This window comes from Battus philenor, unplaced genomic scaffold, assembly GCF_028537555.1.
Source record: "Battus philenor isolate CCGP_79_NKW_IND1 unplaced genomic scaffold, ilBatPhil1.0.hap1 SCAF_24, whole genome shotgun sequence".
Classification (NCBI taxonomy): domain Eukaryota; kingdom Metazoa; phylum Arthropoda; class Insecta; order Lepidoptera; family Papilionidae; genus Battus; species Battus philenor.
Genome location: NW_027181687.1, coordinates 892960 through 958355, shown reverse-complemented (window position 1 = coordinate 958355; position 65396 = coordinate 892960). Strand labels below are relative to the sequence as shown.

Sequence of the window (65396 nt, the reverse complement as noted above, 5' to 3'; positions counted from 1 at the left end):
AAAAAAAACTAGTGTTAAGAATTTTGTGAAAGTGATAATAAAAGAATCTGTCTGAGTTTGTTGGGGTTCCTTTTCAGATCATGTTGCGTTTGGAACCCTCCGGTTTTAGATTGAAGACTACCATTATATGTGGGTTCATTTTGAATCTAGTTTCTATTAAATATAGGTTATTCTAGCATTCGTATACATACACTACGAATTATGTTGATAAATAAATAAATCTATAAATATTTTGCCGACAGATTTCTCGTGTGTTTCACTCACATCCGAACTGGGTATCAGTCGAACTTGTTTGGCGCTCGTTTATTTTGGTCGTGAAACCTGCGCGCACGCATTTACGCCCAGCCAATGGGAGCATTACGCCCCCAGACGTGGGCGGAGCTAACATGGTCAGATAACCTTTTTCGAACGTCATCTCTTTTTATAGAACAATGGTGTGTCAAAATATTTTCGCTCCTTTGCGACCTTTCAAGGTTCGATCGGTTCATTTTAGATTAAAAAAATGTTTATAATTATGGTATTTTCGTACCTCTTTTGTTGGCGGGTATTTTAAGGCTTTCGGGCAAAGAGTGACTGCCATTTTTTATTAACGCTATAAAAACCTGATGAAGGTAACATATTGTTATAAAAGCATTTGCTTTATTATACATAAAAGTATATTTTATCTTAAAAAAGCTTATAAATTAGCTATGTAATGTATAGTATTATAATTTTCTTTACCTTTCTCACAAAGAATACACAGTAATTAGATAGTATCTCTTCTATCTTTCTATGAACTATATGTTACTATATATGTAGTGTCAAAAAAAAATGTTAGTTTAAAGTTTGATCTATTTAATGTTATTCAGGCTTCTAATTGAGATGCAATTTACAGTAACATTCAAAGGCTTTAGGGTACAAAAAAATGTCATCATATGGACATAAGTCTTCGCTATAGATTTCCAATAAGACCGATTAAATGCAGCCTATATTTAGCGTCTTCTGGCGGCCTTAAGAAGGTAAGTAGACGTCCAGTGGTGTTGTTCTTGATGATTCGCAGTCCCCATTTCAGTATCGGCCTGTTCTATTTACACAGTTTGCTAAATTATCACGTATGTATATTATTGTATATGTGAAAAGAATAGATATGTAGAAGAAACAAAGTGTTGTTCGTAACTTAGAGAATTGCTTGTCTAAAATGGCAGTTGGAGATAAAAGGTTCAAGTGGCGATCACGAACTAGTAGACGCTCGGAAGGTCAATAATAGTGTCAATCATTTGGGGTAGGTTTATGGCTCTATCGTGTGATATATTAATTATTATTAATATAAAAATACTAGCTGATCCCGCAAACGTTGTTTTGAAAAAAAAAAGATATTTTAATTTACAAATAAAAATAAGGGTTGATCGTAGAGGGGTGAAAATTTATGGTTGTATGTATTCTTGTATGTCGTATCATAAAAAAATAAAAACAAAAATTTCGCTAAAAAATAAAAAATTTTTTTTTAAGTGTGAACAACCTTTATCACTTAGGGGTATAGAAAATAGATAGTAGCCGATTCTCAGACCTACTGAATACGCATATTAAATTTGGTAAAAATCAGTCAAGCTGTTTCAGAGGAGTTCAAGTTCGAACACCGTGACACGAGAATTTTATATATTAGATATATATTATGTAACCATTACATTATTATATGCAAGTACATTTGGAATAACGTATCGAGTGTTGTGATTCACAATTATTTATTCCTTAAAAAAGCTTTCGTAGTCTGCGCCGCCCTTAATGCGTTCTGTCAAAACACCACCGGCTACATCAAAGTGGGTGACTGAACAAATTTTAAATTACACCGCACCTCCGTTGGGCGGGCGCGGGGGGAGGCGGAAAGCTTTTAGCCACTTAATAGATGCTGCCGTTTTTTATCAGCGACGAAAAAAATTATTCTTTTAAAAAAATTTCTTTCACGAAATTTAGTCGAGAAAATTTTTTTTAACAAGTACTAAGGCTTAAAAACCAATATAAAACAAAGAGTTTATATCAAAATCCAAAATTAAATCTAATTTAGTTCCCTATTAATATTACTATGTTATTATTGAGAATATCTGAGGCGCGGTACTGCGGTTCCGGTCAGACATATAATGTCGACTTCTTCAATAATTACTAATTTTTTTATTGTTAAATATCATTTTTAATGTACTTATATCTTAATTACATTATACTAATACTATAAATTATATTTACATTATATCAAATTCTAGTTTCAATTTGTTTATTATTATTATTATGATATTTATGTATATGTATGTGTTTATCAATGATGAATCTATATTATAAACAGACAGATTTTCACTATGTCATTACTGTAGATATCAAGTCTTTGATCAAAATATTAAATTAATTTTGGACAAAAAACGGGTAAACTTAGTTATAAAATTATAAGATCTTATAGCCGCTATCTAATCGACTAGCTATAAATAATTTAAAAAAAATGATTTATTTGATTTCGTACAAAGTAATAAATATATATGTATATTTTCTGTTTGGATCACATCAGTTTAAAAACCATCTCCAAGACATTCTATACTTTTACTATTATCTGAAGCTATATATGAACTGCCTATTGATCGTCAACCTACCTGATGGAAAACGAAGATGTGGTCAAATACGAAGCATGCAAACTCAGAGGATGTACACTCTGAACCTGAAGAGACCTGGGTTATAATTCTCGGGAAATAAAGAAGCCGATAGACCGATCCATACTCGGAATGTGCGGATCAGAAAGGTGTGGACCACTTAGTACGCTTTCAAGGAAACTCCACCGTGTGGAGGTGGTAGTGGGCCTACTTCCTACTCGTCCTAAAGATAAATGGGGATGGTGGGATAAAGTCGTGAAGTTTCGGAACGTTTTTCCCAGAACGAATCATGTAAAAAATTTACAGACTTGCCTCTCGGGCGCGGTGTTCAAAGCCGAGAAGTTTCTTAGAAACTTACTCATTATCATCCATAAGTCGAAGATCATGCCGTTTTAACGAATTCAAAGCTTCAAGCTGGTATTAAACTTACCCATTTCAGAGGTGGCAGTAATATTTCACATATATATTTTTTTATGGCCCCCGCTATTGTGAGCCTCTCGTACCCCCTATCTGGTGTGGGACAGGGACTTTTTGTTTACATTTATTTAATTTTTCACAACCTTTTTTATTTTCGCTGTCTTCATTTATGCATCTTATGATCTTTCATTCGGTGTTCATTCCACATTTCTTCTTTCATTCTCTTTCGCTCTGTGACCTTCCATTCCTCTCTCGTTACACATTTGCATTTTATTATTATATTTCTGTTTATTTACATTCTTTTTGTTTTACATTTATTTCACATTAGCTTTATAATTTTATTTATTTACAATTTACTTAGAGTTATACCATTATTACTTATTTTTTTATTTCCAATTTTATTAATCTTATTTAGCTTTGTTTTTGGAAATTGCTTTTGTAATTATTTCTTTACAAAATGAGAGGAAGCCATCCTTCGTCGATTTTTCTTTTATCAGGGAGGCTATTGTTTCCTCCCTGATTTTTACGCCAGACCGGCACTCGAAGTCGACTTTCACATATATTTGCACCTGTTTGAAACGGAGTAAATGACTGTCACAGTGTGAATTACCGTCTGACCTTAATCAAGTTACCCAGCTTGTTATTCGAAGTTGATATTAGATGCCTTTTTATTGTTCTTCTTTGCTATAAGATTAAATAGACTTTTTTTTCGTTATTCGTTGATATTAAAAATTGATTTTAGAACCCATTTGATATTGCATCGAATGGGTTCTATTGTGAACTTGTCAAAGCCGATATTTTAGTATTAGTTTTTCTCTTTGAGCAAAGAGGGTCTACTGTCAAGAATGGCGATAGGATATCCCCCCATAGATATCTTAGTTGGGAGATTTATGCCTTTTTATATGAGGCCTCCGCTATTGGGACCTCTCCTTCCACCCCTATTTTGTTGGGAACAGGGTTTTTTATTTCTTAACAATTTTTTCACATGAATTTTTTATTTTCGTCCTCGTCTTCCATAGTTCACAATATCTTTTTTTCTTCCTTCTATCATTCCATAATTCCATCTTCCTTTCTAAATCATTCCATTCCTTTCATTCATCCTCAAACACTTCAGTTGTATTTTCTATTGCAGTATCACAACTTTATTTAGTTTATTTATTTTTCTCATGTACATCGATTTGTTTCACGGATTTTTACATTTTTTATTTTAATTTCAATAAATCTATCTTAATAAGATTAAATATATAATAAGACTTACAATATTTTATGTTTAACTATGTTTTATTCCTAGATTTATGCCTTGTAGTATGCGTCTATGAGATAAAACGACAAATTAACATTGAAATACCTGGAACAGACAGTCCCTGGATGAAGCAACGTAAGACCAGAGGAATTTTGGGTGAAAGCCTGCGCCTTTAAGGCGACCTCTGCGTATCACAATACACTGTATTCCTCAACCCTCTGTAATTGTCAACCCTCCTTTTAAATATCTTTGGGCAAAGCCTATCCGTTACTTTGGGCGTATATGGACTGATACTACGAAATCTCTCTCCTTCACCACGTACAAATCTAATATATAATATTCTCGTGTCACGGTGTTCGAACTTGAACTCCTCCGAAACGGCTTGACCGATTTTTACCAAATTTTACATGCGTATTCAGTATGTTTGAGAATCGGCTACTATCTATTTTCCATACCCCTAAGTGATAAGGGCGGTCCACCCCTAAATTTTATTTTTAATTTTTTAGACAATTTTTTTGGTTTTTATTTTATTATGATACAGCATACAAAAATACATACAAACCTAAATTTTCACCCCGCTACGATCAACCCTTATCTTACATTTGTTAATTAAAAACTTTAATTTTTTTTTGCAAAACAACGTTTGCGGGATCAGCTATTATATTTATATATAGACATTGGAATTTCGTATTACGGGCAGAAGTGTACAAGGCATATCGGCTTCGTTCGTTTTATAGAGCGTTTTAATCGCATACGGATTGCTTACCGAAGTATAAAACAGGTCTTATATTAGTGATTTAAAATTATGAGCTTGTCTTTACTCTGTGTTTGGCACTAATCGGTGTAACATAACTCATGATGATGCCCCGTGGAGGGGTGAAACACGTGTTGAGTGATTTGACGGTAGCAGTTGTGTAATTCGCATTGTTTGCCGCATGCGCATTTATTAGCGGGCTGGCGGGCGGTGCACTTTGTTGCACGACTACCACTGCATGTGCGGAAGTGGATAAATATTGGTCCTTTTCTTACTTAAATAACGCCTGATTCCATTAAATATTTAAGTGCAGGCAGTCGTAAGAGGGTTGTCGATATTTGATACGGATCTTTCTTCTCCCAGCAGCGAGACACGACAGCGTTTTATCATTATTTACAATGTTTCTTATACAATTTTCCCTTATGGGTAAATACAGCTAAAATTTATACATCTTAAGAATACAATTTAGAAATTTCACTCAATTATACATTAGTTGGTACATTATTTTATTTCAAGTCGCTGCCCAAGCGCTACAGACCGTTAAATACCTTGAGGTTTAAGACAATATGCCGGGCCAACTCATCAAAAGATTATGCTTATTTTCTTGAGGAGGTCCGGTAAGTTGAACGGAGGTATATTAAGGTTTTCACATAAAGTCACATGGTTACGTCTTTTGGATTCGAATCGGGAGCAGTGTCTGAGTAAGTGGTGAAAAGTATGTTAGTTTTAAAACTACATTGGAGGTGCGTGCATATATCACCTGGTTTATTATATTAACTTATTATATCTCTTTCGTTATTATGTTATTTCGTGACTTGACATTAATTATCTATAATAAGAAATATTGCATCACGATCACAAGCCGTTACTTCTGTGATATCGTGTATCACGAATTGTTAGATTAAAATTATTATTGTTTTTAAAATGTCGTATTGACGCGTGGAACGCTAGTACAGAAGGACATCTCGGTGCAATTGTACACGATGTTAAAGTAAGTTTAATTATAAATGTACGTACCGACAATAGGTTGCTTATTACATGATTCCGACTACTTATTCTCTGTTGATGTAGGTTGTGTGTTAATCCGAAGGCTTTCACAGCTTCATCTGAGCTGAGCTCACGGAGCGGAAGGGTTCTTGAACTTTAATGATTCCTACGCTGTTGTTTTGCGAGTCCTGCAAAAGAATTGTTGAAACACTACCTTGATAAAGCTAAATACATATATTTATATATATATATACACACACGCACACACACACACACACACACACACACACACACACACACACACACACACATATATAGATATATATATATATATATATATATATATATGTATATATATATATATATATATAAATGTTTAGTTTGTATATGTTAGTTCATAGTCATTGTTTTAAAAGCAGGATGACCACTGCTGACCAATGGCGTCTTCCTACTTAAATAACTTAAATAACACTTAAATAAAGTGCGATCCAAATCAGTTTGATGATTTTATTTATTATTGTTTTACATTTATAATATATATGATACCTTATTTAATATTAATATATATGTAATAAATATGTGTATGTACGTTTGTTTTGTGAAACGTTAACGACTCATTATTTGTACTTTTACCTTTTACATACTATGGTTGTCTGTAAGAGATTGCCTTGTGTGATAAGACCATTGTACTCTTCTGTTTATTATTATGAAACTTAATGTATCCTAGAATGTACAATAAAGGATATTAAGTTAAATTAACTTAATAAGATTGACGGTCCACCTCAAAGGCAGACTTCCACCGCCACCTTCACCTTGATAGCTTATCCCTTGACTTCATCTTAATATCTGCAGATAGAACCTGCAAAGATAGGTCTCCCGCAAAGATCTCCACGGTGACTGGTTCTGGGCTGCCTGAATGCAGCAACTTCTTTCGACCTTCACTATGTCGTCGGCCCACTTAGTGGGTTGGCGATGGTGGATGAGGTGGTGTGATGGTGGGCTTACCCACGCCGATCTACCGGCTTGTGGTCGACACTTAAGAACCTTTCGGCCTTCTTCCAGTTCTCGACATACTTTCATTTATTTATTCGCTACAGTATAATTCAATAATTGGTTATAAAAATTGATACAATGCTTAATTAAATATTCTGGGTATTGTACTTACCTTCAATAATTAAGTACATCAAAATTTGTAATTTTTATAACTCGCTATCTGTATACTCGCGACTCAGTCTGCGTGGAAATAGCAAAAAAATTAGTTCTTCTTCCGTTTAAGAATTTTTGTAAAACCAAAGTAGCCTAAATTACTTCTTATTATATCATCTATCTGCCAGTATTACCCCGACAAAATCGTTTCACCAATTTCAGAGATAAGCTGTTAAAACAGACAGACAAAATAAAAAAAATAATTTTGTTATTATATTCATATGGATGTAGTAAAAAACGTTTCTTTTAGTTATACAAATGGGCATTACAATTTTATTTATTTTTATAGACAACTGTTATCATTTGTTAACATATAATTTTTTAAATAGAAAAATAATATAAATACCTTTAATATCTGATTGTCACAGTTCATTTTGGACTATGATTTTTGAAGTACATAATTCTGGTACAAAATTCTAAAGCAGCTGTTTATTTATTTACTTTATTGGAGATAAACAGTAACAAACGGTAGTAAGAAAGTATAAACTAGAAGCATAGGTAAATAAAATTAGTTACAATTGCTACCTTATAACTATCTCACTGAAAACATTTAATGATTTATGGTCAAACAATGACAGAACAAGTAAAAACATTAATAATCAGGGGTCAAAGATTATGGTTTATAAACTTATATTTGTTTATATATCTATATCATATATTTATATTATGCTTTAAATTGTATTGTGTGTACCCAATAATTTCGAACGAAATTGTCTTTTAAAAGATACAAGAGAGCACGAGAATATATCAATGTCACTAATATATGAATTGTGGAGGTCAAACATCCTGTATAAGGGTGCACGTTTACCACATGGAATTACATCATAAAGGACCTGTAACTTCGTAAATATTTTTTCAATTACAGAATGAGACATATTGGTACCCTCTTGTCAGTGCTGACTTTGTACCTTGCCGCGTATAACGCGACCCAGATGTCAGACAGAAACGACCAATGGCGGAAAAACAACATGCTTATGAAGAACATAGACAACTTCTACAAGATGTTGTAAGTATACTATGTGGGTTTTTCACCATTAGTGAAAGAGCGCTTGACGTAGCTGAATTTTTACGAGTATTTCAAAATATGCGACAACCCTGACGTTTCCACTAACAACTAAAAGTTGTGGTAGACACAATTAATGATTACCTTATCAACGGATGTGTCTCATTATTCTAGTATGAAAAAAATAAAATGGTTATTTAAAGATATCAACCGTGGCAACCCTGGCGTTTTAGTTATTCACACCTTTGACAACCCTAGCTCATGGATGTGTCATAATTCTGGTTAAAAAGACGCCAAATCATTATTTAAGTTCTTCTTAGTATATGACAACCCTAGGCAGATAGATCTGTGTTATCATTCTGGTTTAAAAAAACCTCATATCATAATTTAAAGTTTACACGTGACAACCCTGGCATTCCAGCTATTGTCAGTTTATGACAACCCTAGCCATTGGAGCTGTGTCATCATTCTAGTTTAAAAAACGCCAGCACATAATGTAAAGTTTCCATGTGGCAGCCCTAGCATTCTAGTTATCCACAGATTATGACAACCCTAGTAGATGGATATATATCGTAATTTTGGTATTAAAACGTTTAAAAGGACTATTTAAAGCTATCATGTGACAGCCCTGGCCTTCAAAATATTCTCAGCTTATGACAACCGTAGCAGATGAATCTGTGCTGTAACAACACAGGTCCTCTGGTGTCAATTTTTTTATCATACACGGCCGGTCTACCTACTTTGACTTATGGTTTTAAAAAATGACGTAAAATGCCTATCAAAAGTTATCATGTGACAACCCTTGTATTTCAAATATCTACTGCTAATCACAACCCTAAAAGATAGGATCCGTGTCATCATTCTAATATAAAAAAGTTTATAGTTTATGGCAACCCTACTGTTTCTGGAGACCATAGTAACTGACAACCCGTGCAGGTTTAGGAGACTATCTCTTGGAGTTGAAAGTAAAGCTTCAATGCAGAGAACAGCCTGAATTTTGTTTGCCGAGACCCTATATATACGAAACCTTAAAAACTTTAACGAATCATGGAAATAACTTCATTTTTACAACCAATCACAATCGCTTCTTTACAACCAATCACGCGTGTCGTTTGGGTGACAGCGACGGTAGATGTGTGCGACAGAGAAAGGTATATTTATAAATATAAACGGTCATAGTTTTGTAATTTTTTTTTGTCATCATTCTGGTAATAGAAAATATGATGAAAATTCACAAGAATGATAAGATTCTACATTAAAATTTGTTTGTTTTAACCCCAGACCATTATCAACGGCCGATGCGAATGTCAGAACCAAGCGCTTCATTGGAGTCCTGTCTAGCGCACTGGTGTACTACTCAGCGAGCAACAGCCCCGACCGGCTGGACCGGGTGCGAGAGGCTGTCAACCGGACCAAGTCTCAGCTAAACAAAACCGCCGACGTTCTTGGCGGACCAATGAGATCTTACTTATCCAACCTCAGAGTTGTCATAGATCAGGTACATTCCTTTTTTAAAATTTTAAGGCAATTTTATAAATAAAAGCCATAATAGCTAAAATATTGAGCTTCATCATCATCATCATCAGCAAGACGTCCACTGTTGGACATAAGATTACCCCAGAGATTTTTGATTGCATCGGATGGAACTTAATTACTGTAAATAAATCTAGGGTAAGTGCCTTGAACGCTATTCTGTCTTAAATTCGGAGTAATATGGTAAAACATGAGTATGTAGCTTTGTGCGCTAAGGCTCCCTAGGGGGCCATAAACCTTCGCTACCTTAAATGAGATTTCAATTATGCGAAAGTCATTTAATAGCAGCAGTATAAGCCAAGTCAAAAATAAAAGAAGATAATCGTACTTGGTAAAGCTGTAAAGGTCAAAGTTTAAACATTATTAAAGTCGGCAGTCCACTTTGGGGGTAAACATCTTATGCTGCGCAATCTTATAATGTGTTTTTAAGTTGAGATATATAGCAGTGGTATCGTTAATATTGTCTGTTTAAATTTCCAATAAGATCGGTAGGAGACAAACTGTATTTTACTTTCGTAGTCCAGTTCTTCTGTATACTGTTCCGATTTTTTAAAAAAATCTTGTCAATGAGGCCTAAAATGGGAGACCACTAGTGTCAAAATATGTGTAATTATGAAAATTACTGTTTTTCAGCCAATTAATGACATAAAAGCCAGCTGCAAACCAGATACATCACAAAAAGACTGCACAGCTGCATTACGAGAGCTACACAGAAAGGACCAAGAGATGTGTAGCGAGTACGATAGGAATCTCCGTCTCTACGGAAAAAGCAGAGACTTCTTCACCAGCTCGAGGTATTTGGAGTTCATACGTACTGTGAAGGAAATTTCTGACAATGGAGATAAAGTGGCGCTGTCGTTCTTTGTGGATATGGTAATGATTGAATTCACCGATTTGGTGAGGAATGGTAGGAGTCTATATCGGATGACAGAAAATACGACCTACCCTTGTAACTTTGCAAATCTTCCGTTGTATTGATCTGAAGTAACTTCTCTGACGATATAACATCTATGGGTATATATGTGTAATTTATTCTAATAAAATTTCTTAACAGATGACAATACTTGTTTTGTTTTATTGAATAAATTTGATTTACAATGCAAATTAATTTACCGTGGTATATATTAGTGAAGCTGATAAGGTTTTATGTTGTTTATTACACACTAGTGCATGAGTGAACGTGTCTGTATGTGAGCGAGAAATAGACGTCACAAATGAACTAAATTTACATTCTTCAAGGACACTAGATATACACCTGTTTAAGCTAGTGCATCCCAAAGTGGTCACTATGAATCCTCTTATTTGGAAGACTTAGTTGGCACAAGTATTAACATAAAATGATTAAAAAATGATCAACTATTCTTCAACATCATTGCTGCTGTAGAATGTTCACTGGATACGGGTCGTCATCATAGATTTCCAATATGATCAGCTGAAAGCGGTTTGCATCTAGTATCTTAAATTTTTGTCAGAAATCGATGATCAACTGTCATTGTTAAATAGTTTAAAAAAAAAACAACTTTATCATGATCATTCAAATTGTCGTTTCAGTAGAAATCAATTCATAAGCGAAGCAAGTCATCTAAAGTGAAGTTTTAGTCACGTTATCCACAAGGAGGATAGATGACATATTAAAACCTTCGGAAGACGCTGGATGCAGTCAGCTTCCAAATGGACCTGATCTTTGGGCAATGTTAATCTTTTAGGTTGCCTGCTCCCAAAGATATCTATTGGGGGAAATACCGTATTCGCTACACTTGGCAAGTGGGTTGGCGATAGCAGTGTGGTATAATGGTACGCAGAGGATGCTGCTGTCCATCCTCTGGAAACTTGTTTATGAGCAGAGGCAATTAATGTACAAAGTGTAATAATATAAGATTGTATCCCGGGATTCGAAACTGCGACCTAGGATTGCAAGTCCTTACCGCCGGGTTAGCACCGCTTTTTTAATTTAATTCAGTGAATTTATACACAACAGACAATAGAAATTTATGATTTAGTAGATTTATAATCTCTTATATTATGTATCATAAACTTTATTTTTGTTAGTTATTATATTTTCTCATTAAGGCATGTGGAAGAAGGAAAGGTATACATTTAAATGACACAAATTTTTTTTGTATATTTTTATTAGCACGCAAACAAATTAAGCTTCATTTATAAATACTGGCACGAAATTTTTTTAAATACATTCTAAAGAAGTCTCGGCGATGAATTTTAGTTATTTGAAGCCAATTTATTCGCTTCTTCAAGGCTTAGCTCAAATATTTTATTTTTTAGCTCTTCCTGTAACAATAATGATTTGGCTAGACCTGAACCGCTTCCCAACCTATCCGGCGATGAGTTTAATTGCTGGTAGCTATCTGCTTCGGATCCTAGATTTGACGTCAATCTTGTAGATGACGGTCTAGATGACCTTGATGATAGGTTATTTACATTAGCATTATCTTCTTCATTATCGTTATCATTTGCCCCGTTTGCTGCAACGTTATCATTGTACCTATTTAAGCCGGATAGGGTTTGTTTATTTGAACTTCTCGCGAAGAGTTCATCCTTTCCAGAAGAATGAGCACCTGCTTCGTCTTTATGAAAAGAACTAAGAAGATTATCAAGATCCACATCGTCGAGTTGAACAAATCGACTGTTTGCGTTCACATTAAGGTTGTTTAAATCGTTATGACTAAGTGATCCACTTGACGATGCTACTGCTACATCTGAATTATCATTTTCACTCAATCCGCTTCTGCCTCTCAATGGATACAAGCGTAATGGACTGTTGGGCGGCTGGTAATCAGTACTAGCTGAGTGGTAAGGTACACCTATGGGCTGGTAAGGAACACCAGTTGGCTTATAAGGAACACCTATGGGCTGGTAAGGAACACCTGTGGGCTGGTAAGGAACACCTGGGGGCTGGTAAGGAACACCTATCGGTTGATAAGGGACAGGTAGGTAATTATTAGGATTTTGACCAAAGCCTAGTTCAAAATCATTCCATCTGTTATAACTTAAATAGGCGCTTCGTCTGCTATTAATATTATCGGATTCAGCATTATCGTTGTATTTGCTTTGTTGATTGGATTGAGATTCGTAACTGCTCGCGTCGTTCAATGAGCTTCCTTGAGCTCTGCTTAAGTTTTCCAAAGCGCTGAGGCCGTTAGAGTCAGACTCTGCACTATCTAATCCTAACCCACCCAGATTGCCCCGACTATTAGAATTTAGCGATGAATGCAATTTACTATTGCTTCCATGTCCTAATTTGGTTAGTAACAGTACACTCGAATCTCTTACTCCTTTCTGATTTCCAGATCCATGGAGTGAATGACTGCTTCCAACGTTTCCACTTCTACTTGGACTACCAAGATCGTTCAATCCGCTGCTTGAACCGACGTCATTCAAGTTACTGCCGCTGGAGCTCAAGCCTCTTAAAGAATTTAGATTACTCAATGAACTTTTTAAGCTTTGGTGATTATCCAAGCTACTTGCTAGCGCTAGTGCGCTCAGTGAGTTCAATTCTCCATCATTATGACTATGTACTGCGCTTAATAGATTGTCGTCGTCAGCGCTACCACTTCTACCGAGTACTTCTAATTTATCTAAGTGACCCGGTTTAAGCAATCCGCTTCTATGCACTTCTTTAAGCCTATTAAGGCTGACGCCTTGCAATTGACTGTTTTCAAGTCCAGTCTGTTCATTAAGCATTAACTCACTCTTAAGGAATTCATTTAAAGAATCTACATCATGGAGATTTAATCTGTCAACTCCATTTACACCGCTTTCGTCAACTTCTACGTGATGTCCGGAATGACTGCGACGGCTTGAACCGTGTCCTTCACTCCCACTGACTCCTTTTGCTAGTCTACCATTACTGTTACTGACTAATGCGTGATACAACTGACTTTTGCTGACACCGCTCAGTCCACTGCTAGCACCTGATACGCCATTCGCTTCTAACGCAGCCAGTAAATCATTTAAATCACTGCCTTCGTTGCGGCTCATAAGTTTAGCCAGTTTGTTTCTGGAGGCACCCGATAATTTACTTAATGATGATAGGACTTGATCATCTACATCATTTGCATCGGCTTGACTGTTTAAGCTGCTTGCAGCATTGCCACTACTTCCAGCTAATCCTTTAGATCTTCGTGATTGTACGTTACCCAAACCTCTTAGGCCGGCAGGGTGGTGCATTCCACTTCTTGCTAATACGTTTAGTCCAGTTAATCCACTAACACCATTTCCGCTCATACCTATTCTATTGCCTGAAAGTGGCGATGACAAACTGCTTCCACTGCCATGAGGATGATACCCGCTCCTGCTCGCAATGTTAAGATCATTACCTTGCCCTAGATTGCGTAATGCTTCAACTGCATCTGAAACACTAGCATCGCCTAATAAACTATTTCTGTCCAAATCGTATAGATGGCTAGTGAAATCGTATACACCGTTTTCGGAATGCAATTTCGATTTCAAATTTCTCAAATTATTCGAATCACTTCCGTCACTGGAGGTTTGCGAATTTAGTCTGCTTAATTGTTTCAATGAATTCAAAGAGCTTGATAAGCTGTCGTCGTTGCTCGATGCTTTGCCAAGATGCAAACCGCTGCCTGATCCACTCAGCCCGCTGGAATGTCCCGAAAGACTATGCAGATTTTTTAATTCGCTGAGAGCATTTTCTAAATCACTTTCGACGTTGCTCCCGTGCGAGTTCAAGCTGGATTCAGAAAGATCCAGTTCGCCACGGACACAAGGCACCGAGAGGCAGAAAAGCAGCCAAAAAATCGTAGGAGACATATTATCTGCAAAACAAGCATCAAATTGTGAGAAATAATATAAATACTATCTCTATCTGTGGCTGTTAATAGGAATTGACTCATTTAAGGACCTCGTTTTGAGTGATCTGACAGAAATACAGGTTTTATGTACTTATCTAATCGTGTAGCAGGCAAAGAACAATTTTTATATACAGGAAAATTGGTTATATGCACCTAGCATTAAATAGATGAATGTATAGCTCATTTTTATAATCTTTAAAGGCTTTTTGCTTATCCAAGCAACATTTATAAACTGATTGCTCCGAAATAAGAACTCTTTTTTTTGTTGGAATGCATTGACAGAAATCAATAATTAATTTTAATATGTAGTAATATGAATTTTGGAAACGCTATATCTTACAGCACTCTTTATTGTCATTATGTAATACATCTATATTTGTACATCCTGTGATCGAGGGATCACAGGGTGTACAAATGTGTTCATTCAGAGGTGAAATATGTTACTTTTTTTCTACTAGAATGCGACTAGCATCAACATCAGGCTGTACAAAATCTGCACGGACAGAATAGTTATTGATACTGTTCTAACTATATTATCATTTTTTTATTTAACACGCTTACTAGTGCACGCGGACATATTGATCTTGCATCGTGTGAGTAGAGAAAATTAGCTTTCTCTCTCTATCTGCGGCAGCAATATCTCAGTAATTACTTTGAACTAGAAACAGATGACTATTCCATTTAAAAACAATGATATTCCAATGCGATTGTTTGTTAATTTGAACCAACAGTGTCTGTGTTCAAATATGACCTCACGTCGCAATATAAAAAGTTCTCTTAGGGTTCATATGTCAAAACGCACAATCAACCGCAATCAATCAATCGCACAACCTCAATTACCGTGTTAAAATTTTTGAAACATAGCTTTTATATGTATAACTAATCATCCTGTAAGGATAAAATGAATTTTATGTAACAAAAATTGTGAATTTAATCGGGTGTTGTAAATAAAAAGGAGCCTTGTTAAAAATTTAAATTATGTTTACATATAAATAAAAATATGCTCACCTATTCGCCTACAATCTCTGACTATACGAGTTGGACAAGAAATTCTAATAATGTTCCACTTTATATATCTCGCTTTGATTATAAACGCTTGTTCCACACTTTGATACGATATACTGAGTCGTAATATGATGTAGCAAATTAATATAATAATTGATTATAGTACCGCTTAAATAAATGACGACCGTCTAGAATTTAATATTCACTTATATTTATAATTATTTTTATAGATTACCATATATATGTTTATACTGTATTAACAATAATTCGATTGACAAATAGTGCTTGTATTAAATCAATTCAGATTGATTTCAGGACAATTATTTATAGGTTAGAACTAGAAATGAAAACAGGCTTGTTACATCTGTAGCCTTCACGCTACGCATTGGTGGCCAGTGAGGTCTCTTATGTAAAATCATTATAAGACAGGGGTGAGCAACCTTTTCAATTATGGATTTTTATTGTAATAAATATCAGAATAAGGGAGTGTAATAAAAAGTAAAGTTTTTATTTACAAATTCATTATAAAAAATACGACGACACGAACAAGTTGCTGTGTAAGTAACTTGACACTAATAATTTTATTTTAGTTTAGTATATAGTACCATGTTGTTATAATTAATTCAATAACAATAATTTAAGGTGAGAAAATCGATAATAAAATTCAGTTTTTAAAATGATTAGCGGGCCGTATAAACACCACGCTCGAATTGAAATTCGAACGCAGATTTAAATTCGGACGCCATCTTTGATATGGTCGCTGCCGTTGTGTTTATTTTTTAATTATTTAATCTAATTTGTATCGTTTTGTTTACATTTTTTTCACGTTTACTAAGCGCAGACAGTTGGGAAAGGGTTGCCGCTATTTGCTATGGATCTTTCTTCTCCTCCTGCAAGTAACGACAGCGTATTATCATTATTTACAATTTCTCTTATCGGTAAATACACCAAAAATGTATACATATAAACAAAACGATTTAGAAGTTTGACTCAATTACACATTAATTGGTACATTAGGGTCGTGTAAATTGTAAATAATCTAATATATAAAATTCTCGTGTCACGGTGTTCGAACTGGAACTCCTCCGAAACGGCTTGACCGATTTTTACCAAATTTTACATGCGTATTCAGTATGTCTGAGAATCGGCTACTATCTATTTTCCATACCCCAAAATGATAAGGGTTGTCCACCCCTAAATTTTATTTTTAATTTTTTAGACAATTTTTTTGGTTTTTATTTTATTATGATACAGCATACAAAAATACATACAAACCTAAATTTTCACCCCTCTACGATCAACCCTTATCTTACATTTGTTAATTAAAAACTTTAAGTTTTTTTGCAAAACAGCGTTTGCGGGATCAGCTAGTATTTGTATAAATGTGAATATAGCATCTAGATCAATCTTGGCTATCAATTTCTGGACAACTATATTAGTTTTTTTTTTAAATATACGTCGTACGTTTGTGTCTGAAACATGCAATAATTTAAAAAAAAAAATAATTAGATTTATTGAAAGCAATTATTCGCTCTCAAGTTGACGTAACAACGATATGAAAATATTAAATTTTTTTTTGAATAGACTCTTACTGTTGTCCAAATGGCATTTGCGGAATCCCACGTATGGGGTTAAAAGAAGTAGAGTACGTCTAATCTAAGACCTCTTTTAGAGAAACGAAGCTTGTGGAGTCCTCGGCTCGGTCAAGGAAGTATCCCGATTTCTAACCGCGAACACCGTGGGCGAATCGAGATCGTGGGAGAATCGAGATCTTGGCTCGCCTGTGGTCCACGCTGCCGTCCCAAGCCGCATATACAACATAAACACTACACAGCTCTACTCGGGTAGAGTAGTTTACTACGTGCGAATGTCATCGTACAACTGGAATGTCTGTCTACCTTCTGTTTTATTTTTAAGTTCATGGACCCTTCCGCTCCGTGAACTCAGTTCCGAAGACGCTGGAAACTTCCGACAGTTCCTCTTGGTTATCTGTGGGGGGGGGGGTGATGATGATATGGATATGTCCAGCGGTGGACGTCTTACAGCTGAAACGATGATGATAAGTCGTGAGTAGATATTAAATAGTATTCATAGTTGATGTGTTCAGATACCTTTAAAATAACTTGATAGAAATTATTGCTATCATTACGTAATACGAGATAGAAATATTGTTAAATGCATGAACCGCATCGAAACCCATCTATGAACATTTGACACTTGAACCAATATGTACTCGTGTGAACTTAATTATTGGTTAATGTATACCAACCCTATCGGAGCGCCACAGTATAAAAGATGCTCTACTTGGAAAACATTTTTTTTTACTTTGATTCGTATACAGGGTGTATTGTTCTAAATGTAAAAACATTAAAGATGTTAATGTACTGCTCATTTTTGTTAGTACATTGTATTCAAAAATAATAATTAACGTAATGATATTAAAGTAAGAAAAAACTTCTAAAAATTCGGATTAGTACATATTAAAATTGATTACAGTTTACTTTCTGTCTGTGGACATGATAATAGAAAATATAAATTAATGTAAAATATTTTTGAGATCAAAATGACGGGTGACTGTAAACAGGTTGATTGAAAATAGGTGTACAAGTTTTAAAACTTTAAGAGGCAAATAACACACACAATAACCCTGTATATTTTGGTTTGTCTTTACTAGGAAAAAATTAAAATAAATAAAATCAATATATTTTTGAAAATATACTGCATATGAACAAAAATATTACCGATTTATTTAGGAAGTATAGTATGTCTCCCCTAAAAATATATATTTGGGATGTAGCATAATCGCCACGCTTGGCACATGGTGTGGCAATCGCAGTGTAATATAATGGTACTCGTTCGTGAGTAGCTGCAGTCGTATATATTTAAAGCACAAAGTGTATATCTAATATATAAAATTCTCGTGTCACTGTGTTCGAACTTGAACTCCTCTGAAACGGCTTGACCGATTTTTACCAAATTTTATATGCGTATTTAGTAGGTCTGAGAATCGGCTACTATCTATTTTTCACATCACACCCCTAAGTGATAAGGGTTGTTCACCCTTGAAATTTTTTTTTTTATTTTTTTGACGAAATTTTTTGTTTTTTTTTTTATGATACAACATACAAAAATACATACAACCCTTATTACTAAATTGAAAATTAAAAATATTTTTTTTGCAAAACAACGTTTGCGGGATCAGCTAGTTATATTATAGAAATTGTGTCGAACACGCGATGTACGATCGCAAGTTTAAGTTCTCTATCGCTAGGCTACCACTGCTACAGTAATGTTACATTTTATTCTATAATTCCGCTTTGTATATTTACCCTATTATTTTGATTTTATTGAAAATGTATAGAAAAGATCTATGTCCAGTAGTGGACCTCTCACAGTCCCACGGATTAAGTCCCTTTGGAGCCCAGAGTCCCTTGGAGCCCAGAGTCCCTTGGAGCCCAGATTCCCTTGGAGCCCAGAGTCCCTTGGAGCCCAGAGTCCCTTGGAGCCCAGAGTCCCAGAGCTGCAGCGTCCACCGAAGAGATCTTAGATCTCGAAGGCCACCCAATCCGCTGAAATTGTAGTATATAGCGCCGAATCTTCGAATTCCACTTCGCTTCCACTCGGCTGCAGAGAAAGTCAGATAAAAATACATAAGAATTAAATAAAAAAAAAATAATGATTTCACACACTTTCTTATTTCAATCTCAAATGAAACAATGCCAATTTGTGACGATATAAAAGATATAGTTGATCGAATAGAAAAGAAATTTACATACATTCAATACATTCTTACTGTGATAACGAAGTCTAAAATTACAATAGAAAACAATTTTTACTATTCCCATGCATTGCCGGAGATAAATCATTGAGCTAAATATATACACCGCGTAATGGTTTGGTTTTAAATAATCTAGTAGAAAAATCACCTCTCGCGTTGCGTACGCGCATGTCGCTTATATTTTAGTAAGCCAATATATTCATTTACTTCTTTACACTCATATATTTACGTTTTTATATCCGTCTATGTTAATCGTACGAAAGACATATATATACAGGTAGTTTTGATAATAATATATATATATATAAGCTAAATAGTTTCTGTCTAACACATGGTACACTATACGATTAAATAGATATAAACACGGTGATAGGATATAGGTGTGAACGTTTTCATAGAGTGAATGTATAAATTATATTTGTCGGTAAAAAGTTTTAAAAATTCTACACCTGTTTTCAATCACCTGTATAGAATTGGTTAATCAATATGTAACTCTTTTCAAATGCGTCAGGAGCATAACTTCTGACGGTACAAAATCTGCAAGGACGAATTGTAATATTTAATTTTAATACGCTTTTTTTTACTATATTATCATTATGTTGTTTATTATGAAGCATAATTAATATTAAATAATAATATTATGAAGAAGAATAATTACTGTTAAGCTTGGACGCTAACTTTGAAAGAAGAACAAAAACTGCTAGTGACGGAACGCAAAATCATGCGGAAGATCTTGGGACCAGCGAGATATCAAGACGGATCTTGAAGGCTCCGAAAGAATGCCGAAATTGAGACTTTAGTAGCACAGCCAAATATCATTGGCGAATATAAAGCTCAACGAATCCGCTGGCTTGGTCACTTGGAGCGAATGGGATCGGATCGGAGCGTGAAGGTAGCGTACCTGGAAAAACCGAGGGGTCGAAAACTAGTGGGTAGACCCAGGTATCGCTGGGTCGATCGCTTGAGGCAGACTTGCGCGAATTGAATGTCAGCCAATGGCAGACGATGGCGCAAGATAGAGGAAAGTGGAAGTCTCTCGCCTCGGAGGCCAAGACCCACTTTGGGTCACTAAGTTAGCGGAGTAGTAGTAGTAGTAGTTGTTTATTATGAGTAAGAAAGGGACTAATATATAGCTACTTCTGCTATGTAGCAGTAGTCGTGCAATAAAGTGCGCCGCCCGCCCACACCGTTTAGATTTGCTCCACGCATTTAGGGCAGTTATATCTACAGAAGGTAGTGACAAGAAAGCCTCATTCTTTTACTACACTGTCTCACTTTAAAACGTTTATACCTATAACCAATCACCCTGTATAAAGATACTGGATGACCTGAAGTACGTTGTCTTAGCTTTTTTTTAATTAATTCTAATTTGTATCGCTAGTACTTTTTTATAATATTTTTTTTCGCTTTTATTAAACGCAGACAGTTGGGAGAGGGTTGCCGCTATTTAATACGGATCTTTCTTCTCCCAGCTGCAAGACACGACAGCGTTTATTGTTTACAATTTTTCTTACACAATTTTCTCTTATGGGCAAATACAGCTAAAATTTATACATTTCAACAATACAATTTGGAAGTTTTACTCAATTATATATTTGTTTGTACATTATTTTATTTCAAGTCGCTGCCCAAGCGCTACAGACCGTTAAATGCCTTGAAATTATATATTAGAAACTTAATTATTAACAAAGATATTTTTAAAACATTGTGTTATTTATGCAAAGCGGTAATTTTTAAATACAAACGTATTAAACCAATTTTTATTCATTATTTATTTTTATTTCAAACATACTACATATTTACAGATACCATACCTGTCGTTTTTGTGGCATTAATTTTGAAAATATAATTTTATTACACGATCATTTGTATGTATTTTCGTTTTTTTTTATATCCAAAAGCCTTCGTTAGCCACTTTCGTGTACGTGTGATAGATATAATTGTTTTTATGTTTTGTACTTAAAACACTTGACGTTTCATTTTTATATATGTACTAGCTGATCCCGCAAACGTTGTTTTGCCATGTACAAATAAAAATAAGGGTTGATCGTAGAGAAGTGAAAATTTATGGTTGAATATATTTTTGTACGCTGTATCATAAGGAAATAAAAACTAAATTTTTTGTCTAAAAAATAAAAAAAATTAGGGGTGAACTACCATTACATTTAGAGGGATGAAAAATAGATGTCGTCCGATTCTCCGCTCTGGCCGATATGCGCGCTAAGATTCACGAAAATCGGTCGAGCCGTTTCGGAGGACTCCAATCACGCACACCGTGACATGAGAATTTTATATATTAGAAGATATTACACCAGTTTTCTTAATAATTGATTTTCATGTATATTAAATAGGGATGTAACGAAATAGCTAACCATAGACTTTAGGCGTCACTAGCCATCAGTTGCACTAGCCATGTGCTCCACCTACTATCACTTTATACAAGCAATTCTACGAGCTACGTTGGTGACTTCTTCTTCTTCTTCTTCTTGAACTGCCTCTCCAACTAGTGGAGGTTGGCTATCAGCTTCCTGCTCTCTTCCTTATTTTTGGTTCTGCGTAATAGCTCAGCAGCGCTGGCGATTCCGGTCCACTCTCTAATGTTACGAAGCCACGACTTCTTTCTCCTACCAACCTTCCTTTTACCAGCGACCTTTCCCATCATGATAAGTCGAAGGAGATTGTATCGTTGGTGTCGAAGAACGTGTCCCAAGTAAGCGATTTTCCTTCGTTTTACTGTGAGCATTAGTGCGCGTATATGGCCGATTCGTATATTATTATATATTATATAGTATTATATATTATTATATATTCGATTATAGATAAAATAATGTAAAAATAATATAAAAAAATTTCTGGAGCATAAATAATAAGTATATTATTATAAGTAGAGCATACTTAGTGAACGTTTGTGTGATGTACGACGTCTCCGTGTCGAATCGCGTCGAAGGGTTCGCGTGGGAACGCCTTCCGTCGCAAATTCGACGCGTGCGCACCAAAGGTGTTTTGATGACGTTAAATGAACCTCTCCCATTAAAACGATTTTTGATGTAATGAACATATTTGTGGTTTTAATCTTAGACCTTCATTTTCTGTTTTAAATATACAACTAATTGTTAATATTAGTGAATTGGAATTTTCTTGGAGGCTTACAGTGTTCCAATTCAGTGGATGTATCTTCTGGCTTCTTATTTCCCGAGAATTATAGCCCAGGTCTCTTCAGGGTCAGGAGGTACCTACTAAGTCTGCGTCTCTTCGACCGCATCGTCGCTTTTCATGGAGCGAGTTGGTGGTCAAATGTGGACAAGTAGACTTTGAAGTGTATGTGTATGTAATGTGAATGTAATTATAATTTTGTAGTTTTATATTCTTTAAAAAATAAATTCCTGCAGAGTTTTCTGTTCTTCATTTAACATTCAAATAGGTGGTAAAATAAAATTGACCACAATAAGAATTTTACTATTTGAATTTAAATTTGCAGGAAAGTTACTTTTGACGGTAAGTTTAGGCAGATTGTATTAAATAAATAGATATTTTAAATGGTAGACATTTAAAATATCTATTTATTACCTCTTAAGAAGTTAAAAATATTTACTTCCATCTATAATGTTTAATTTTCAAATCATTTCAGTTTAACATAGTTTTTATTTAACTTTTAATTGCATTTAAATTTCAATTGTAAAACTATCTTTAGTTTCTTATATATAGTTCATTCCTTTGAAGTTTGTATAAACGACCTGTTAATTTAAACAAATAAAATAATAATGATTATTCAAATAAAATTTCTTTAGATTTTTTTTTCATAAATTTATTGCTTCATATAAACTGATTACAATCGTAATGGGGTTAAATATATTCATCAGAACAACGGAAGGTTATAAACACTACATGGGTAAGTAACATTGCTACGTGTTTTATATGTATCTCTACCCTTCTCTGCTATATCTGCGTACTCTACCAGCACGGCGTGGGAGAAGTAAGTCAATGCAACTTCATCGTTACTGTCAGCAAGATCTCTTACATCGGAGACGAAGTCAGCGAACTTGGGATCAGAGAACATGCTTCTACATTTATCATATAAATGTAGGTTCCTGTTGTATTCCTTGCAAGCTGCGAGATTCTTGTTTTTGTATCTCTCCAAAGCGCTCATGCAGTCGGGTTCTGGCGTTTCAGGTGTGCATGCGGCTCTTATGTCGTTAACATGCTGGAATTCAATCAATAGCATTAGATTGATCGTTTAATGCAACAAAATGCAACTATTTGGAAATTATTTTGATGATCTGTTTGTCTTATCATCATCATATCAGCCAATATATTCCCTCTGCAAGGTATAGACTTCCCCAAATAATAGCAGTGATGAGCGGTCTTGCGCAGTCACTTTAGTGATCTTAGTTAAAGAACTAAGATCACTAAAGTGCGAATCTCCGAGCTCAGCTCTCTCCGGATATCTTTGTGGGAGATCTTTGCCTTGCAGTGACCGTCTATAGGCTGCAAAGAAGAAGCATTCTTCCCCGTTTATGGCCAAATCTTTCACCACGCAGGCCGTTCGATTGTGAAATGATTTACCGCTGAAAATAATACGTGCTAACTCACTACCTATATTCAAGAAAATGGTTAAGAACCATTTACTAGACCTATAATTATCTATCTTTTTCTTCTTCTGTTTCTTTCTGAGGCAAGTGCGATCGAACCAATACTGATTGAAGTCAGTTAGATGTTTTTATTTATTATTGTATTATATTTATAATATGTATTAAGCCTCACTATAAGTACATATGCTATATACATATGTATATATGTTTAAGGTCGTTTGTTTGTAAACATGTATTTTTATTATTTTGTACACGTAAACTACCCATTATTAGTATAGTATAGTATTAGTCGTGTTGGATAAATAATTGATCATCATGACGATTTTTATTAGTCGAACATTGATTTCGAAGTTTTAAATCGATATAAATAAATATAGGCTAAGCTTGTTGAATATACACACTTCTTCCTCTTTGTGATAAAGTTTGTATTACTTTCAAGGTCTGCTGGGTTTAGAAAGAATTCCATAAATGATCAATAAATATAACTAACTTAAAATTTAAATATGGTTTATTGAATATTGAAGAAGATAAGAGGAGGAAGAAATGTCAGAAGACCATGGCTGTGACCATGAACCACCTAAACAATAGGTGGATATAACATAAAGTAGAGCAAGATTGATCATGGGCTATGATCGTCCTGATTGCAGCTGTCCATAGCTGGTCATAGATCAACCCCCATAGATTTAAAATAAGACATCCAACAACCATCATCTTATAGCGAGTAAGTCATCCACTTTATGGGAGGACGTTATACACTATGTGCCAATCCATGGTCTTCACTCCAGAACTAAAAGAAATTTTTACAATAAATACTTAAACAGATCTCAGCTCGGGGCGATTTCCTAGTCGACTTTTCCTGTAAAGTAACAACCTGTGAGTCTCCCAAGGGAGCCCTCAAGGTTTAAGCTAAGCATGTACCCTAAAACCCAGTGATGTAGATCAAAAATATATGTTTGTCACGTTCTAACCTGATCAATGAGTATAGAAATTTTAGAAAATAAGCAAACTAACTAGAAACTTAATTGTAACAGAGCCAACGGTAGGGGGTTTTAGTCAGTAAAAGTCTGACACTGCCTAGGCCCTCCATTCCCAGGCGTCCATTGAGGATTCCCCCCCCCCCATCTAGAAATTGTAAGAAATATAGGCTCTGACTATGTTAGAGGAAAACTTTGTAATATTAAATAAAAAAAAAACCTGATCAATGGGTGTTTTAAGAACAGCTAGATATGCCCTCGTTTGTCCAGCGATAACGTCAGATGGTTTGGACAGGTCTTCCTTGGTCTTGTTGACAGCCTCTTGGACTCTCCTCAACTTGTCCGGCTCGTCGCTGGACACGTAGTAAAAGTAAGCTTGAGAGAAGATGGAAAGGAATCTTTTTCTTCGATCGTGCACCTCGTTGGTTCTTACAGACCTGTTCAAAAAAGTTGTATTTAAAAATATTAAACCCATTTCTTCTTTTTTTGGTCTTTTGGGTAAATCCTTTATTAGGTAATGTGTAGCTCGTTTTTGTGCTAAATGCTTTTAAATCTTTCACTACAACTTCCAGTCATCCTGTAAGCTATACCAAGACAAATTCCGGGGAGAATCTGTGGGGGGAAATCTTCCCCCGCGTCCTCGGTTTACCGCGGCAACACTACCACTTTTCAGTGCTGCTCTTCTTGAATTTTTATAGAGTGGAAGATAAAGGCTCACATCTTCAACTTCCACGAATCCGATGCCTTTTTAGTCGCAACTTACAACAGGCAGAGGATACTTTACCTATAATCTAGTGAACTCAGGATGAAGGGTTGGAGCAACGTGGCTTCTGGTGCCATTTCGTCGTCGTCAATAACTAGGACCTAGTAGTGGGCTCACCCGCTAGATCAGAGTTCCCCAAACTTTTTTGTGCCGTAGACCCCTTGCCATGTTTTCCGTGTTGGGTAGACCCCCTACTTACCTGATATTGATTTCCTGTAAATTTCTAACTGTCGTGAAGTTTAGTGTTAAAAACTTAAAGTAAAAACACATGTTAATTTATACATTTATTAATTGAATTTAAGTTATTTTTAATTTTACAAGTTCAAAATGTATTGCGACCAAAAAGCGAATACCAACATCCTACAACTTACACAATTTTATAAACGTATATAATAATTTTTTAACTTCATAGGTACTTTTATAAATAATGTAAATGTTTTGAAAACATAAGATAGTATGATGTAAGTAAATAGGTACTATCAGTGTATGTGTTGAGATCCACTATCGTGGACCCCCATTTTCATTTCATGGACCCCCCTCCGTTTTTTTCGCTGACGTAGACCCCTTGCAGGTTATCATAGACCCCTAGGGGTCGATATAGACCACTTTGGGAATCACTGCGCTAGATAGATCGACAGATAAACAATAATTTTATTTATAATACTTACAACATTTTATAGTAATTGTCGATATTGGTCATCAGCAAGTCGTTGTTCCTCCACATGCTGTTCTTGTCCTCGTCTATAATCTCAGCACACGCTACACCCAATGCCAACAGCGTTACGACCAAACCGATTTGTGTCATCTTTAACAGTCTGGTTAAAAGAAGTATTATAATCTTATATATACGTAAGGTAATTTCCTGTCAATTAATTATATTTCACATTGAATACCGTTATTACATCTGTTATTAATTTACTATAAATACATTTAAAAAACTTTTAAGATAAACGGTTTTTTGATACCCATATTGTGGTGGTTGTGGAAAAATATGTACCTAGTCCGCCATATTGGAACGGCGTCCATCATGAATTTTTAAATTTTGACTTAATCATCGTATTATATATATACCCATATTGAGGGGGTTAAGGAAAAATATGTAATCCGCCATTTTGTATCGGCGGCCATCTTAGATTTATAATGTTATTGATTTTATTATATAGTATTGTCATCTAAATTAACCCTTAATTAGGCGCATGGGGTCAGGGCCACTTGAAATTCAAAAAATTATGGCTTACAGTCTTCAGAGCGTACTAACGCTCTTTCTAGCTTCCTCAATCCTACCGGGGTACGCAAATTAGTCACATCCAGAACATTAACGCATGTGCATGCATCGCTGTCCTTTAGAGAGCTGACCCCATGCGCCCAGTAACGTTACATTTTTGGGCGAAGGCAAGTTTTTACTTTTGTTGTTTTTTTGTGTTTATATTAGTATATTGTTTACTATTTATCTTTGTATGTGTGTATTTTGATACGGTATGATTTCTTTATGTATTTTTGAGTTTTTTCTATGCTTTTTCTTTTTTTTTTAATTGAAATGCCTAACGACCAACAAGTATTGCAATGGCTGGATGAAGTGCTTGATGAAGAGCAAGATGTCGCTGGTTCGGATTCGGAAGACGAAACTTTAAACGATGCTGTCATTGATAGTGCTCATAATTCAGAAAGCGAAATTGAGGAGTCTGAACATATCCAAGACATCAGAAGACGGAAGATAATTATTTTTTATCTCGACATACTCAGAGAAATGTCCCGAAAGTGAAATGGTGTAAAGTACCACCATCGAACGCAGTAAGGACCCGAGCACAAAATATTATTTTACATTTACCTGGAGTATATACATATCTGGCATTTGTCATACACAAAGCGAATATTGAGAAGACTTTGACATATACAAGACGGATTTTCTTGAAGAAAATAGCTGCGGCACTTGTGGAAGATCACCAAAAACGACGCACACAACTACGTGCTGTACCAGCGACATCAAAAAAACGGCTCCGTGAAGTTTATAATGTGAACAAGCCAGTTTATCAATCGACAGCTAAGCGCGGGCGCTGTTGATCATGTCCTAGAAAGGACGACAAAAAAGTGCCAACAAAATGTTTCAAGTCTCGTAAATTGATTTGTCAGCAACACTCAAGGATATACTGCATCGGATGCAGAACAGAAGATTCCGCTGATGAGGCTGAATAAACTTTATTTCTTAAGTTGATCTCGGCTATGCCAAAAAATAAGTTTAAAGAGAGGTTAATTGTTTTTGTTTTACAAATAAATTCCGTACGGGTCGAACTAAATAAAACCGTTTAAAAGTAATCACAATGTTTAATTTTTTTTTAAATTCAAAGTGAAAAATAATTAAAATTAACCTTCTCACTTTATTTATACACAGGTTGATCGGTTATTGATATGTGAGACAATGGTAGATGAGATGATATCAAGTATAGTTTTTAAATTAATCCAACACAATATATTTCTTAAATATTTCAGAGTACTTAGTTGTTTTATACAGGTTGCTTGATTATAGATATAAGGTTTAAAGAGCTGAATGTAGAGCTCATTTGTCAAGAAATATAAAGCTTTTTAGATATTTCTAATCATCCCGTATAACAACTCTGAAATACACTTCTTTAATTTAATTTTTATGTTGGAATACGACAAGCCAATAACTTTGAGTAGTACAAAGTCTGAAAGAGATAAATAGAAAACAATTACCACATATTTGCAATAATAATCAATCATCCTGTGTAGTTGATTGTCCAAGTTGTTTCATTGGATATCTATTTGTCTAATAGTGGATGTTTTATGGCAAAATGATGATGCTGTTTGTGCAAAATTTTTGATCACTGTCTAATCTTAGATCCTCGACTGCAAGGTTAATGCTGGCATCATCTCTTTCTCATCACTATTTAACTTCTAGAGCAGTAGGAATCCAGTAGCCGCTGATCAACTTTATAATATCATCCTTCGATCGCATCTCTGAACTTCCCTATGACCTTTTCTGAACTCTTATTCTTTAATGTTGTAAATTTTGGCAAAAATACGCTTTTTAATTTGATAATTTTATCGTTTTTAGGCAAAGCATTTGTCCTCTGTCTCTGTCTCGCTTGATGTGAAGCGATGACGAGTTTATTCACTTTCAACTTGAAGACATCTAAGTTATAGTTGGCTTGGAAAGAACGACGCTGGTATGTTTTTCCATACTTAAGCTGTTTGCAGTATAAAAGTAGTAGTGAAACACTTCGGACAGGAATTCCACCCGTGTACGGATGTCGTGAACCTGTGCGTCTTGTTGTATGGTGGAATAAAGGAGGTGGGGGAGATATACGGTGTAATTCTGAATGTAATTTTGTGTATTATGGTATCACTGAATGGGTCTATTGCATAAATACAGAACGAAACTGTTAGTTACAATACAAGAGCAATATAGATAATAAACATTAAAATGAATGTTTTGACTGAATCGAAAGTGCCTTACCTTTAGCGTATACTACTATCGAAGTACCAGATCACACTGATGATAGAATTCAACGAACAAATTAACATCGTTTTTTAATCTTAAAACAATTTCATAAAATCAAATTTATAGCTTATTCGTGCATGAGTTATATAGTTTGACATAAAATTACTAAATTAAATTTATGATCTGTGATTTTCTTTTATTGACAGATATGTTAGGTAAAAAAATTGGAGAAGTCTAATGTGTATTTGTACGCCTTGGCATACTGGCTGTTCCTACGTTTCGACTGCAAGTACTGTCCATTTGCAATAAACGGAATCAGAATTATTAGTAAAATTCCATGAAACATTATTGTACTAACATTTATAAAATTCAAAACGCATATTAAAAGTAAATCGACTGAAAAGGTTTATTATTCAATAAAAAAAAAATTAATATGACAAGAATCCTTGACAATGTCGCCTGATAATTTTGATTTAATTCAGGCTATATCTGATAAAGTGTATATGTTTATAAATCTTTGTTGTTAAACTATTAAAAAGTGTGTTGTTGTGGAATTTATTCTTGCTTCATCTACACAACTACAACACCTTGTGAAACAGAGTAGAGTCAAAAAAAATAAGTAGACGATCAATAAGAGTTCTATTAAAACATCTAATGTTGAATAAATAAATTTTATCTTATCCTATCTTAGAAGAGTTGATCGAGAATTATAAATAATACATCATAATTCTCGTTGAAGTTCTTGGAATTTCTCACACTTATAGAATGACCATAGGGCTGTGTGAAGTAGAAACATTCATAGCCGGGTCCTCTCTGTCCAGGATAAGGCAATACTCCAAGGAACATTCATGTAATGTAAAGCTTTTGCAACTACATCCAATCACCATGTATATTATTATCCACTTAAGACGCATTCAAAGACGTCTACGCTATAAGAAGAATGGTAGAAGTAGAATGGAAGAATTTGATGGTAACTAGAATCAAAATGAGCTTTACTTATATGCCTCTCTCTTTCTTTTTGTAGCTTATGGACGTGCACTTCAAGGCATAGACCTTCCTCGGCCAGGATGACCAGTCCTGCGCTGCCCACACCTTGCGCTCTTAACTATGTCTTCAGTCCAGTGACGGGCCCAGGGCCTCGTGATCACTAGTTGAGAACCTTTTCGGTATCAATAGCCTTCGGTGACAAAATTACATTAATTCAAAAAAGAATAATATCATCATTTTAGCTGTAGAATGACCACTTCTGGTCGTCCACGATCTTAACAAGATTGTCAGTTCATTTTGTGATTGGACGTCCTACTCAGAGCTTACAAGTTCCATTCGAGGGTGCAAAAAGAGAGTAAATCTTGTATTTATTAGTAGTGTAACGTCCACTGTTGGACTCAGGCTTATCCTGCTCCTATAGATTCCCAATAGGACAGGATGAAAGCGGCCTACATGAAATATCTATGTTGCCTTTAATCTTAGTGGAACAACAGGTATATCCTAAAACAAAAGATTGATGGTAATATCAGTCGATGTAAAAGATGTTCCAACAAAACTTGAAAAGGTAAAGGTTGAAAATTGAACGTTACATTTCATCTTTTAGAAAAACTTTAAGTAATTTTAAGATTATTGAACGCATTTAAGATAGCGGTGACAAAGAAAACATATACTTAGTTTGTTGTAAGCTTTTCTTAGGTTGGGAAAGAAACCCTCGTAGTTTTACTTATGCAGAAGAAAACTGTTACAGAAGTTTGATTTGATTTTAGCTTTTATTGATATGGAATTTTCAAGCATTCTTTAAATATATAGTGTACACAGGTGATCAATATAAATCATTTTAAGTGTAATATAAAATTTAAATATAAAGAAATTTTACGACTGGGTAATTTCATTTTTTTTAATGGGTTCCGTTATTGAAAGCTCTCGTTACCCCTGTTGTTTACTGGACAGAGACTTTATTTAGCAATAATCTTTTCATCGTTACTATTTTAGTTTCATTTCATTCTCCCTCCTTCACAATATCTATTTCTACATTCACTTTCTGTTTCACTTCTGTTCTCTACCTTTCTTTCATCCACATTACTTATACGACTCTTTTTTCGCTGCATTCTTTAATATAATTTAGTTTACAATCTCAAATTCCTTGTTCCTGTTTATAATTTTAATTTTCATATTTAATATCCGTTGCCAGTGACGACTTTTAACACTCAAATGCAGCTTCAGTTTTAGGTATCATTTACAATCACTTTAAAAGTTATATAGGTAATGCTTGGTACTTTTCTTTGTGATAGAATTAGCAATGAATATAACGAAGGAAAGATACCAATATGGGTCAGGAGATTTGCAAGTTCAAGTGGCTGTGAACAGACTTTGAGGTTCTAAAGCGTAGATCACAGACCAGCTAGTCCAGAAAAGTACGTCCTCATAAAACATAATAATAGTAGGAAAAAGGAAAGGAAAAAATTGTAAATTATGACCAGGAATTTATGTAATATAAAATGAGATGTAAATAATAAAAGAAAAATTAGAAATTAAGTAATTGTAAATCGTTAAATAAATAAAATAAATATTGTAAAGTAGCAGCACGGAAGGAATGGTGAAAGATAAATACATTTAAAAAACTTTTAAGTTAAACGGTTTTTTTGATACCCATATTGTGGTGGTTGTGGAAAAATATGTACCTAGTCCGCCATATTGGAACGGCGTCCATCTTGAATTTTAAATTTTGACATAATCATCGTATTTTACTAGTGTAGCTCTGTCATTTGATACCCATATTTAGGGGGTTAAGGAAAAATATGTAATCCGCCATTTTGTATCGGCAGCCATCTTAGATTTATAATGTTATTGATTTTATTATATTGTATTGTCATCTAAATTAAATGTGTGTACCAAATTTCAGATCAATCTGACAACGGGAAGGTGCTTAAATTTCAATTTCTAATTTTGACCCAAACAAATTAATTCCGTACGGGTCGAACTAAATAAAACCGTTTAAAAAGGCGTGATGTATGAAAGGTAACATAAAATAGGAATAAGAGAACTTGTGAAGGATAAAAAAGAATAAGTAAAATACATTAAGATGGATACAAGAAGAGTTAGCAAATAAAAAACAACGTGGAAAGATCATTAAGCTAGTATAGTTCTTGTGTACTCAAAACGGTGGAATGTACGAGAGAAAATAAATAAAAAGTACATCGACGCACAAAATTAATATTAAAACACTTCTTATCGATCTTAGTCGAAATCTACGGCATGACCAATTCAATATAGGACTGAGATGATGTCGAAGAAAGAAAACTGTATTCACACAGAATAAATAATGTATTTATTTAGTTCAAAACACTGGCGTGTTCAATACATTGCAATTGACGGTTTCAAGCAGCTGTATTTGATATGTGTCTCTGACTTCTTTGATGTACTTCGAATGCCTTCCAGTTGCCAATCGTACGAAGTAGTTCAGAGCGTCATCGTCGCTTGTTTTGCTAGTTCTCGCCATTTCCTTTGTGATCGCCAAAGTGTCCGGACGGTGTACCAGTCTCAACAACCATTTGTGGTAGTCCAGATTCCTGGAATAACCAGGGCAGGCTGCCTCGTTTCTGTCGTGACGGTACCGAAGCTGTTCTTCGCAGGTTTCCTGATCGGCACTTGGTGGACAGCTTACTTTTACGTCATTGATCGGCTGAAAAAATATCACAATTAAATCTACAGGATGATCGGTTTAAACACTCAAAATTTAAATTACTACATTTTATCTTTCTCTGTAGACTTTTTATTGCCGGAAGTTTTCTACCTGTAGTATTACAATAGAAAAACGAATTGAATTAACATATTTCATCCTACATACCCTTGTCCTCCCCCCAGAGGCGGGGCATATTGAACGTCCGGAAGATTTCCCCCCCGAAACCAAAAAAAAGTATCGTTTATGAACTGTTTAGATCGGGGCTACTAGAAAAGAGCTAAAGTACTCCCTGCCTGTCGTAAGAGGCGACTAAAAAGGCATCGAGTTCGCGGGTGTTGAAGGTGGGAGCCTTTATCGTCCACTCAATACAAACCCGGGAATGGCAGGAACGGCAATGGCATACTACGGTACAGCGAAGATGCCGAGAGAGGCATAGCTTCCTTTCTGGAGGTGTCTTGGCACATTACCGTAGGAGATCAGGCGGTCCCTTTAAAGGTACCAAAGACTCACACTGAGTGGGTTTCAGAGGGTTGGGAAACCACATAACCCTGTCCTTCCCCCAGAGGGCAATGTATGTTTTGCCCATCCTAAATATCTCGCCACTCCGATTTGTAAAATATATCATCTTTAGAAATAGTTCAATGGTATCCTTGCCTTATCTACGATGGCTCGCATTACAGTCAGAATAGCTCTCATAACTCCACCAATCGCTTCCGTTGGCTTTGTAAGTTCTCGTCTAGCAATCGCCACGGATTCCTCGATTCGTTGGTCATCATCTGTTACGTTGCTTTTCATGTACACCGCCAAGGCAAGAGACAGAACAGACATAAAACGTTTCCGTTCCTTATTTGAATCTGTCGGCTCAGCTTGTCTGAAAGAAGTTAGAAGAACCAAAAATTTAATTCAAAGTATATGAAGGTCTACGATCAACATAATACCAGTGATGACTTTCATCACTCTAGCGTGGTCAATCACTTTTAGCCTCATTGGCAATCAGTTCATTCAGACGTCTGTGCACGAAATATACAGGCACCCTTGATAAAGATGCTGATACAACGTGACTTTACTAAAGATGTAAAAGAAATGGACAGACACATTGTAAAATAAAATTATTATTAAATGAAACCAAATAAAAGAAGGTGTTAAAACCAAATATTAGCTAGGAATGTAGATGAGAGAAAAAGAGGTGATGTGTGAAAAAAGGTTAGAAAGGAATTGACAAGAAAAAAGAAGAGAAGAGAAGAGAGAAGAAGAAAAGATGTAAAGGATGCAAGGAAAGAGAAAAAGATATTACGAAGAAAGCTTAAAGAAATGTGTACACAAAATTGTAAAAATTATTTTAATCCGAAACTGTAACGTCACTTTCTCACTTAAAACGTGATTACCTGGAGGTCCTCAAATTTGGGGCCAATATGAAAACAAAAAGAGGCTGATTGCAGGCCGCTTCCAACCGGTCTTATTAGAAATATATGGAAGAAGCTTATGCCCAGCTGTGGATGTCTTACAAAGTTGCTTATATATGTTGGTATGTGTTGTATTTTTATTGAAAGTGGGCAAGCTACTTCTGGAATGGAAACCACGGACTGACAAACATAGCGTAGGGACGTCCATTTACAAGGTTCACAGGTGGCGTGGTAGTGGTTTTTTATGAACATCACACAAATAAACTTACAACTGAAAGTAATATGGATCCATTATTTTGAAAATGTCGTCATTTGGACGCCACTTATCATTATTATCCTTCTTCTTAGCTTGAATAGATCCGCAAGCGACGACAGCCACAATAAAGGCCACACGAATCATGCTGCAACAAAAGTTAGGAACGATTAAGAAATTTAAATATACGTCGTGTCGTTGTCGAGGCTTCTTTGTTAATGACGATCGTGTCGCGCTGTGCCGCTTTTATACGTCTATGCAGTGACAACTAGCGCCATCTATTGACGCAAAAAGAAACTACAGAGTTTTGACATATAAATAAATAACTCGACGAGCTATTATAGAGAGGGCTATGCTAGATTCTTTACAAACATGGAGCAGAACAAATGACTTTGGATTTTAGGGTTTTGGAGTGGTGATTATACCCCGGCAAGCGCAGCGAAGTAAGTCCACCTACGAGATGGATAGTGTACTTCGTTAATGTCATCGAAACACCCTGGATGCAAGTTGCTTAGTACCGATTTAATTAGAAATCTATGGAAGGGGCTTATGTCCAAAAGTGGGCGTTCTATGTGACGTATATGACATGAGCTATACATACATACATAGTTATATATAATTAGTTTAATCTGATGATGTTGCCTGCGTACCAATTCTAATCGGTCTTATTGAAAATCTACGAGGTCAATATCTAGAAGAAAACGTCCTACTGTTTAAAAGATGATGGTGATGGTATGATAAATATATGAATTAATAGTCACCTCTTTAAACCAGAGGACATGGCGCAAAATAGATTCAGATATTGTAATTATAAATGATCACAAACGACTGACACTATAGCGACGTGTGGCAGCTATTTGAGTGTTTTATTGCACGATCTGTTTATATACAACTATAACTTTTGCACACGGTTTTGCTTCGGTTAAATAAATATCTGTTTGATGTCACATCCATGATTTGTTAGGGAGAATAACGCGTGCATTTTCGGTTGTCTCAAGTGTTTGTTCATGAACCCTCGTGTGTTTAACAGTGAGTTTGAACAAATTCATTTGGCTTTGAAAGATGTCATATGCAGAAGTACTTACACAAACTGACAGAGGATATATCTAAATATATATATAAATAAATATACATAATTCGTGAGCAAAGGGACATGTTTTTTTATCTATGTTATAAATGTATATTACCACGTGATATCTCGTAGATTTCACGATATATCAAGGACACAATGATATTGGAATAAATGATTCAGGTAGTCACGTTGTCTGTGATAGTAACAAATTGATTAATTTTTTATGGTCCCGTTTTTGAAGCCTCCATGTATGTGCAGGGATCTTTATTTCAACAATAATATTTTCACGTATCTTTTATTTTTATTATTATCTTACTTGTCAATATCTACCATTCGTTCTATTTTCTTTACTTCACATTATCTTTCATTCCTTCCTATTCTTTTTCAAACCTCGCCTTACTTTTACAGCCTTTTATCTCAAATTCTGCACTTACATTTATTCGTTTTATTACTTTATTTCTTTGGTTTATAGCTTTTTTTATTTTTATCGTGTATAACCTTCTAATTAGATACTCCACAGAAATTACTATCTAGCTTTTAAGGTAATATGTAAATTCGTTTTTTTGACAAACATTCTTGATGCCTATATAAAGGGGAAATCACTTTGTTTTTGTGATCTTTTTTAGTTAAATCACTATCACACTAGCCCTTAATTTTACTAAAATGTGGTCAAGTAGTGCTTTAACTATTTTATGTGCTATATTCTTGTCAAGAGGAGTGCTAACCTTCTCTTTTTTCAATATTATCATGTTATATTTGTCTGATTTTTTTTTATTATTGGATGTATCACAGATTAAGTTTAACATGATTTTAAAATTTTATCGCAGGTTGAAAATCACTTTCATTTGTACTTATTATTTATTACTCTTCATTATATATCATTGCCTACCAATAAGGCGATGTTGTCTTTCTCTGTTGCGATGTCGATATTTGCGTCATCTTATCGCTTGTGCAATCGATGGACGCTGGGGTTGAAAGGTACTTGAGTGGTCACTACTAGCTAGTAGAAGTGGCATGGGCAGCCTTCCCACTAACCTATACCATGCAGTGAACGTTTATCTTCTGAAAAGAAAAGAAAAAGAGATTTCCTTGTATAAGCTTCATTCTATAAAACTCATTTAAAATCCCCAGATTAAACATTATATTGTATAAGTAGAAGATATATAGTCGTTGAGAATATAATAGTACTATTAAAAACAAGTAATCATTTTTTAAAAATATTAAGTTAAGGATCATCGTTTAATGAAAATCTGTGTGGAAGGCTTGATAAAGATAAAGAGAAAATACGTTTATTCAATATATGAACTTTTAACAGAACTCTCATTGATCGTCAACTTACCTATTTATTTTTTAATATATATTATTTTTAGTCTACTTTGGTTGGCAAGGTGTTATACTTGTGGAAATAAAACGGGGAGAAACTCCTCAACAACATATCTTTTTTATTAAAGCTTATCAGATATAGCCTCAATTAAATCAAAATCATCAAGCAATATCAATGCCAAGGATTCTCATCATTTAAATATTCGTTTATTGAATAAAACGCTTTGTGTCAATTTATTTTTAATGTGTTTTGAATTTAGAATTTTTTGGAACTTATGTACAGCAGTGGGCATCCTACGAGTGATGGTGATAATGAAATTAGTAATGTGGATACTTTTACAACGCGGGATAATGCGACTTGATACTATAAATACAGAACCATTGCCTTTGTGATTTGTTATGGTACCTGTTATTAGGGGCCTATTATTACCATATCTTATTTTTGCAATAGGTATATATTTTACTATGATTTTTCCATTAAACATTTTGATTTTCATCCCCTCTCCCTCATCCTTCACAATCACTCTTTTTTTCTTCTTTCATGCTTCACATTTTCTATTGAATGACACAGGATTCATTTCATTTACATTACATTCGCGCATCGCAAATTTTAATTATTTATATTTCCAATTGTTGTGATCTATTTATCTGCATTGAAAATGCATGTATATATCTATATATATATATATATATATATATATATATTTTCTACTAGATGATAAATAAAACAGAGTTATCTGGTCAATAAACATACCAAAAAACTATATAGCTAAAGTGAACAAATACGGTTGTAATATTAGTTAAAAATATCGCTAAGAGTAAATTCATTGTAAATATAAAAGCAATGGAGGTATGATAGAGAGGTATAATAATGAAACCTCTCTACACCCTCCTGAAGAATTTAGACATGTCTAGAGTAAACATCAACTCATTCCTGAAATGAAATTCTAAAGCAACAATAGTAGATGATTTAAATTTTGATTGGGTAGACAGAGGAGTCTAGATTGCGAAGGTGGAAGTCAATGCCTAAGACGAAGAGTTAGATGACTATGGAGTCAATTAAATGTCTAGTTAACTGTGTTAACTTTGCTTAGTATGCTAATTTACACATCATAATCTACAGTAGCTTGGAGACAACTAGACAGTCTAGACAAAGTGGTGATCGTAGAAAATGTAGAAGGAAAGAAAAGAAGAGAGATATCTAATGGATTCAGGCGTTATTTTGCGGAAGTCCATCCTAAGTAAGAAAAGGACTAATACATAGCTACTTCCGCCAATGCAGTATTAGCCGTGCAATAAAATGCACCGCCCGCCAGCCCGCTGAAAAATGCACATGCAAACAATGCAAATTACACAACTACCACCGTTAAATCACTCAACACGTGTTTCACCCCTCCAGGGGCATCATCAGGAGTAATGTTACACCGATTAGTGTCAAACACAGAGTGAGAGAGATCATCGACGCTATGGGCGGACTCTGTGCGGATGATGACAGACTTCATAATAACGTAAACACTCAGATAATCAGTTAGTAGTGATCTGTGGAAAGAACTCGTCGAATCTTTGATCAAGGCTATCTAAGTAGGGCGTGATATTTAAAAAAGAAATCTGCAGCAGTAAAATCATTGCTAGAGTTTAAATATGTTAACACTGCTAGCTTGCCAGTTTCTACAGAGGTCCCAATGCTATCAAACATTTACAAAAGAATCTTCGTTGTAACTCAGATCGGATTGAAAGGATTTATCATAATAGGAAGGAATTGAAACGATGTTGAAGAAAATTTTCAAGAACTTTGGAGAAAATATTGATAGAAATGGGTTCATTGAAACACAATTTTTATATGTTAAGTTCTAGAATATTTATTTACTTATCAAACGTTCAATTTCGTTACAAATATCTTAAGCTAGTATAATACTGTATTTGTTAACTAAAGTTATTTGATCGGCTGTGCAAGATTGGTTATCTTTGAAAAAGGTTTATGCCTTGGAACGGACGTCCATCGGCTCAAAAGAAGATAGTAATTAAACATTTATATAGTTTTACAATTCCTATTGCTTGTTTTATTGCTGTTTTGTATATTCTTTAATAGTTTTGTATTGTGTTTAATAGGCTAATAGATACATCTTTTGCATATGTATTTTTTTATTTTCATTTTTACATTACAAATTTACCATTAAAATAGTTGTAGAAGATTTAATAGGTGGTGCAAAAGTAATGTCCTAATTTGAATTGGCTGCCATTTTGTTGTAAATTAAAAAAGTGCTCTGTTATTAAAAAAAAGCTTATTTGAAAGTGTAAAATTGATTAAATTAATTGAAAAAATTTTTATCACTCGCTTCCCGATTTGATGCATATTTACGCTCGTTTTACAGCATTTTTGTTTCCTTAAAAACATTTGGCTCTAAATTGGCAATATCTTCTTCAATGTAAGCTGTCAAACCTTATAAGATATCTGGTTTGCGCTAAATGCTAGATTTAAAAAAAACACCTAAGAGTAAGAAGCGCTTGACCAAAATCTAGATTGTTACAACACAAGGAAAACGTCGACGAAATTCACACTATTTTAAAACAACAGATTGAATATTTGTCAAATAAGCAGATACAATAATTACACATTATCGAGATATATATGTCTCTATCGCTTATTAACAGCATATTCTCTTTATTACTACACCATAAATGTCAAAGCACAGTGCTCTTTGGTGCTATTTTTAAAAATTAAGTCGTATTCACATTATGACATTACTTTTGCGCCATATGTTATATGTAGGTATAAAAACAGAAAAAATCACAAGTAATTACTGATGCTTACAGTAAGAAAGTCATTCAACTGCTTCAGTATAACATAATAAATAAATAAGCTAACCTACCTTATTAGTAAAAAAAAGGTTTTACAAGTGAAACTAATGAAACACATTCATATTAAAATTTATTTGAAATATACGTTTTAATGGAATACAAATTTACTAAAACAAAGGCAGATTATAAATACTACACGGATATTTGACGCTTGTACGTAACAGATAAGCTTGTCGCCCCTTCTCGGCCAAATCCGCATAATCAATTAGAACAGCTCTAGTGAAGTGATCCAGTGCTATTTCGTCGTTGTTGTCAGACAATTCTTCTATATTGGAAAAGAAGTCTTTAATATCAGGATCGGCCCAAAAGCTCCTATATTTTGCGTACAAATGAAGACTTCTGTTATACTCCTTGCAAGCTTCGAGATTTCTGTTTTTATATCTTTCCAACGCACTCAAGCAGTCGGCTTCTGCTATCTTAGGTGGACATGCAGCTCTGATGTCGTTTATATGCTGGAATTTATTTTTAGATTGTTATTTACAATTGATATTGCTTTAACATTTAAATCAAGGTCACCGAATCAAAGTAGTGGCAGTGGAAGAGATACATCCCTTGTATAGTAATCAGCCGTTGGAACCCAACAACATTCAAATTGGCAGAATGTCGCAGTACTATTGGCATCGTAATAATGGTCATTTTACAGATCTTTAAGAGAAGATAGATCTTTTTCTATGGCCCCCGCTATTGGGAGCCTCTCATACCCCCTATCTAGTTTGGGACAGGGACTTCATATACACATAATTTTTTCAGAGTTTTAACTTTATTCGACACTCACTTTCATACTTCTCTATTTCTTTTATTCTTTCTTTTTATCCTTCACAATATCTTGCAATTTTTGTTCTTTCATTCCTTCTTGCTTTCATTGCATTCCTTTCCTCTTCTTTTTTACTCTTAGGTGGCTAGGTACATTTTTATTTTCCAATCTTTATCTTTATTTTTTGATATCACAGATTTAGACTTAGACTTGTCTTATATTCTATTATTATTTGATAAGTTCGTTTAAGAAGATAGGTCTTGCAGTGTACCTCTATGAGCTGATATGATGAAGAAGATAACTCATCTGGAATCAATATTTTTAATTGGCCGCCTTTGGGGGCCTCTCGTACTTTCCTCTGTTTTAGGTACACAGAGACTTTTTTAGCATTCTTTTTATTATATTATTTGCGTTCTCGTGTTTTTTTCTTTCTCAATAACATTTAATCATTCATCTCTATTCTTCACAAATTCTTTCATTCCTATCATTTTTTCCTAATCCTTTCATTCATCACCTCACTTTCATCACCTTCCCACTAGAGTACTACAAGTTTACATTTTGTCATGTTTTGCTTTATTTTTACATGCTTTACTCTCACTTTCACATACTTTTACAATTTACTATTTATATCACAATTTTACAGATAAAAGTATTTATTTTGTCCAGAATTATACACCTTTTTTTCTTGAATTAGTATTACGAATTACATAAATGTGAAATTACAGATGAACAATTGCTTTTGAATGATATACTCATGTGAATTAGCGAGTTGAAATGGCAACCGGCAGGTGATATAGCACATAGAACAGATTATGAACTGGGACTTAACTGGAAGGAGGACTTTAGCAATAATGGTGGACGGATGACCTCTTTAATATCGAAAAACAATAAATACATGATATCAAGCGGTATCATTAAAAATAAGACAGGAGACATATGACCAACAGTGGACATCTAATGTTTGATGATGATAATGATCTTATTACATTTTAATTATGATCATATACCATCTCACATATTCGGTAATTGTTCGCAGTATATCGCTCTTATATAGCGCCAATGTTGATATGGTTTGTACTTACCCTTATGTCTCTCAAACCGTTCTCAAGTGCTTCCTGAAATGATTCTCTTTGTCTATTATCTCATTTTTAACATCAACTTTTCTTACCTGATCGAAAGGAGTTTTAAGAAGTACTAAATATGCCCGTATTTGTCCGGCGATTGCATCAGCTGGTTTGTCCAGGTCTCTTCTCGTTTTGTTGACGGCATCCTGAACTCTACGTAAATTGTCTGTCTCCTCGCTGGCCTTGTAATACATGTAAGCTTGTGAGAAGATAGAAATGAAACGTTTTCGGCGGTCATTCGCCTCGTCGGCTCTCACAGCCCTGGAATCAAAGATATATACATTGCATTTGCCCATAATTTGTATTAGATTCGGCGCCGCCTTTTCTACGTTCTAAATTCAAAAAAGTTGTTAATAAATAAATTTGTAAAGATACAGATGATTTTTAAAATACTTTCCACAGATAAAATAACCATGGAAGGTTTTAATAATAATGTTTTAAGAATAAGGAGATATGTATTTGATTCAGCGTTGCATTTTCAACGTTCTAAATTCAAATAAGTTGTTAATAAATAAAATTGTAGTATTAATGCAGATCATTTTAAAAATTATTTCCACAGATAAAACAAACATGAAAGGTTTTAATAATAGGGATACATGTTTTAAAAATAAGGAGATATGTATTTAATTCAGCGTTGCATTTTCAACGTTCTAAATTCAAACAAAGTATTAATAAATAAATTCTAATGTGTTGTTTTAATGCAGATGATTTTTAAATTATTTCCACAGATAAAATAACCATGGAAGTTCATAATAGGTAGAGATGTCTTAAGAATAGGGAGATATTTATTTTATTCAGCGCTGCATTTCCAACGTTGTAAATTCAAATAAGTTGCTAATAAATAAATTTGAAGTTTTAATGCAGATGATTTTTAAAATTATTTCGGCAGATAAAATACCAAGGAAGGTTTTAAGAAAAGGAAGATATGTTTTTAAGCAAGAGTTTCTTTATAAAAATGGAAGCGCCGATGAATTTCTTTGTAAGCGAATCAAAGTTTTTATCTGTGGCAAAGTGCAATAATATAATTAGTTCATTTATTACAAATAATCGCAATAGTTACACAATTGTTTTAATTTATTTAAATAATTCTAATAAAAAAGGAGTAGTGTAGTATTCGTGTGGTGCAAAGATAAATTAGTGTAGGAATTAATAATAGAAATAAATAATATAAGTAAATTTTCTTAAGATATATTTGCAACCATATGTACCGATTTTAAATTAAAAATATATCTTAAAAATTTTATATGAAATACATAGAGCTGGTGCAAAAGTAATGTCATAATATGAAAGGGTCTTAATTTTTACAAATGGCGCCAAATATCACTGTACTTTGATATTTATGATGTAGATATATAGGGAATTAGTTGCCAATAAGCGATAGAGGATATATAAATATTGTCTTATTCTTTTTACAAAATCAATTAAATTAAAAAATGTTTATTCTTATCTAAAATGTCAATTATAATACCAGAATATTTGTACAATAGCCTGCTACCGATATCATTCGCGCTACTTATATTATTTAGAAACCGTTTCAATAATTCACTATATACATAAAAGATTTTTAATTTTAATTGAGTATTTTTAAGTACACAGTTCTAAAGAAGATTGTGGGTCAGAGGAAACATTTGCAAATTAAGAGGTTTTTTAGTGTCTAAAGTCGTAAGGCAGATTGATCCTCCTACTTAGTCTCCCCCTAAGATATCTATGGGGGGGATATATCATTCTCGCCATGCTTGGCAGACGGGTTAGCAATTGCATTGTGGTATTATGGTACGCAGAGGACGCTGCTGTCCATCCTCTTGGAACATGTTTGTGATCAGTGGCAAACATGTATAATTGATGATCGAAGGTCTCAATGAGGAGATCCGAAGATGCACCAGGGTCACTAGCTACAAGAATGTCTAGTATGAAATGACAGTAGGCGTAGCATATCGCTCGTACAACTGATGGCCGTTAGGCCCAGAAGGTTCTCGAGTGGTGACCAGGTGCCGGATGACATGGCGTGGTCAACCTTTCCACCAGGTGGAATAACGATGGGTCGCGAGGAGTCTGGAGATGATCTACACCTTGCTGATGCTATAGAAATAAAACGTATAATTATAAATACTTACAACATCTTATAGTAGTTGTCTATGGTTGTCATCATCAGTTCATTGGGTCGCCACATGCTATTTTTATCCTCTTCTATTATTTCCCCTGCCGCAATAGTCAAACCCAGCAACGATATGCTCAACCCCAATAGCGTCATCCTATAAAGTCATTGAAGATATTTTAGCTTCGTCATTTCAACGAACAAGACTTGGCTGAAGATGCTTGTCAAATGGAATAGGAGGTATGTGAAAGGCGAGACAGCTTCGACAACGAGGAAGTTCTTCTAGGACGCCGAGACGGCTTACCGTGTACCTGTGTGGAACTGGACAAGAGTCTGGTCCAAATGTTGACGGGGCACGGGGGATTTTCAGAGTACCTGTACATGTTTAAGCTCAAAGGGAGTTCTTCGTGCATCTGTGACCCCGCGGTCGACCAGACTTACTTGCTGCCCCGTATATGGAAGGCTTAGTTTGGCTTGCGAAGTGGAAATGGGTTGCATTGCTTGAAGTAACATCGCTTTCCTTTGGGAAGAGGAGGAGAATCCGGAGCTTGCAGAGTTGTGGAGAATTAAGCATAACAAAACCGTGTGACAGAAAACAAAACAGGAAGTGTGACGAATGATGGGAGGTGATGCCTGAATGTAATGTAAGTGAATGCTGTTTGTTTAATGTATGCTGAATTATATAAAACATGAAGGATGTGGGAATAAAGAGAGAAAATTTAAAGAATGAAAGATAGATAGTGAAAATAGGAAGGTATATATCCCAAAAACAAGATGGAAGAAAAAGTAATTTAAAATAAAATATGGCTGAAAAAAAAATATTTTCTGGAAAATATGAAACATCCTCTCGTCCAATATTCTTTAGTGGTTTAAACGAGTGTATGACGATGGTAGACTACCTATGATAACAAAGACTTCTCTCTCTTTAGGTCAAATTCAGATTTTAGATCACAATACACGAAAGAAAATAACCGACATATTCCAGAAGCTTCTTGGAGTGATCAAAATTCTTTTTGGAGGCCCCTCGTTCCATCTATCTTAAGTATTTTACAAATTATTTTTTTATCATTCTTTTTATTTACATTCTCTTAACTCCTTCACGATACATACCATTTTATCCTCTTTTAAACTTTACAATCTCTTTCTTTCCTTTATTCTTTACACACGATGCCTCTCTTTCTTCACCACCTTTGATTGATCACTGTCATTAGTAGTCTAAATAGCAAGCAGAATAGATGGCGGGGTCCTCAAGGTTTTCAAGAGTGTAGAACTCAGCACAGAAAAGTGCAGCAAGAGATATTCACTTACAAATGAACAGATGACCTTGTAAAGATCGTCTTAAGTCTTTGGATGCAGGTCGTTTTTTAATGATCCTATTTTATTATATTTACATATATAGAAGAGACCTATATCCAAGAGTGGATGTTTTATAGCTGAATTTATTTTGATAAAGAAGAAAAAAATTGACAATTTTTTTTCTGGATGAACTCCATTGTTATCATAATATCAGGATTATGGCTAGAGGTAGCAGTGTCAACATTATTTTTAGAACAATTTTGAAATTAAAATTTTTTTTTGTCAAAATTTCTTAATTCTAATATGTTAATGATTATTTTCAATGTACGTATATATCTTACAAGTGTATTTGAGATATATATTGTATGATCAATAAGTTTACTAGTAAAAATTTAAACAGCACGTTTTAATTATAATACTGTGATCAAAAAGTAAGGTGAATTAATTTACGAAATGCAAATTCTTTATTTATTTTTCCAAATCAATTTCATTCCCGTTCAACGCTTTTTCCGGACCTCTAAACAGTCAAACTCTTTCCCGTAAAGCCTTCATGATATTCTTCGAATAGATTTTTTTCCTCAATCGTGTAAAAGTATGTGTTAAAATTTAAAACTAATATTTAAATTAGTAACTGTGAAAAAATATATACAATTCGAAATTAATATAGTTAAAATATATAAATTTATATCATATTTACCTGAATAAAGGGTGATGTATATTGAAGATCTAAATGTTTGTGGATGTAGATACCGTAATAAAATATAAATATAATATAATAGAGCTGCTAAATCGTGATTAAATCATAAAAATAAATTTCATATCAATTTAATGTATGTCGTGTTATTTTATTGAGAAACTATGTATTACCAGTTTTTTGTCAAGGACTTGTAGATAACTATACTATATATTTAACATTTATATACAGGATGTTTGTAAATAGGTATAAAAAGTATGGTGATGGGATTGCAATACATATATAAAATAATAAACAACATAATGATAATATAATAAGAAAAAGCATGTGAATTATTGTTTATTATCTGTCTTTCAGATGTTTGTATCTATTTACAATCATCCTGTGTATCTACTGATAACATAAAAGCTTTAAAATGATTACAATTTGTATTGAAACTAAGTATATTACAACATTTTTCATACATTAGAACTTCGTATGTATTTCATTTGTGGTTATGGTTTTATAAGAAATTTTCCTGTAAAACTACATGCGGCGAAATAGGTTGGGCCATTAAAATGCAGGGATTTTGAAAAATAACATAAAAAAACTTAAGAAAAAAGGTTTATATATCAAATATAGTAAACACATGAGATTTTTATTAAAAATCGCATCATTGACATATGTCATCTAATCATATGCACGTTTCTATAACATATGATCGAATGTAGATCGCAAGTTAGTTAAAAGTTACTGACATCGCTTATTATAGCGGTAATTTCTACTCAAATGATATTTTAAGCTGAGCATTCGCTGTTAGTTTATAAGCGTAATATCAGCTCTTGTGGTATCCCTATAGAAAATACTATAGTGGCGTAAGATCACGGCTCCAGCAAGGCTAAGGAATGTCAAACTTTTACAACTGCTATACGATGAGAGGAACGAGGGCATGTTATTGGAACCAGATCTTGTTGTGGACTTCAAAATTACACAGTTGCAGGAGCTATATATATATATAAATATATATATATATATATATATATATATATATATATATATAGTAGTTTCGAGAGAAACACCCTATACCTGACTTACACCCAAGCTGATAAACTAGTTCTCCTTTGCCAAGACTGCGGTACCTAGACAGGTTCAAGGACACATCCTCATCATCCACGAGGCTCAGGAGCTAAAGATGCGATCGCAAGTTTCATCGATGTGAATACAGCAACCGCCTCACAGATACTGGCGCACAACCTGATGATGCCAATATGGAGTAGGGATGAGGAAGTGTTCGAAACGAAACGTAATGTTAAAAACTGGACATTGTTAGGGTGTCGTTAAAATAGATTAAAGGGTGTACATAAAACCTGAGCAATAAAACAAAGGCGCGGATGCTAATCTTAGTATAAAATAGATTTTAATAAAAATAATGAAAAAAATCTCTTTGATGTGTAGAAAAAGGTAATGCTACACAAACTGCAGTGTTACAGAATTAGTCTGTGGTAAAAACAAATCAGAGTCTGTGTGACGTCACGCCAATTATGGTTTGATTTTAGAATTTTTTCATCACAAATTCAATTATTATCTGCCAGTGTTATTGTATTATTTTTTTTTTCTAAACATATATTATTTATTCATTAAGGCTATGTTACTGTAATGTACCTCTATATATATCCATCTATTGATTCGCCTTCCCACTGGTACCATAAGGTTTAGAGCCGTATTTGTAAACTTTTTTCTGCCATGCACCAGCTTATTCTTAAAATTCTTACGCTCCCCATATGTAATATATACATTTTTTTACATATTAAAGCGAAATGTTTAAACTAGTGTTGAGTCCACTTTTAAGTTGCCTGCTTAGCAATCAAATTGCCCCACTGTGGGGCGAGGACCCGAGGTTAAAATAATTTAATCCACAGTCAAAGGAAGTTGAATTTAGTATTAATTATTACATTGTTTCATTATAAAACTACCTAAATATACAGGTTGATTTGTTATAGGTGCAAAAGCATGAAAAGTATGAATGTAGAGGTGAGGTGGAGCTGACCAATGAGCTTTTTGCTTTACAACTTTTACACCTGTTTTCAATCAACCTGTAACAAGTGATCACTCTGGAATATATTACAATTTTTTTTTATTAGAACGGGTCTGGCCAATTACTTCTGGCAGTAAAAACACTGCAGGGACAGATAGTAATCAATAATTTATATATATATATATATATATATACATATTTAAATGGCTTTTTCTTACTATATTATTATTACGTTATTTATTATTCCTAAAACTATTAATTATACGATAGGGTGTGTTATGTTGTCTGAGAGTAAATTAGCTATACATTCCCTATTTTAAAGCTTTTTCACACATTAACAAATACCCTGTAGATTACGCATGTAAATTTTAAATGAAGTAAATAATTTATTAAAATTTAGTCATGACGTGTATAATATTATTTAATGGAATCAGTTGTTATTTTGCGTAAGTCCATCCTGAGTAAGAAAAGGACCAATATTTAGCCACTTCCGCACATGCAGCGGTAGTCGTGCAACAAAGTGTACAGCCCGCCAGCCCGCTGATAAATCGCACGCGGCAAACAATGCGAATTACACAACTACCACCGTTAAATCACTCAACATGTGTTTCACCCCTCCACGGGGCATCTTCAGGAGTTATGTTGTACCGATTAGTGCTCTCTGTGTTTGGCACTTATCACGCGATTTATCAGCGGGCTGGCGGCCGGTGCACTTTGTTGCACGACTACCTCTGCATGTGCGGAAGTGGCTAGATATTAGTCCTTTTCTTACTTATATAACACTTATACTTAAATATATTTTATTATGTTTCAATTATTTAACTTTTTTCATTCATTTATGTGTGAAATAAAACGTAGTTAAATAGACCAATTTTTTTTTTTATTTTAACGTTACATTACAAATTATTTATCGGAAGTTTCGAAGTGGATTTTCCCTTTGATACGCCTATTGAAGTAAAATTTTATTATAAAAGTACTATAGGTGATGTACAAGGATATTTTCTTTTTCGTAATTTCTCGAATAGTTCCGCTACAAATTTGTAGAATTCTTTAAGACGAGACGAAGCGGCTGATTTGAACCAGTTGAGAGCATCTTCATCATTGCCTCCAGCTAATCTAAATTCAGTTAGGAATCTAGACACAAGCTGATTGTTTTTACTATTTGTTAGTAGGTGATAAAAGTCTAGATTTCTGCCATACTTTTCGCATCGGCGCTTATGTCTTTCTTCCAATTTGCTGAGTCTAGAATAACAATCTTCCTGCGAACTGTTGCGAGGACAGCTCGCTTGTACATCGATTGCGGGCTGTGAATGTTAAATGTTTTGTTAACACGAAGGTAAGGCAGCAAATGAATGTAAATTAATCCAAATTATCATTTATCGACAATGGTGCTATGATTACCTATGTTTTTAATCTTATCTAGATTATAAAATTGGCAAAATTATAAATAAGACATCTAGAAAATTTGTTGTTTTAAGTTGTTGTTGTTTAACTAAAGACATCTATGGAGGATATATCATAATCGCCACACGTGACAGGCGAGTTGGTGATCATGTTTGGTATATAATACCAGAGAACGCTGCTATACATCCTCTGGAAACATTATTGTGAGTAGTAATAATCCTGTATAATTAATGCATAGTGTAATATAAGTTTGTAGCGCAGGAATCAAACCCGTGATCTCCGATCTATAGTCCCAGTTCTCTATAGTTAGGCTACCACTGTTTTATGATTGGATTTGATAAACCAAATTATTCCATTATCAACATTGGATCATTTACAATGGGCATTTGAGTATTGTTGAAACATTTTAATATAAATTTATTAATATTTAACAATAAGCAATCTAGATAAATAATAAAAAAATAAATTAAGAATTAACGGTAAGAATAAATGTGAAAATAAGAAATGATAATTAAACGGCAAAGGATTACAGGTAAATTAAATAATAAAAACAAAACTAGAATCAAACAGTGCAGACAGTAGTGGGTGTTTATGATAATGATGGCCACTGTTATTTTTTTTTTCAAAAAAAAATTCGAATTTCAAAATGTTGTTTTTATCTTAATATAAACTATATTTCATCACCTGTTGAATAACTGCATTAATGTAGATGGTGACGGTACGTAACGGTGAAGCTATGACGTCGGACGGCTGGTTCAGCTGCTGTTTCGTTTTCTCCATAGCTTCCATCACTCTTTCATCGTTATCCGTAATGTTACTGACTCCGTATAAGAAAGTTGCAAGAGAGACGACGGCGTCGAAGCGCTTGTGACTGTTATTGGCATCTTCAGTATAGATCGGCCTGTAAAATTGAGGAAAGGAATTGTTTTACTGAACATATTTCATGATATCTAATCATACTTAGATATTAGAGAGACCGGAAAGTAATGTCGCTTTTTTAAGTTAAATTTACCTTTGTTATCAACAACATTTTTCCAACTAGTATAGAAATTTTCAATGCCAGAGCGATGATCAATCGGTTTTTGTGTGAACTATGTCGACAGAAACAACATTACTCTCCGATCCCTCTAATACAGTACGCGAAAAACAAAGCAAGTTACACTGGGGTTAGTTAGATCTAAAAAATGGATACACCTTCGATTAAATTTCTAATTTTGTTCAATCATACTTGTTTTATTAACCTAATAATACGATTATAGTCAGTGTTAATAAATGTCATATTGTTAGCTTGATTAGTCATGTAATCTGTGCATAAGAAAGCGGTATTCTTTTTTATTTTAAAAATATTCCACCATCTTGTTTTCGGGAAAGAGATATACAATATCCTTCATTCACCATCTCTCTCTCACCCTTCATATTTTTCATCATCCAGTATACATTCAACATACAGACTTCACCCACCTTACGCATCGTCTCCCATCTCTTGCCAGACTTCCTGGTACACGGTTTTGTTATAAAAGAAAGCGGTGTTCACATTGACAACTTTAAGTAAGTCTTTAATACTACCGTCGAATTATAGTAAACAGAGATCAGCCAAGATCCACCGCAGAGGGCTAAAATAAGTCTCTATTTCTGAATAGTTGGTTTTCAAATCTCCCTGACCTCTGATGGACTTATAGTAGTTCAGTGCCAGCTTTAAGTAGAGAAGCCTAGAGGTAAGTTGCGCTAGATTTTCATACACCTTTGCCTAAGAGAAGTGACGGAGTTGTGATCACAGGTCTTTGCCTTATAGCGATGATGGAGGAAGATCATGGAGGTTGTACTTGGTGGTGGCTTTCCTTGCTAAGAAAGGTTAGCGAAGGAATTTTGCTCAAATGGTCCAAAAAAAACTCTTCAGAAAGTATGGACATATTTAATGGAATCAGGCGTTACCTTGCGGAAGTCCATCCTTAGTAAGAAAAAGACCAATATTTAGCCACCGTTAAACCACTCAACGCGTGTGGCAGTTGTGTAATTCGCATTGTTTGCCGCATACGCATTTATCAGCGGGCTGGCGGGCGGTGCACTTTGTTGCACGACTACCACTGCATGTGCGGAAGTGGCTAAATATTGGTCCTTTTCTTACTTAAGTATGGACATGTCTTTGACGTGTTAACGAACTAATTGGTGAAGATGATAAAGAGAAAGATAATATTTATTCCATGATTCATCGATGTGAATACGGCAACCGCGGCACAGATACAAGTGTACAACCTGATGATGGAAATTTGGAATAGGGATAAGGAATGGATCGCATGAATTGTATTTTTAAAAACTGATTAGAACAGGACACCAATGATTTAAGAAAAAATAAATTAGTTAACTTTAAATTAGTTTTAAATAGTTTACTATTTAAGTTATTAAATTAAGGGGTTGGAAAAGGCCGGAAATATTAAAAGCGATTGTAAAAACAAAGGTAGGGGCGCTAATGTCTGTGGTATATTTTACTTACAAGGAGAAATAGAATCCGCGTATATGTTTTAGCAGGATATCATTCCTTCTCCACTTGTCGTTCTCATCTCCTGCCACCTGACTGCCGCAGACGGCTAACGCAATAGTCACGACCGCCCAAATTACTGCCATTCTATGATTTTGTTAAAAAAAAATTATGACAGTTTTTTGTTCATAAAGAATGAATGTTTATATATGTAAAACTATATATATCAATTGAAAGATATCAACATAGTAAGATATATTTGTTTTTATCATTTTTACAGCACTATTTATTGCGTGTTATATGTGTTTATATATCTCATTACATAAGTTACGTGTCTGAGGTTGTTCGATATATTTTTAATGAAATATATTTAAATGGACAATAAAAAATATTTTTAGTTAAAATAATTTCTTTTAAATTGTGGTGAAGCTTTAGTTGAAAGGCATCGATTTAGTCAAAGCTTATCATATCAGCCGATAGACGCCTCCTCCAGGACATGAACCTACCACAAAGGTAAATATATACACACACACACACACATATATGGGCGTGTGTGCGTGCGAATGTGTGTGTGTCTGTGTGTGTGTTTATATATGCACATATAAATGAGGAAATTATTTTGACGTGTTTATTTATTTACACTTTTTTATACACCATAGACAATAAATATAGGGAAAAAAAGAATCAATTTATATGGTGCAAGAAACGGTCTTGTCGCTCGAGGCGATCTCTACCAGACAACCTTTGGATAGAGATGAGAGACATGAAGGAGAGAGCAGTTAAGGATAGGACATACAAGAATACTTATATATACATAAATACATATACATATCTATATATTTACGAGAAATTTAAATGGTATTACATAAATAGGAATAAATAACAAATGCTACACAATATTCTATTTTAGAGACCTAGGAAGTGCTTTTTTACCATTTTTTAAAACCCTGACAGAGATTTAGCGCATATAATTGGTTCTGGTAGCTCATTCCATAACCTGACAGCGACAACAGTGAAATATTTCTCCATGAATATAGTAGAATGAGCAGGCATAGTCAATTTCAAGTTCTCCGATGATCTAAGCATCTTTTCACGTGAGTTACATAAGAAAAGAAATCTGGATTTAAGAGGGAGAAAGCGTGTTAAATAAAGGTTTTTGTTTACTTATTACTTATAACTTCATAAATATACCAAGTTGATGGAATGTTATGAGAGATATAGAGTGAAAATATTGTTACGTTGCTAATAATAAAATAAAGGCTTGCGTTCGGGTCCGTAGCCTTTATATATGTTAACTTAATTTATTTTTTAAATTGTATTATAAGAGGCTTTACTTTTGGTACTACGAAACCTTCGAGGACATGTAATTAACAATAAATAATTAAATATATGCTTTGATAGCCCAGCGGTAGAGGATTGAGACTTACGATTGTAAATCGCGGATTCGAATCTCACGATACAATATCATGTTATTCACAACTTGTGCATTAATTATATAGGATTACCACTGATCACAAAAATGTTTCCAGAGGATGGGCAGCAGCATCTTCTGCGTACCATAATACCACATTGCGATCGCCAATTTGCTTGCAAGCGTATTTATTATGATATATCCCCCCATAGATATCCTAGAAGGAGACGTGCATCTATGGGCTAAAACGTGGAATTAAATATATAGCAATCCATATTTTGCGACTATATTTGTAATTGTTTCTAAAACCATTGATTTATATAGGTTGTACCGTACATCAGTTGTCATAATGACCCATATATTCACCTCTTTACATCTATTTTAAATATCATCCTGTAGATAAATTACAAAAAAATGATAAAGGTTTGTATATCATATCTATCGAAAATGTAATTTATTTCGATACATAGTTGCTTTCCATGTTAATCCAACGCTTAATTTTAGGTAAATATAAATATGCATTATATAATAAATTGATTTTAAGGGTAATTAGATATTTCGATCACTGTAATTTATATATTTAATATAATATTAATTTATTTTTTATGTACATATATCACATATAATATAAAAGCTTACATTATTTTAGGATACAAAATATGTTTAGTTCTCTGACTGCTATATAGATCTGTTTTACAGAAGTTAAATACCTAATTGGCTATTCTTGAATATATAAATTTAAAAATATCTAAATGAGTTGATACATGTCTGTGTGGTACGTTTTTGTGTGTTTCAGTGGAGGCAAGAATACGCATAATATATATATGTAATTTATTCTTAAACATATCTATTTTCAGTACAAATATATCATAGATTTAAAGAAATAATATACTTGCCTATATGCAGACTTGGTCAGTCGATGAGTAAACCGGTTGAATTAGATTTCTGTATAATTTATTGAAATGTTTGAACTATATTCGTGTCTTTAACATATTATTATTCAGGATTCGTGCTTGTATACCTTTATCGCAATATAAAAATACAGGTAATTAAAAAGTTTGATAAATTACTAGTATAATGGTTAAAGTATGTGACTTATTGTAGTAGATAAAATGTTCGATTCTCGTTAATTGTAATGTACATGACAATTACATTTTTAATACAACCGCTTAGATGCCTGTATCAAGCCTCCTCCAACAATATTAAAAGGATGCCAGTCTAATTCCGAGATAGAGATGGGAAGAAAGATAGAGAGAGAATGTATCGCTTCTTTTATAGGCGACGACAACCTACTTCCTATATTTGTGAAAAAAAAATGGTGCAGATCACAATGAACAGGAATAAAGACTCAAATAGATACTCAGAATCAGTAAATAAACTAAACTGAAATAAAAATCATATGAAAAGCAATACAGGCAAATTAACGAAAATTTAGAGAAAAAAGTAAGGTTCTTAAATCTAAAAAGATAAGATAAAAAGATAAAATTAATTTATTCAACATTGAAATATTTTAACAGAACTCTTGATCGTCAACCTATTATTTATTTTTTCTTTTAATTTATTTTTTTTGTCTCTACTCTGCTTCAAAAGGTGTTATAGTTGTGGAGAAGAAGCAGGAAGAAACTCCACAACAACACATTTTGTAACAAAGTTTAATACAGATATATACATGTACACTTTATCAGATATAGCCTAAATGAAAACAAAATAATCAGGCGACATCACCGCCAAGAATTCTTGTCTTTTAAATATTCATTTATTCAATAATAAGATTTTCCCATTAATTTACTTTTAATATGCGTCTTGAATTTTGTTAATAGTAGTCTAATAATGTTTTGTGTCATTTTATTACAAAATCTTTTTCCGTTTATTACAAATGAATTAGTGATTTTTGTAGTTGAAATTTTGGTACAGTCAGTTTTTCACGATGCCTTGTAAAAGCTATAAATGAAATGTATTTACAAAAATGAGTCATAAAAACCTGTTATATACAATGTAAAATATATATGAGATGAAAGTAAATGGGGAAAGATAGAACATGTGAAGGACTAAATGAAGACATAAAAAGAAAGAAGAAGTATTTAAATAAAAACAAAAAAACCTGAAAAATTACTTTACCTGAAAATTAATATTCGTGACACACATGGTGGGTGTGGGGGGCCGTGACACACGCGTGGTGGTGGTGGTGGGGGGAACTTGAAAAGAAAGAAATGACAGTAGTAAGGTCGTCTATCTATCTTCTTCTATCTCAGTTGCTTCCCACCTACTGTCATTTCAATTTGACACTCCCTTGGCTTGTGCTTGTTAGGTTCAATCTTCTTTTTCCTGATTCGGTGTCATAGAACTGTGCTGCGACATATTTATACATACGTAATCAGGATTTACATTTAAAATTTCACCATTTACACTTTGCAATTACTATAGAAGTAATTTCTCCTTGAGTAATGCGTCTAGTGAAATGTATTTTTTAGATTTTCACATATTTAACACTAGACCGGGCAAGGAAAAGTCGGATTTTAACAAAACAGTTTTTTTTTAAAAGGACTAATTCTTTTGTTTGCGCTCAGACCGTCACCTTCTGTTTTAGGTATCTTCTTATAAATATTTACCTACTTTTTTCATAAGTAAGAAAAGGACCAATATTTAGCCACTTCCGCACATGCAGTGGTAGTCGTGCAACAAAGTTCACCGCCCGCCAGCCCGCTGATAAATGCGCATGCGGCAAACAATGCGAATCACACAACTGCATGAGTGATTTGAAGAAACATGAGTGATTTGGCGGTGGCAGTTCACCGCCACACTGCATACTACTGCATGTGCGGAAGTGGCTATATATTGGTCCTTTTCTTACTTAGGATGGACTTCCGCAAGGTAACGCCTGATTCTATTAAATACTTTTTTCATATTTCCTCTACTTCTATCTTTATATTTTAATTATGTAATTAAATAAATAAATTTCATACAACAACGGGTCCTTATGAGAAACTAGATTACTACCATCTTATCCTTCATATAAACATATTACAAGAATCAACACTGAATGATTTTGTAATATCAAATATTAAAGTACATATATAGTTTCACACCAGAACCAGTTGCTTACTCTGTACCAAGCACAGGTCCAGATATGTGCGGAATACAGCTGCCACCTTTCAGATGTCTTGGCTAATTACCAGCTTGCAGCCCTTGAGCCAATAGAACATCGTGGTGTTCGACTTATAGGTGATAATGAGTTAGTTTTTAAGAAACTTCTCAGATTTGAACACCACCAGGAAGTAGCGAGTATGTCAAACAGGTATCTATTGAGTCTGATTCTTCATCAGGCCAGTTGGTGATCAGGGGGATTTAAAGGTGAACAAATAAAAATCAGTGTTATTAAAATTTTATCATTTTATATGCTTTTTTGAACTTCATTATTAGGGACCCAAATTATTAAGGATTTTTAATTCGGACATACAGAAAATAATTTAGCCTGATGTTATATTATATTATTACAAATATTTAAATTCCAATTTCCAATAAAACCTTTATTAAATAATAGACTAAATAATATTTTTTTCTTTATTTAAAATTAATCGTTAAATATAATGCTAGAGGACTCGATTGATATATTTTGATTATATGAAAAAATCATTAGAAATGTTCCCAAAGATATAAAGCATATATATAAATAAATATAAAGCACAGGTATTCTTTTCATATTCAAGGTAAATTGTTAAACTAGTGTCGAGTCCACTTTCGAATTGCCCCCTTAATAATCAAATTGCCCTACTGTGGGGTGTGGACCCCACAGTACAATAAACATTGAAATTTGAAACTTTATTTATACATACATAAATATATTTTCGAAATGATTATTAACAGCCAAGACGGAATATCTTTAGTATTAGCCATAATTACATATGTATATAAATATATACGTATATTTATTACAAAAATGTTAAAGTGGTGCAATCGAATTTCGTATCTCGTACATATTTGAACATATCTTTATATTCTTTGTAAGTCTTCGCAAATTTGTGGTTGGCGGTCTTCTCGAAGAAATCGATCGCATCGCTATCGGAGCCCATGCTCTTGCAGGACAACTCCTGTAGCAGGTTAATAAGACCGCAGCTGTTTGCCAAGTCCCGTACTTTGTCGTACAAACTTATGTTCTCGATATAACAGGGGCAGATATCAATCTTCTTATCTCTTATCTGCTGCAAAGCCTCCTTGCAGTGACGTTCGTTTACATTATACGGACATGCTGTTTGGACATCTGTAAGCGGCTGAAAATAAAATTTCACGTACAGAATGTTTTCCAGAAGTTCGTATCAGAAGAAAAACGAAAACACATTTAATATTCTACGAGAAAAGAGAGAAAGATCTCCACAATTATATCCTCGCTGCTCCTAGTGGAGGACCTATCCGCGCTATATAATATCATATATAGACAAGAATCTATAATGTACATTTTCGTATTAAAATAACTGGAATTTTTTGAGTCTAGACCTTCCGGCATTTTCAGTTTCCTGCACTTCTAGGGCTTGATTAGGAAACCGTCGCTTGATCCACCTTTTGTATTCTTACCTAAATACCTCCTAGTAATTATTACCAGGAAAACTAAAACTAGATAAATAAATATTAAATTAATTTGGCTATTGGTGTGAAGTATCAATACATTTTGAAAAATGAAGGTTCATTGTCCAAAATAGTTTAAGAAGCACTCACGGAAGTTAAGGTATCGTTCCCTAGTAAGAGAAATTTTTCGGGTGAAATCGCTGGTCTACAAGGGAGGGCGTACATACCTGTTATTGTGACGAATAACTTTATCTTGAGGTCTATTGCACAGGTCCACTATTGTTTATATTTTAATTTTGCACCTATTAAAAGTCTTGAATTAAATCATTTTAAAATACAATTTAAAATGTTTAATTATCAAAACTATGAGAGATAGGATTGGAAAGAAAGAAATAATATATTTTTAAACTTTAAGGGGTAATATACACATACGATATCGTTTGACACAATGCATAAGCGATAGCGATTATTTTATATCTAAAATCGCGGAGCAGCGATTTTGCGCTGCAAGTTTAAGTGTATCTGTTACTCCGTGGTAGTGAACGTGGTTTGACCTCATGTGTATTTTATAACACAAGTCACTCTAAAATAACTTTTTACCGTTTAAATATTATTTAAAAAAAATACCCATATCACAGACTACTTGAAAGTTGAATCGATTGCCAGTGATGAGGATGTTGAAAGAACAGAAGCAAGAAGTGATGATAGCATTATTATAACTCGTCAAAGAAAAAGATTTAGGATTGAAAGTGATTCTTATATCTAATATTCGTCTTCAGATACAGTAGAAACATTCAACAAATGTATTTTCTAACAACAAATAATTTGTAACTCCTGGATCTAAATGTGCGTTTTCACCTGATGCTACATCCATAATATATTCTAATTCACTTTATCACAGCATCGCTTGAAACTATCGTAAGGCAAAAGCAATTATTAAAATTGATTCATGTTTGTATAAATGAGAGTGTTTCATTTCACAATATCAACTCTAAATATGTCCCGAAGTTTCCGTGTGTTCTTCCAAGAACTGCTTTGCAGCCAAACAGTTGAGATAGTCCAGGAGCGCACAACGTCCACCCAGAATATGGTCAGACTTAGGCTTGAGAAACGAGGTGATGAATGAAAGGCATTTGAAAAGATGGAAAATGGAATGAAAGGGCAAAACAGATGAAATGTTGAATGTAAGGAAAGAATGAAAGATCTTTAGATGCATGAACAAAGAGCGTAAAAATGAAAAATATAAGTGAAAAATTATTAAAAAAGAAATAAAAGTCCCTAAGCCATAAATAAGTTAGGAGTACAACAGGCCTGCAATATCGGAGGCCATACAAAAATATGGTTAGACTTGTTAATCGCATTTGTTATGGTCGTGAGGAGATACAGGCCATTTAAAACACCTCCTACTGGAAATATATGTGAAAGGCCATGTCCAGCAGTAGGCGTTGTACAGCTTAAATGATGATGATAATGGTATAATTGACTGTTTTCAGAACTGCAGTCTTTGTTACAGTAAGCTAGGCTATATAAAACGTTAAGTACAAAAGGATAGGTGATCAAAGTCTATTTAAATTGTATGTGTACGTCTTCGTATATGTGTGTGTGTGTGCGGGTATCTCTCTCTCTGTCTTCTCCTTTCTTAATCTCTATTTTTGTATATGTGAAATCGCGCGCGTGTGTGCGTGTGTGTCTCTCCATCTCTCTTTCTTTGTGTGTTTTTCACGTGCGTGCATACATACGTATGTGTGTGTGTGCATGCGTGTGCGCGCGTGTGCGAGCGTTTGCGATCGTCTCTATCTGTGTCTTTGTGTATGTGTGTGCCTCTCTCTCTCTCTATGTGTGCCTGTATGTTATCTATTTAGAAAATTATAGTAGTAGCATCGATGTTCAACCAACCGACTCCACCAGCGAATATACAATCGCTATAAATGCTCGGAACGATCCCCCGATTACATCGGCTCCGCTGTTTAACCTCTCCCTGGCCTTCCTTGCTGCCGTCTTTATGGACTCCGATTCCTTGGTTTCATTGCTGTTTAGGTACAGAAGAAAAGTTTCGGAGAACACAGAAACGAAACGTTTCTCTCTTTCAGTTGCGTCTTCAGATCCCAAAGCCCTGGAATTAGAATGCAAAATATTAAAAATATATCACACCATAGATTATATATGTTCTTCAGGAATTTTCAGTTAGTTCAGGAGGTACAACTGTACAACAAAACAAGTTAATTGATTATAAATATATAGTTGTAAAAGCTATGAACGAGTGAATTTATACCTTATTTGCTGTCAAGTTTTTCATTAAAAAAATCAATGGCTTCAGCAATTGCAAATGCATAATAATAATAGAGTTAAAAAAAAACATTTCCAAAATTCGGATTAATACATATTAAAATAAATGATTGTTTACTATCTATCTGTGCAGATATTTTAATGCATAAAGTTATTGGTCTTTTGAATTCCAGTAGAAAATTAAATTAATTTAACAAATTTCAGAATCATGACTTTATATAGGGTGATTGTAAATAGGAGTAAAATCTTTAAAGGTTTTTGCTGACATATAAGCTATACGTTTACTATTTTAAAGCGTTTGCACCTATATGTAATCATACTCTATAGAAAAACTTGTAATAATTTTTTTATGTTATAAAAAGAGAAAATAACTTTTAAAATATTTGATATCATTTCATAAAAAAATTTCAAATCACGCTATTATATTTCTAATGCAATAAAAAATAAGTGTTTATCATGTAAATTACCGCATTAATTTTGATTTAACACGCTCACTGCGGGCCCAATTTTGAAGAACTTTCAGCTGGTGCGGCTGAGGTCGAATCAGCCTCAAGCTGAACTTCCTAGTAGTGCGGTTGAGGCCTTTTCTGCCTCATGTTCATCAATATTTTTTTACAATATTGAGTCAATGCTTCGCAGACATAAAGAAAGCTATATTTGTCTTTGTCATACCTCATACGGTTGAGTGTAAACAGCCGCCGCACTAGAGAGAAAACACGAGTTTTACGCGCCGCACCAGTGCAAAGTTTACCATGAGGCTGAATCGACCTCAAGCCGCAGTGAACGTGTTAAAAAAAACAACGTTGTTATGGAAATTTCATTAATATAAAAAATAAAATAACATACAGACTCTTGTAATAGTTATGGCCAATACTTTGCAGATGATCAGCGGCACGCCACTCGGAGTTCAAGTCTGATTGGTCGTTTAAACATCTGTGTGTGCCTTCGCTCAAACACCATGCTAACGCACTTATACACACACACAGAAGCCTGAAAATTAAGGTAATTTTATTTTTAATTGATGGCATTTGCATAATTTATGCACATAGATGTCCAGAAAAGGAGACAACAGCAATTCAATTCAGTTACTTCATGAATCAAATTATTTACTATATGTTAATTATTAAATTCTTTACTGTACAATAAAATTTGTATAAAACCAAATATATTAAACACACAAAATAAATATAAAGGATGCAAACTGAGATTTATTCTGAGCTGTTATTGTATTGACTGGATGGACTTATTTAACAATAAAAATAGAGCCGGTGGTCGTTATTGATAGAAGGGGCTTGAATATAAGGATATAAATAAATATATAAGTACATAGTACGTATATCACCATCATGATTACATCTGTGATACATTTCCAATAGAACCTGTCAGCATGCATCCAGCGTCTTCCAACGATATTAATAAGGTTGTATGTTCATCTTGTGAACATCTTCCGCTACCAATTGCTACACATTTAGAATGATATATATAGGCATATATGGTGAAGAAAAACAAGATAAAACCTCCATGTGATGTAATAATCGTACACAGGCTGATGATGTTACAGTGAAGAGATTAGAAGGTTAACAAAAAAGCTTATTACCTCTTCGACATCATTCTCGTAGCAATGTACTCAAACTGCAAGTACAATCGTGTTCAAAAGTAGATTTTACAACATTTTTTATTATTAATCGTGAATGTAATATTCATTTTTTAATATCCTTTTGTCATTATCAATTATTGAAATAATGATTATTTTATCAATTGTTTTATAATGTATTTTTTTTTATTTGGATTGCTATAGAAATCTTTTCACACAGAACAGGAATTAAATCGTAGATTGTGAAATTATTTCAAATAAAAAAATTCTTTATTCAGCATTGAATACATCTCTGGTTGACATTAATCCAACAGCCCGTCGCCTAGGGCGACTTTTTATGTAGAAGCAGCTTTGTCGCACGTATGTATCGAAACAGTCGCGAAGCTGTCGCTAGCTGTGTAACTCCGCACAAGATTCTGTCGCGATGCAAACGCGCTACTCTCACGCTTCTGTCGTCATGCTAATGCACTACTATCATGCTTTTGTCGCAATCCAAATGCGTTACTGCCACGCTTCTGTCGCAATCCAAATGCGTTACTGCCACGGTTATAGAACATAGTGTTTTAAAGGGCCTTAAATAATTTCTCAAGAATGATATCTTGATACACTTGTGTCGCAATCCAAACGCACTACTGCCACGCTTCTGTCGCGATGCAAATGCGCTACTGTCACGCTTCTGTCGCGATGCAAACGCGTTACTGTCACGCTTCTGTCGCGATGCAAATGCGCTACAGTCACGCTTCTGTCGCAATCCAAATGCGTTACTGCCACGCTTCTGTCGCGATGCAAATGCGCTACTGTCACGCTTCTGTCGCGATGCAAATGTGCTACTGTCACGCTTCTGTCGCGATGCAAACGCGTTACTGTCACGCTTCTGTCGCGATGCAAACGCGTTACTGTCACGCTTCTGTCGCGATGCAAATGCGCTACTGTCACGCTTCTGTCGCGATGCAAATGCGCTACTGTCACGCTTCTGTCGCGATGCAAATGCGCTACAGTCACGCTTCTGTCGCAATCCAAATGCGTTACTGCCACGCTTCTGTCGCGATGCAAATGCGCTACTGTCACGCTTCTGTCGCGATGCAAATGTGCTACTGTCACGCTTCTGTCGCGATGCAAATGCCCTACGGTCACGCTTCTGTCGCGATGCAAATGTGCTACTGTCACGCTTCTGTCGCGATGCAAATGCGCTACTGTCACGCTTCTATCGCGATGCAAATGCGTTACTGCCACGCTTCTGTCGCGATGCAAATGTGCTAAAGTCAGGCTTCTGTCGCGATGCAAACGCGCTACTGTCACGCTTCTGTCGCCATGCAAACGCACTACTATCATGCTTTCGTCGCAATCCAAATGCGTTACTGCCACGCTTCTGTCGCGATGCAAATGTGCTAAAGTCAGGCTTCTGTCGCGATGCAAACGCGCTACTGTCACGCTTCTGTCGCCATGCAAACGCACTACTATCACGCTTCTGTCGCAATCCAAATGCGTTACTGCCACGCTTCTGTTGCGATGCAAACGCGCTACTGTCACGCTTCTGTCGCCATGCAAATGCGCTACAGTCACGCTTCTGTCGCGGTGCAAATGTGCTACTGCCACGCTTCTGTCGCAATCAAAATGCGTTACTGCCACGCTTCTGTCGCGATGCAAACGCGCTACTGCCACGCTTCTGTCGCGATGCAAACGCGCTACTGTCACGCTTCTGTCGCGATGCAAACGCGCTACTGTCACGCTTCTGTCGCGATGCAAACGCGCTACTGTCACGCTTCTGTCGCGATGCAAACGCGCTACTGTCACGCTTCTGTCGCGATGCAAACGCGCTACTGTCACGCTTCTGTCGCGATGCAAACGCGCTACTGTCACGCTTCTGTCGCGATGCAAACGCGCTACTGTCACGCTTCTGTCGCGATGCAAACGCGCTACTGTCACGCTTCTGTCGCGATGCAAACGCGCTACTGCCACGCTTCTGTCGCGAAGCAAACGCGCTACTGTCACGCTTCTGTCGCGATGCAAACGCGCTACTGCCACGCTTCTGTCGCGAAGCAAACGCGCTACTGTCACGCTTCTGTCGCGATGCAAACGCGCTACTGCCACGCTTCTGTCGCGAAGCAAACGCGCTACTGTCACGCTTCTGTCGCGATGCAAACGCGCTACTGTCACGCTTCTGTCGCGATGCAAACGCGCTACTGTCACGCTTCTGTCGCGATGCAAACGCGCTACTGCCACGCTTCTGTCGCGAAGCAAACGCGCTACTGTCACGCTTCTGTCGCGATGCAAACGCGCTACTGTCACGCTTCTGTCGCGAAGCAAACGCGCTACTGTCACGCTTCTGTCGCGATGCAAACGCGCTACTGCCACGCTTCTGTCGCGAAGCAAACGCGCTACTGTCACGCTTCTGTCGCGATGCAAACGCGCTACTGCCACGCTTCTGTCGCGAAGCAAACGCGCTACTGTCACGCTTCTGTCGCGATGCAAACGCGCTACTGCCACGCTTCTGTCGCGAAGCAAACGCGCTACTGTCACGCTTCTATCGCGATGCAAACGCGCTACTGTCACGCTTGATTATAGAACATGGTGTTGTAAAGAGCCTTAACTAATTTCTCAAGAATGATATCTTGATACACTTGTGCCGGTGTTCTGATATATTTCCAAAAATATGACTCAGCCACTCCTGAGCTAACATCTCACTAAACCATCACTGAGGTCTGATGATGCCCACGTTGTACTCTGTTGACTTATTGGGAAGCTTTCTTAGAGCTTCCATCACAAATTTGGTCATTTTGTTTGTTAAAATATTGCTCGGTTGTAAAAAATTTCTCATACGTAAACAAAATTTTTCTGTGACCTTCCTTCTCGTTCCGATTAAGTGGTTGTTTTAATTTTACTATCCTATTCTTTTTAAGTTATCAGTTAAGAAATTGCTAGTGTGATTCTTTTAGGCTGCAAGTCCTGAGTTATATTTTAAAATACACGTCATGATTCTAGGTGCTACCTTCATCTCTTGAGAGAACCCGTTTTTCTTTCGAATTTCATCGATTTTTTTCCCTTACTGCTTTGATTGCTTTTTTCATACGAACACTAGATCTTTTCCTATCATAAACAGACAAGGTTTTATTACACCTTTCAATAGGTCAGTACACAACCCTTTGACCAATATCAAGCGTATGGAGGATTTTAAAAATTGTATTTGTCGCTACTTCATGTAATGCAAACAGCGATTCGGTTCTCTTTATCACTTTCCATTTTAATATCACAAAATGTTTTACAATATATTGGCGCGAAAATGGAAGATGATGAACAATCAATGACAGATTCGAAATTCAAAAGTATGTTTTTATTTATTCTTAATTATAACTGTATTTATGGCCAGACTGAATATATAGAGAATTGTGGTCAATAACACTGTATAAATAGATATATAAATGTATGTTACAATGTCTTGAATTTTAGAAGGTGCTTAGCAAAATCGATTTGGAAAAACAAATATTTGTTTTTTATCTTGGATTCTATTGTCAATGCATATAAGGACATTGCCAATAAAGAATTTTGTGAACTCGGTGAAGTCGATTCCTCAATACATTAAATTTATTCTTGCGTTTTAGTGGACACATAAACATTTTAAATAGGTACAAAGAAGAAACAGCCATTTTTTTTGTTTAATTTTTTTTAGTTTTAATTTTTTATGGTTGTATTGCTGATAACAACGGTTTTATAAAATGAAGAAAAGCGGAGTAATAAATCACTTTTAACTTTGAATTTATATCGATAGACATGTTAACGATAGTCATACGTATTAGTATTTTAGTGGTTGAAATATTGAAATCAAACGAACTTGAAAAATTGAAGATTGTATATTGTGTTTCCACACAAAAAACGTAAGAGAAATTATTAATAGAACAAAAGTGAAAAGTGTTGCCAACGTGACAGTGTTGCTATTGCTATATTTTTATCAATACGTATA

The 65396-nt window shown here is 34.7% G+C and overlaps 2 protein-coding genes and 1 pseudogene across 2 annotated transcripts; all 3 read right to left on the bottom strand.

The window, feature by feature from the left end:
- Positions 1 to 11865: 11865 nt before the first annotated feature.
- Positions 11866 to 15695, bottom strand: LOC137924735 (putative uncharacterized protein DDB_G0277255). The gene is made up of 2 exons (XM_068768152.1): positions 15590 to 15695; positions 11866 to 14545 (listed from the first exon to the last, which is right to left on the bottom strand). Exon 2 carries the CDS (start codon positions 14538 to 14540, stop codon positions 11970 to 11972), a length of 2571 nt encoding a protein of 856 aa, XP_068624253.1. The 5' UTR covers positions 14541 to 14545; positions 15590 to 15695; the 3' UTR covers positions 11866 to 11969.
- Positions 15696 to 32475: 16780 nt separating this feature from the next.
- On the bottom strand, positions 32476 to 34649 carry LOC137924468 (uncharacterized). The gene is made up of 3 exons (XM_068767854.1): positions 34493 to 34649; positions 33475 to 33691; positions 32476 to 32820 (listed from the first exon to the last, which is right to left on the bottom strand). The coding sequence occupies exons 1-3, from the start codon at positions 34621 to 34623 to the stop codon at positions 32476 to 32478; spliced, it is 693 nt and encodes a 230-aa protein (XP_068623955.1). The 5' UTR covers positions 34624 to 34649.
- Positions 34650 to 36189: 1540 nt separating this feature from the next.
- LOC137924762 (U6atac minor spliceosomal RNA) lies at positions 36190 to 36295 on the bottom strand (annotated as a pseudogene).
- Positions 36296 to 65396: the final 29101 nt, after the last annotated feature.

Bases quoted from the DNA above. Each gene is read 5' to 3' on its own strand.
- LOC137924735 (XM_068768152.1), bottom strand. From the start codon at position 14,540: ATGTCTCCTACGATTTTTTGGCTGCTTTTCTGCCTCTCGGTGCCTTGT.
- LOC137924468 (XM_068767854.1), bottom strand. From the start codon at position 34,623: ATGATTCGTGTGGCCTTTATTGTGGCTGTCGTCGCTTGCGGATCTATT. The intron at 33,692-34,492 runs GTAAGTTTATTT...AACTTCTTTCAG, and splicing joins GATCCATATTACTTTCAGTT to ACAAGCTGAGCCGACAGATT. The intron at 32,821-33,474 runs GCAAGGATACCA...ATATTTTTTCAG, and splicing joins TGCGAGCCATCGTAGATAAG to CCGATCAATGACGTAAAAGT.